This window comes from Pyrgilauda ruficollis, unplaced genomic scaffold (genome assembly GCF_017590135.1).
Source record: "Pyrgilauda ruficollis isolate IOZ18807 unplaced genomic scaffold, ASM1759013v1 scaffold26, whole genome shotgun sequence".
Classification (NCBI taxonomy): Eukaryota; Metazoa; Chordata; class Aves; order Passeriformes; family Passeridae; genus Pyrgilauda; species Pyrgilauda ruficollis.
In genome coordinates, this window is record NW_024523933.1 from 7,242,370 (window position 1) to 7,314,458 (window position 72,089).

Sequence of the window (72,089 nt, forward strand, 5' to 3'; positions counted from 1 at the left end):
TGAAGTTACTGAATTATTTGTTGTCAGTTTGGAAAGGCACAAGTAGCCTAGCAAGTGTGCAGAAAGGATTTCTCTTGCATTGAGCTCTGTTCAATTGCTATATTAATTTTCTGTATAGTAAAATAGAGTACATGTTTGTCAAATACACTGATCACAGAAGATTAGGCTAGTTGGGAACATTCAGGGAATGCAAAATTACACTTTTTTTTTTTAATTCCTTGCCTCTCTATTTTTAATTTATTAGTGTCACATAATGAATACCACCAGGGGACAGATGTAGAGTTCAAAATAAACAAAATGCAAGGAAAATACCTGTGACCAATAACTTCCAACATAAAAAGGACAACAATATTCTTAGAGAATGACATATAAATTAGCAGTGAGGTAGAGACCATGATTTAGACTGTGGTGGTAGATGTTAGATATAAATCAGTAACTGATTTATGTCACAGAAATAGAGCATATATGATTTATCTGAATGCTTGTAAATATATTATGGACACCTACATGTGTAATTCATCCTAAATTTTCCTGCTAGTGTGACCAGCTCAAATGTGGATAAGGATGACTACAATTAAGATAAACAATATTAACACTCAAGACTGAGAATACCAAGACTACTTTATGAACATAATTATATTCAGAAATGAGGGATAGCATCTTGGAAATTAAATATTTAGGAAGACCTCTCGGTGTCAAGGGATATTATAAGCAGTTATTCTCAGCTTCTAAATACTCTTACAGTCTATCATTCTTCCATTTCAGGAGGAGAAGATGGTCAGAACTAGAACAAAGTATTTGACTCTTTCTGGACTGAATGGTCATTCTTGAGTCTTTGGATACATATATACTGGTATGAAAAATACTTCCAGTCATGTGTCTAAGCACATGATCCTTTTCATTCATACTCTTTGCCAGATTTTATGTCCTGCACAATTTTTCTTGAGCTTCATCAGTCTCCCAAAACTTCTCTGTGTGAAATTGTCCATGAGAGATATTAAGTCCAAAGCTATCTCAGAAGACAGTGCTTTTGTATAACTACAACAATTTAAGGATATGTGGAATGTAGGAACACTTGATTTATTAGGCTATTTCTGTAAGGATAAGAAAAACAATAAACCAAACACACAAACCCTCATGAACATGAGGAAAAACAGACAATAAAAAGAAACATAGATCTCAGGCTGCTGGCTGAAGGGCCACTAAAGGAATAACTCAAGGGTAACCTTGATACTTTGCAACTGATAAAATTATCATAGGTATCATAAAAAAAAACCATAAAAACCCAACCCTCTTTACCCTCTTTGAGACATTTGAAGGGGCTTGAGAGATTGCATAAAACTTCTGAGGTGAGGCAAAGAGGAACAAATATTATTGTATGATGTTCAGAGGAAGGTTCAAAAGAGGGATCAAGGTAGATCTCATAAGAATAATGGTAGATTGAAGAGAGGGAAGGCTGAAATGGGCCAGTGGCATTTAAGAAAGGATCTTGCAAGTACACATGCCCTGATGAGCCTAATCACCACAGCCTACTCTATCTCTTCCTTAAACTAGCTTCTTAACTAATTTCCTGCATATGTGCTCTCTGTGTGAGACAGTAGTAAGCTTAAAGTTGAATTTTACAGCAAGCAGCATGACAAGGCCTGCTGCTGGGGAAGCCATAAGTGAACCAGCTATGGGACAGACTTGTTATGTTTGTACATATCTGTGTGTGTGTCTGTGTCTGTGTGTGTACATGTGAGTCTGATCTGCTAAGCAAGATCAGAGACAGAACAGGTGGTTAAAATAGGGTAATTGTACTGCTGATGTGTATGTAAGCATGGTGTGTGTGTGTGTGTGTGTGTGTGTGTGTACACAGGGCTGATAAAGTCTCAACTCTCCTGCCTGTCTTCCCTGTCCTGCTGGTGGTTTGCCATGTTTGTAAAGAGAACACGCAGTGATTGTGGATTGAGTGACCAGTTTTACCACAGACTGGATCTGGAAAAGGGAAATAGAAGCCACCTCACATCCAGCAAAACAAGGAAGGACCAGTCCCAGCTCTCTTGAGCTCCAGAACCTCCCTCCTAGTATCACACAGTCAAAACCAAAACTTTATCCCGACGATAACCAGAAACACTTTATAAACCAGTAATTTTGTAAATACTTATTAGGTCCTTCTACAGTTCCCAGGCCAGTTCAGTGATTGACCATTGTTTGCATTAGTTCCTTTTACTGATCTGCCTTTTCAATTTTCTTCAACATACAGTTCATTCTATAATAAAACTGAAGAGCTATACTTATGCAAATAACAGTTTTGTTAGCATAGAGAATGGAGGAAACTGAAATGATTAGTTAGTAATGAAAAAATACATGAGACAAGGTTGTGCTAGCAGCATTATGGACAGAAATAACTGAGAACTGCAGTGGTGACAGTAAGTTTTGGTGTGAGATATCAGTGGGAGGGTGCTGACTTAAACCATATTGTCATCTTGACTTGGTGTATGATGCACTGTGCATGTCTTTTTGCCTTGGACCAGCTGTGAGTGAAATAGATGAAATGAGATCATGGCAGGTGTGATGTGCTTGAGAAGCACTGCACGATGTGATCTGTGAAAGGGTGAGTAGGAACTAACATTCAGCTGGGACAAAGCCACTGTTTTGCATGTGTTGTATGCTTACAGTAGATACTTATGTCAAGATGACCCAACTGATTTCAGAGTCCAAGAGGACCCTGGCCTATTTTACTTATTAATAGGGATATTGTTCTTAGAGTAAACAGAATTAGAAAATGGTGTATTAATCATAAATTAGCAGATGCATTTGAGATTTTAATGATAAAATACAAAGCACAAATTATTTTACTATAAGTTAAATCAAACAATTTCAGCATACCACAAAATGCTAGAATATACTTCTTTTTGAAGGAAATCCATGCATTCTCTAGTAGTTTAATCTCTCAAAATATCTCCTCATTGATAGGCAGAATTATGTGTCATAGGCATAAAAATGCAAGAACATAATTGCAACATACAAGAGAAAAGTAATTTTGTCCTTTCTGGGGCGGAAAAAAATCCTTCTTTTTAAATTCATCGTGACTGAATCTGTTTAATGTTGTCTGAAAAGATTAAAGAAACTTTAAACTTTTTAAAATAAGCAGTGTTTACAAACAAATGTTTCTCAAGCACTGACTTGCAAGAAAATGTCTGGTCAGCATACTCTTCTTTAAAATTAAAAAGGTATTTTCATTTTTTCGACCACTTACGCTAACGAATGCAATTAAAATATAACAAAAAGATTTTTGAGCACCACTCAGCAATGTAAAACTATATAGCCAAAAAATGAGAAGTTTTAAGTAGATGATGAAAGCACTCAGATGAATACTTAAAGGCTGAATTGTTAGAACAAGCATTACCACACAAGCTTTCATGTACCTGAATTTTGCAGAAGACTAGATACATAATGTTGTATCCATAATACATACTGAAAGAGGCAAGCAAAATTCTGTAAGATTCTATGTACTAAAGAAATAGTGAAGTCAAAACAGAGTCTATGTCTTATCACTAGCCGGAGGAGAAATCTTAGCAAAAACTTTTAAGTTTTTTGAGTTTTGACCCACTTCTATGTCTCTATAATGCATGTAAAAAGTAGGGAAAACAACAATATTTTGAGATATTTTATGAGCAATAACATTATTTAAATTATGTATTGTACCTTGGGCAAAATTCAAGTCCACACACTCAATTCACGTTGAATTCATGCCAGTTGCTGTTGATGTTTGTGATCCAGGACAATTCTAAGGCCACAGTGGCAAGTACAACTTATATTCTATAAGCAATGGCTTAAATGTTTCAGAAAAATAAGTTCTTATGTACTGAAGGTAATCGTCTCCCACAGAATGTGGGAGTAAGGGAGTAAAGGAGTAAGGTAAGTCTGCTGTGAATAAATATTCTTCTTGCTGTCAAATAACCTTCCTTCCAAAAGTCACCAAAACATCAATACCGTATACACCTTCAGTAACTTAATTGTGGTGAATGTAATTTCAAAAATGTCATTGTATCAATCAACCATGACTTTGTTCCATACATGAGTAGAATTCTCTGTACGAGCTCCATGATTCATAAGCTTGAATCACTGGGCAAAATATGCAAAAACACATTCAAGAAAACAAGCTTTTATTGATGACTGTGGCATCTAGGCAACGGGCATCCTGTAAGGAAGTGGTCATAACTTATCTTTATAAACAGTGATATTACTTATTATTTCAGTTATGTGATGTGCTTAGCGCTAGAAGGAAGAGGGACTGTCACAGTCATATACTCCAGTGATTCTTCTCCATTAGTCTTGCTAGGACAGAGCTGTTGTCAGGCAGTCTGGAACATACACAGCTGAACATTATGTAGATTACATTGTTTTCCATGTCAGTTATGAACTGTAATTAGACATTAAGCAAAACATACAGTGACAAGAATAATGAAGACTGTGGGTACTGCTTAGAGAAGTTACAAATTATCTATACAGGAGAAATTTGCAAACAGAATATATAAATATCTGCTAGTAATTATTCAAGTGAGATTATTTACAGGGAGAAGCAATTTCTGTCATTCAGCTGCAAAAGTAGGTAAGCGTTCAAACTGCCAATGTGTCTTTAGGTCTGAAATAATAAAAACCCAAAAAAAACAAAAACAAAAACAAAAACAAAAACAAACAAAAAAAAACCCAAAACAAAACAAAACAGACAAAAATCAAATTCAGCAATAATAGAACATAATAATCTCTTGAGGCCACAATTTTCTATTTTACAAGTAGTTTTAATTTATCTTGTGCTAATTATGATGAGACTAATTTGCAAAAGACCTTTTCTACTCATTAGCTGGTGGATTCTCTGTAGGATTGGCTGCATAGTTTCAGAAGATTTTAGATTCTTACTCATTTGTCTGATGGAAGAATAATCGGATGCAATCAGGGGTTCACATTATCACAGAAGTATGAAATAATAATGCAGACCTGAGGTCAATCTTGCGGGTCAGGGTAAAGATCAGGGACATTTGAGTATTCCTACTGTAATATTTGGGGTACTTCACAAATACTTAACTACATAAGTTCATATTTTTCTAGTGTGAAGTGCTGAGATCTTCATCAAAGGAACTTCCAGCAGGTAGAATGAACTAATTTCTTATGATCTTTCATTAGCAGGATTTTTTTTTCATAATTGTTTAGCAATGCATTACCTTATTTTGTTTCTCAAATTTAAAGGTGATCATTAGAATGATCTGTGATATATTCTATCATTCTTCAAATTCAAATAATTCAAGGCTGCTGTTCTTTGCACTAAGGATGTTTACGTGACCTCCTGTAGATGACCCCAGAGTTAGGAAATACATCCAGCCTGGCACATCCCTGACTACACAGGGCAACCCTCTATAACTTTTGCTGGAGAAAATAACTCAAAATAAATTTGTTCTCTAGCTTCAGTCTGACATGGTCAGGCAAAAAGCTTCTCCACAAGTATCCTTAACAAACCCAAACACTGTTTTACTCTCACCTTGTCTTTTTAGTTTTCAAGTTCTTCTCCTTTACCCCTCTCATTCTTTTACAAACAAACAGTCCCCTTCTCTTTCCTCTTTTATAATGGCCATGGCTTAGCAGACTTTATAACATTATTTGGTGTTTATGATTTGTTTGTCCTGGTAATTTCTACCTTATTAAGCAATTCTGCTAAGCTGCTGCTTTGTATTGTTTTGGTTTGGTTTGTTTTGGTTTGGTTTTGTTTTTGTTTTTGTTTGTTTCATACAGTTTCCTGCTGTATTTTGTGCTTTTGTCTTTTTAATGGAACTCTGGGTCAGAGTTTGTGTATTCATTACTCCTACTTCATTATCTGCAGCAGACTGTTATTCCTCATATCGCTATTCTTCAGAGTTGCCACAAGTCATATGGATTCACTATAACATTCTGTGACATGGTTTGAATGTCCCTATAGTTCTGTGACATTCTGTCATTTCACTGTCTGGTTACACAGATGAGCAACAGTGGGGAAATAGTAAAATACACAATTTTTTTAAAATCAATTTCACAGTTGCCATTTTAGAAGTAGTGATGAGCTACATTGAGTCACAATGTTGTAAATTGTCTGACGCGTGACGTAGCAACCATTCAACTGAAATAAAATATTTTCTTTGTTTTGTTCTTCTGCTGTGAGGATAAAAACTAAGTGCATCTTAATTACTGAAATTGGAAATATTAGATTCTATACACAGAGCTTAAAAAGGAATAAAGACACACAGAGATAAAATTCTGGACATAATGATTTGAATTCTTAAGGTTGCTTTATTTCTAGTTATCTCTTGAAGTGAAGAGATCCATTTCTTTGCTTTTTATCAGTGTTAATTTTGTACAAAGGTACTAACAATTGATTAAATATAAATAATTTAACTACAAGACTTTCAGTATAAAAATAGCTGTACATTCAATTATTTGATTAATTTGACAGTAATTTTGTCAAATAAATGACTCATAAAGGAAAAAGTTATGACCAAGAAAAATATATGGATTGATTACAAGGAAAAATAATGAAAACCAAAAATTAAAGAAACCAATTAACAGACCAGCAATAAATTAAAGGTGTCTCATTACTTTTATTAACATGCAGGGCATTTGTGTTAATGAGCTTTATCAAATAAAAATGTTCAATCTAGGAACTTATTCAGTACTTAATATGTAGCATGCAACAGTCCTGAAATTCTCAAAGAATGGCTGAAATATTTATTTCACTCTTGCATTGGTAATACATTTTGGTGTTCAAGTTCAACCGACAAGTTTTGATGACTGAGTATTCCTAAAACAGTTTGTGCTCATCCATTGTGTCCTGCAAGGAAAGGACTTTAATAGCAACTGAAAGACCACGGCAAACTTCTGTTTATTTGAAAGGTAGATATGAGAAACAATATCATTAAGGTGCTTACATTCAGGAAATCATTCCTGTATGTATTTTTCCAGTGCTTCACCAAAGTTACCAAAAACCAGGTAAAAAACTTTCTTCTGTTTCTAGACAAGTGACTAGACCATAACAAGGTGACATATGGCTTGATCCTTCTCACTTGATTGTAAAAAGTGTCTCAATTAATCTTGTCTCATCAGATCTTACCAATTTCTTAAGTGGGAAAAAAACCAACTAAACAAACTCTTTTGGCTTCATCTGGTTTCACAGACATCTTTGGCCTCACTTTACTGGAAGTTAAATAACAGTCCTTGACACTGGACTCTTCTTTTCTAGATTTCTGAGCACTTAAACATTTCAGAGTGTTCAGGATGGTGAAGGATGGTGGTGGTCTATGAATCTAATAAGAAATGCAATCATAAGCAATTATTAATATAAATGGTCTTATGAAACAAAGCCTGTATAGCAAAGTAAAAGATCCTGGAAGTGAGATGAAGCACTGGACTCTTGAACATGCATATTGTTTACCGGTTAATTAATTCTGTTGTTTTATCTGAGTCTGCCTCAGCTAAATCTCTTGTGTGGCCCCAGTTAAGTACAAACAATATCATTATATCAGAAGTAAATGGCATGGATGAGTCAATCTGTATAGAAAGGAAATGAAGGCCTAATTGCAAGTTTTACTAAAACATTCTTGTTCCATGCTTAAGAGCATTAACATTGAATCCCTTGTCGTCTTGTTCAAAGGGAATATCCCAAATAAACCCTGGAACTGCAGTTCACAACTTCACAGTTATTTTTTATTCTACTGTCTTGTAAAAATTCACTTGTACATTCCAACAGCATCAGAACTGACTAGCTCTAGCTAAAACCATTACTTCCCTTATGTATTTTAGTTACCATCTTTTTCAGATGCATTTTTCACATGTACATCAGCTAATTTGAGAAAGAATCTTGTGGGAAAGGATTATGTATTTTCTCTCTCAGATATTTCTTTCCCTGAACTCCAGATTTGCACATGCTTGCCAAAAGATGTCAAGTGCTTTTCTATGTTGTTTTTCTTTGTGCTGTAGAGCTTCCACCTCTAGTTAGGGGTCTCTTTGATGGTTTTTGGTTTTTTCAGCTGTTTTTGTTATTTTTAATAAGAGAAATTATATTAGTTCTTTTCGCCATGTCTGTGTCTAAGAGGTGTGGCAAGGGGACAGTGACAAAGAACATAGATGAGGAAATCAATGTATTTTTTTTTCTCTTAGATTTCCCTGGTGAGACAGATGCACAGTGGATAGGATGAGTGTCAACAGACACAAGGTGGAACACTGAAAATTACCACCACATAATAGGGAAAATTACCACAAGTGCTGTAAACATTGGAAAATGTTGTCTTGTAGGGTTGAAGAATCTCCAGCCTTGAGGTTCAAGATTCAGATTTTGAGAAGAACTTTGGATGATCTTCAGAAGTCCCTTTGGCCTTAATTTTTTCTCTAAACCAAAGTACCAATTAAAAATAAATAAAAAATACATTCATCATTTTCTCTCAGTAACAGTTATTGAGTATTTGGGATACTGTGCACATAGGTTTGTTGTTTTTATTGCTTGTCGATTTTTGTTTTATACTCTGCTCTATCACTTCTTATGCATAACACAGGGTCCTCAGACTAAAAATAAGGAATATTGAGAATCACAGTACAGAAATTCTCAAAGGCAAAATTTGTGTGATTTAGAGAAAAGGGTGAGTGCTATGCTCTCCCTTCTTTACTTACACTTTCAATGGGTAATTTTAAAATGCGAAAGCTTAAAATTACTCTTATGGATATGTTAATTTTTTTCTGCTGCAGTTAACAACAACAGGATCTATTTAAAGAAATATGTTGCTACTTTCTTCTCTGACACCGATTCTATTATTTTTCATTGCCTTCCACACCAAGGAACAAAAATTCAGTTAAACCCTTGTTGGAGCAAGCAAACACATATACAAAACCAACCAACCAACCAAAACCTAAAAAAGAAGTCTGTCCTGACCTGCTCCATTCTAATGCTACCCAATTTCATCTCATGGAAATTCAGTCATAACTAGAATGATACAAGCATATATTGCTCAGCAGCCCAGGGAGAAGGTCCTCTTTTTGCAGTTGCCAAAATATTCTGTCTCCCTTCCACTTTAGAACACTAAAAGCAGAAGAACAGCAGTCACAATGGCAACATCCAGCTGTTTCACTGTTTTTTCTTTCCCCTGGCTGTTGTCATCAATTAACAGGTTCCCTTGCTCAGTCTCAGATGCCAGGAGAGGCATCTTGCTGAGATGCCTTAAGTCATACAGTTACAAAGCTGGTACAACTGTCATCCCTATCCTTAAGGAGGATACAGGAAATTATAGTCCCCTCAGTCCTACAACAGGCCCTGCAAAAGTTATGGAACAAAGGCTCCTCTCATAAATTGAATGAAATATGTGACTGGAGAAAGCCAGCCTGGGTTCCTCAAGGAAAAATCATTATTGGTAAGCTGATCACCTACAGGACAAAGCAACCTGCCCCATTCATGTGCATCAACCATGATGTGGGGCATCATGGTATCACAGTTTACCTGGATTTATCCAAGGCTTTCAGTAGCATTTTCCACAGCCTGCTTCTAAAGAAGCTGATGCATTATGGCCTAGACAAGTGGTCTGTGTTGTAATTTCCTGTGTAATGAAACTCAGAGTTGATTTCAAGATTTTGGCACAATCTGACTAAAAAATATAACTACAAGTGAAAATATTTAAGTGCTTTTAGTTCCTAAATGAAAGATTTACTAAATATGAAAAAAAGCCTAAAGAAGTTGAATCAAACAGGAAAACAATACCCCCCAAATCCCAGGTCTACCATATTTATAAAAAGGTAGTTTGAAAAGAAATTTCTCTACTGTTCATTATATTCTTACTGGGTGAAATCCTATTACAGTTACACTAAATATATACCATTTAATATTTTGCTTCACAATATAATGCTAGAGCCTACCTCCTCCTCTCACTTATTTTAAGAAAACAAAAGTACTTCTGGGTTTAATTCTGTGACCCATTGACAAGATTTATTGGACTGAAAGGACTCTGTAGAAAAAGGTAAAAATCTTAAGAAGCTCAAAACTGCCACAACTTATCCTTCAGGCTTCAGGAAATGAACAAATTTGTGAATATCGTACAAGTATGAAAGAGAACCCTGTATTTCAGTCCTTGAACAGAATTAGTTTCTCAGTTTAATGAACAGCAGTGTAGTTAGATAAACAGATTGTCAGCAGACTATTCTAGCCACTGGGAGGTAGAATTAATACTTTCCTTGCATGCTTTTTTTTCTCTGATAACAATGGTCAGAACACAAATACAAGATGAGAATGGGGACTATTTTCTTCTTGAAAGAAATGTGGACCATTTGAATCACTCAAGCTAACCCTCACATCCACTATGTTTTTTGATATTATTTCTGTGTTATTTGACTGCCCTGTGCTCTTCATAACAACCTCATTTTATAATGCAGTTCTTCATTCCAGCCTTAGGAATCAGGAAAAGAGGATGTGTCTAGATTACTAGTTATCCACTTTGGGGACTAAAAATAATTTTTTCTTTTGAATTGTTTTCAACTACTATGGAAGTATGGTGCAAAAGAGAAATTGAGATCAAGAGAAAAGAATTACCAAAAGCCAATTTTGACAGATTGTGGAATACTAGCTGGGTGGACAAAATGTGTGCTCTTGTGACACAAGAAATAGAGACTTCTATGCCACAGTCTCTTCAGAGAAATAATTTTCAACAAGAAAGCAGCTTCAATAGAAGGTAGAAAGACTAATCTCAAAACTAATCTCACAGAAATCTTTGTGATTGTATCACAAATTGCATGAAGGGAGTTTATTGTTTTAAAATCAATGTATCTGTCTTATCTGTACATTAGGTATAAAATACAAAGTTCCTACTTTTTAACCTACAATTTGAAGTAGTGAAAGTGTAAAATTCTTGGCACAAAGAAAAAAAAATAATCAGGAAGTTAATTTGCTGTTAGCACCAAACCCTGCAGAAATTTTGAATTGTTAGACAGCTCCATTTAGGTGCTCAAAGTTCACTTAACATCCACACATGCACAGGAAATAAACCCACTGGAAGTTATTCCAGTTTAAAGAGAAGACAGTTTTGTGAATTACATTTAACTGCTTGCATGTTTCTTCACTAATTGTCCCCCAGAATTTTTTCATATATGAATAATTTTTTCATATGCTATTCATAAGATTTTTTGCTAGGCAAAATATGCTGAATGCACATCTTTTGGCAAGCCACAGGAAAATGAAATCCATGTCATTCACAGGAGCATACATTATCCAGCAAGATTACAAAACACTATTAGGTGTGGCAGAATATGTTAGCTGGTTTTAATCTTTGAAAATTCAGGTGAAATTTTATCAATAGAGATCCAAGAACCAAATTTCTTTATTTCCTAGAGAAATAAGCAGATTTATCTTTTTTTGTTGTTTTTGTTGTTTAACCTGCATACAATGTTTGCTGAAATTAGGTTCTCTAGTAACAGAGGAATATATGCATCTTTCACTAAATATTCAGTCAAGAACAAAGTAAAACTAAAACACTTTTGTCTTGAGCAGAATAGCATCCTTTCAGGTAAGCGTGAAATTAAAGTTGCAGCCCTCATTCTGTGAATGAGATTATCTACTCCTTTACTTTCTTGTAGAAGTGATATAAGTAGAGATCAAACACCAAATTTTGCATGGGATAGATATGCTGAGGAGAATATCAGGAAATCATGAAAGGAGGAAAGGAACATTTTGCAAAACACAGTGCCTAGAATGACATTAGTTATCTACAAGATGCAGTTTGACCTGGTTCTACCCTTTGGAATCTCTTAACCCTATCTCCAGACTGTTAGGTAGGCCCTTATGTCAGTCACTTTAAATAACAGGCTGGGCTCAAGTGTTTAATTTTTAAATAATTACATTCAGGGTACCTCATTGTGAGGTGAGTACTGAAGCTGTGCTATCAGTGTGTGTGCACATCAGTGTGTGTGCAGCTAAATGAGGCAGCTCACACATGCAGCAGTTTGTGCAGAAATGCACAAACCCAGAGCCAGCAGCTCTGTGCCAAACAGCATACATATATCCCCAGCTATGGTGGTGACATCATGACAGAGCATGGTTCCCAGCTGCTGTTAGAGCTATTGTCCCTGTGACACCCAAGGCTTGACCCAGACAAATCCTCAGAAAGAGGGTTCAGATCTACAAATCTCAAACTGCAGGGAGTGCCTGGGACAGCACACTGAGGTTAGGCCAGATGGTTTTACAGCTTGTAGCAGCTGTGCAGTTGTCAAGAAGCTGTGCCACCAAATGAAAGAGCTGCAGGAGGAGGTCAGCAGACTGAGCAGCATCAGAGATGAAAGGAAAGCAGTTGAATGGTTCTTTTCCAAGCAGCTGAGGCTTCAAGAGCTCAAACTCTTGTCTTAAAGTGAGACGGAGCCTGTGCATGTCAGGGCATGTGACATCCCAATCATAAGTGAAAAGCAGCAGGTTCATAGCTGCTCATGGTTGAAATGAACTACGAAAGTCAGAGGGTCTGCAAAAGCTTACAAAGTTTTATGGTAAATTACACACTTGGCATGGAAACTGGTTTATTAGTCCCTGACCTCCTAGCATAAAGACACAGCATGTGTTTTGGATAACAGGGTAGAGTGAAGGGAGAGAGAGATTAATTAAAAAGAGGGAGGGAGGGAGGGAGGGAGAGAGGGAGGGAGGGAGGAAGGAAGGAAGGAAGGATCAACAGTCTTGGCTGGAGTGTCCAGAGTCCTGGAGGTCACACAAAGTAAATGTACTGGGCTTGGTGGGGGTACCTTCTTAGAGAAAAGTTTCTCACTTTCTACGCAAATTAGTTATCAGTTACAGTCTGTTCTTCTAAACCTTTCTGGAAATAGGTTGGAGGGCTTTAGGGGTATTTGGTGGCCTTAATCCCCCCCATGTCCACGCCATTTTCAGCCTCATTCTTGCACTTGCACTACACTGTGTTGTGCTTATTTCAAGGAACGAGAACAAGGAATTTTTCCCAGGAAAATCCTACCCTATCTCCATGTTTTCTGCCCTTCTCCACCCATTTTCTGTTCTTTCTCACAGAACTGTTATTACCACCATTCCTTGGCTATTATCACCCACAATCCTCAGTTGGCCCCATATCTCTCTAGCTATTAGTGTTTGAGATATAACATTATCACCTTGTCTGCTGGGCCTCTATAGGGTGGCAAGTAGAAACTCCCATGATAACATTGCCTGGAAGCTGGCACCAAGAAGATGGCTTCTGCTGTTCCTGAAGACTTGTACCTAGAGAACATGTTCACTGTCCTCATAGCTGATAAGGAACTGAGGGCACTCTAAAACAAAAATTCAGAGCCAGCTGGCCCAGAGCTACACTACAGCACCAGGAGAAAATGCAGTGTTAGTAGTGGGAGACACCGTGTTTTAGGCAATGGGGTTTCCCACCTCACTTGTGATGAGGGTAGTCAGACACAGGAACAGTTTGGCCAGAGAAGCTGTGGGCATCTCATCATTGGTAATATTCAAAGTCAGGTTGGATGGAGCTTTGAGCAACCTGATGTAGTGAAAATTCTCCCTGGCCATGGTGGAGGGATGGAACTAGGTAATCCTGGAAGGTCCCTCCCATCCCAAATCAATTCAAGATTTTATGATTGATATTTGAGTGGCCCTCCATAAATTATCCGTTACACATTATTATGTCTACTGTAAAATTTTACTGTTCAGGATAAAGTTATGGGATGCAGACTGACAAAATTCAAGATGAAACTGTGTTCTCCATATCTTGTTATATAATAGATGGGGTTCATTTTATAGAACTTACCAGAAGAAAATAAATTAATTCCAGTTTCTAACTACTTTGAAATAACAAATTTCTGGCAAAAGTAACATGAACTATATCCAGAGTAGACTACACAGTTACAACACCTAACAGCTGTACAACAAACTAATGAATCGACATCCATGAAAATTTAATCAAGCACTCCTTACTCCTATCTAAACCCCAGTTGGTATAATTTTTTTCCTGTGACCAACTACTATATAAAATCTACTTGACGCTGTATTTATTAAAATAACCCCTTATTTACGTACTATATCAGCTGTGATCTTTAACTGAGTTTCTGAAGTTGTTCAGATGTAAAATATTTAATGCCTGAAAATTATTTTTTTTTTTTTTTTTTTTTAATTCTAACCACAAGCTGTAGTGAGTCAAATTTAGTAGTCTAAACATAGTTACCTAGTGGCAAGTTAGTTAAGATAGGTACCTGAACTATCCATATGGGGCTGGCAGTTGGAACACAAAAGATGTGTGAAATAATTTCTTCTGACAGTTAGAAGACAGGCAAGATGAGCCAATGGAGCTGAAATGGCTTCAGAGGTTGCATAATTACAGGCAGGTGATACCATCAGTCTCTGTATTTTTACTAGTTAGTTACTTTTGCTTTACTACTTTGGGCTGTAAAACTCTTTGTTATACAAAGTATGATCACCTGCTTTAAAGGATTATCAGCTCCTGGCATCTGCAGGTAAGTATGCATCTTGCTGTTTTTACCTTTCTGTTGAGGCAGATCAGCAATTGCAGATATTTCAAAATAGCAGTACACCCTCTTGGAATGCAAGAAATATGAGATGTTACTGCTGGCACAGCTGCTGGTTTTAAACTATAATGCATGGATTTTGTGTCACAGTGATAATGTTCTTTAAAACATTTCCTCTCAGCTCTCCAACTAATCTGAATATTTCCCTAACCAGACTCCAAAAACTGTCATCCATATCTTTTCCCACACACTTGCAGTATATTTTCTTCCACAAGCAATACAGGATGTAGAGTGCACAATTAACAATTCATTGCTTGGAACTGAATTAAGAGAGTGAAATTCACTTGCTGGCTGTTCCACTATACATGACAGGCATCTGGCAACAAGAAGTGTGGTCAGAGATCATCTGGCATCATCAAGTTGTCTTTCAGACAACCAAAACATTCCTCTTACTGTTTCAGGATTGTCACAGATCATTGACCGTGTGACATAAGTAGCTGTTTCATGTAGTATTAACTCTGGTCTCTGGACCATGAATTTTCCTTCAGGTTTCTGAATGACTAAGAACCTGTTCATGCTGTTCTGAATTCTGTGCTAAAATATGCTACTTCAGGTCTATTTACTATGAAAAAATCAGGCCAGAATTAAGAGGTCATACAAATCAGCAAAGTATGATCTTAATACAAATTCCTGATTAATGGGAAATGGCTGAGCATCTGTTCAGACCATGTAGACCATGTATTTGTTCCATTTTTATTTTTCATTATAGATCCATGCAAAGCTGAATCCTCAGCTTGACTAACTCTCAAACTATGTCAAATGCGCAGAACAAGAAATAATTTCATTTTGGTGCAAATAATAAAGTACCAGAAAAAATCTTTGCTGAGCTGGAGAACAGAGAAGAATGTCTTCAGGGAAGTGAGAGAAGAGGCAGAATTGGAACTATCCAGAAACAGAAAATGGCACCTATTCATTCTGTTCATAGAAGGAAAAATGGGCGGCATAACTGTATGTCAACCTGAAAATACTTTTCAGATTCTCCTGTTAAAACATTGGAAGGTGTGAAAAAATCAGGCCAGTATTAAGAGGTCATACAAAATCAAGTATGATCTTAATACAAATTCCTGATTAATGGGAAATGGCTGAGCATCTGTTCAGACCATGTAGACCATGTATTTGTTCCATTTTTATTTTTCATTATAGATCCATGCAAAGCTGAATCCTCAGCTTGACTAACTCTCAAACTATGTCAAATGCGCAGAACAAGAAATAATTTCATTTTGGTGCAAATAATAAAGTACCAGAAAAAATCTTTGCTGAGCTGGAGAACAGAGAAGAATGTCTTCAGGGAAGTGAGAGAAGAGGCAGAATTGGAACTATCCAGAAACAGAAAATGGCACCTATTCATTCTGTTCATAGAAGGAAAAATGGGCGGCATAACTGTATGTCAACCTGAAAATACTTTTCAGATTCTCCTGTTAAAACATTGGAAGGTAAGACTGTGCCTCTGTGTAGGGCCTATTGGCTACCTATGGTTGGTTTGTCAGCCACTTTTTCCAGTTTGAATTCAGAGACTTATAACAACATGAATGGTAAAAAGGGTTTATCCCTCATAAACATCCAAATTACAATCTAGGTGGTTGGCTACACTTAAAGTCAAAATCTAAAAAATTGACATTGTCAGACGCAGTCATTCACTAAGTATTATCATCATCTATATGGCACAGGGAGCTGAAAGCTTGTTCATTGGGCCAATTCATTACTGTTTCCAAATCTCTCATCGCAGCAGAAAGTAACCATAGAAGTCTTATAAAAAAGCCATAGAAGACCATAGAAGTCTTATAAAAGTCTTCAGTGTGGTAGATTTTACATGCAATTTCATAATATATGTAATGGCTAATTACCTTAGGAAATACATTGAAACACATAAATATCCCTTTTTTTAAGTCTTTATTAATATTTATTTGAGAAATCAACAGTTTTAGGATATAGACTTATATTTCAATCACAGCAGGACAAACCACAGGTTAAAAAAAGAATCTGCTAGCTAGGGCAAATGATAGAAAGAGAATTGTGAGAAAGCAGCAGAAATGTTTGAATAGAGAAAATGCTGATTAAACAATACTTTAAAGTGAACTTTTAAATATCCTTTTCATTAAAAAGAACTTGTGAAGCTCTTCATTTCCGTTCATTGTTAGTTCTCAAATTTGTCTGAAATAGTACACAAGCTGATCTCTGAAGAAAAAAAAAATAACAGCGTGTAACAGAGCCACTTATAGCTACAGACCAGTTTCAGGGCCAATATAATACATTTTAATATCTGTTTACCCAAATGCAGCTCTTAAATTATCATGCAAGATAATCAGTACTATTTATGAATCATGTTTCCATGACAAGTGGAAACACCCATTACCCCCTTTACAGACAGCTGATTTTCTGGACCTAGAAGTCCTGCCCCTTTTGCCATCATAGGAGAGGCTTACCTGCCTTGCCTCACCTTGCCCCATGTGATCCCTGACTCCCAGTGATTGGATGCTAACTGAAGCCACATGTTCTGGATTGCCCCAGAGGTACATCAATGCACTCCCATGGCCCACCAGTGTGATGTCATTTTGTCACATGTGATTTACAAAAGTTCTGTGATCCCATGGTTGCTTCAGAAGGTTCTGAAAGTCCTCATAAATATGTGTGTGTATATATATATATATGTGTGTGTGTATGTATACACACACATATATATTCACACACATGTATAAAATTAGATGAAGGATATATATTTATTTATATATAGTCACATATATATTAGAAATATAAGCCTATAAATGTATGTAAATGTATTCCTAAAAAGGATGCACAATGTGTATAATTGCATATATATAAACACACAAAATTTTAAAAATTATTTCTATGCATGTAATGAAAATTACTAATAAAAATCAATATATATATGTTGTCATTTATTATCTAAAAATATCATTTAATCTGGAAGATTTAACTAAGTCTAAAGTGAATGGAAAGAAAAAAACAGCTTAAAAGACATCTTGGGCTCACTGCTTCAAAAGTTTCAATAATTCCTAAACCATTGTGGGCATGGAAATCTTAAGATGGGCAATGTGCCACTGAAGAGGGTAGAAGAACATGCACAAAACTGAATGTCTGTGGGATCAAGTGATGACTCTGGTGAGGCCAGCAATGAAACAACTGCTGAACACTGTGCTATGAAAGAGGAGACCATTTGGGGGAGTCTGGCCAAGAGGCCCCAGACTGTCAGCTCCAAACTTCCAGAGTGACCAAACAAAGTTATTGGGGAAACCTCTCAAGTCTGTGCTATGTGGGATGATACAGGTATTGTGGTCAACTATAATGGAAAGCCAGGACAAGAAGACAATATCTTATGAGCTTGTACAGGAAAATCACTGATGGAATTCTGAAAACAATTATATAATTCAGAAGAAATTACAAATGGACTAGCTGTTTAGAAACACTGAATCATTAATGATTTAGAAACACCGGTTTTGTTGAAAAGGACATTTAAAATCATGTAGCTTCAACCCCTTGCCATAGGTAGAGACTTTTCACTAGACCAGCTTGCTCAAAGCACCATCCAATCTGGTCCTGAACACTGTAGTTATGAGGCACAGCTTCTATAGGTAACCTTTTCCAGTGTCATATCACACTCAGAATGAAAAATTTCTTCCTCAGACCTAGTTTAAATCTACTCTGTTTACATCTATTCCCCCTTGTTCTATTACTACATGCCAATTTTAAAAGTCCCACTCCAGCTTTTGTGTAGGCCCCTTTGGATACAGAAAAGCTTCTAATAGGTGATTCATGTCTTTCATCAGAAAAACAGATACAGAAAATATCTGTATTTCCTGTGACCTGAAATATATGTACAAAGTGGGGCATATGTTCTTAATTACAGTTTAGCTCAGGACATAACACAAAAAACACAATATGATGAAAAAAATGTATATTAAAAGGAAAACTGAAGGAGAATGAGAGCTTGAAGATGACATGTCTTGTGGTTTTTATTGTGTTTCTTATGGATGTAAAGTTTTGTGGCTACAGATGTATAAGTGTGTAGCACCAAAGGTTATGCTGACTATTTTTTAGTTACCCAGCTTCTGAAAGAAAAAATGGATATATAGTAAAGGATTTGAGATGATGAATTCATGTGCATGCAAGTTCCCATCCCTGAGTATATGTTTCATAGGCTTTAAATTTTTAAACTGTGAAACTAAGCACCTTCTCCAAAGCACTGGGATTTGAGGGTTGAAAAGGTTATTTCTCCATTTTCTTCAATATTGCTGAAAATCAAAATTGTGCAGGCCCTCATCCACAACCAGAATATTATGGAGTGGAACAAATTGTAAAGGGGTAGAAATTTTTTTGCACAGCTGATAAGAAAGTTTTTTCACTCACAAAAGGAACCAAGTTACTGCTGTCAACAGGAAGTGAGAACTTTGAGGTAGACCTGAAGTTCACAGAAGAATGAGTTCAGTGTTGGTTTATAGTCTATGCAGATGGGGAGCTTGAAGAAATTTTATAAACAAAATTTCCACATTGCTGAATCCTAGTTATGCTTTTTTTAGTGGTAAAAGATTTCTGTTTATATTAAAAAACAATCCAAATTCAAAGGAAAAGATCATTCCTAGAAATTGAATAGCTTGTAGTCCTTCAGCAGCAAAATAAAACAATATCCTCCTGGGCACTCTGAAGTTATATCTGACGATTTTGACAACTCAGCAGCCTATTTTGGAACACTCAAAGTAAAAGTGTATCCACTTTATGATCTTTTCCTCGTGGTTACTGTCAGGGTAAATGGTAACCAATTCTTCTTTTGCTGCACCTGTGCTGAAACCCTTCAGAGATGCTGTATTTACAGATATAATTCATGGATACCTATAATACTGCTGAGGCAAAAAAGACCTAGGGGATGCACACAAGGTTTTTGAAATATATAAAGCTTTCCTTTTTGAAGGGAGTCCAAAATGTTTGGATTTGGATTTAGAGTGAGTTTTCCTTTTTGTGTTGTTTTCTTTGCATTTTTGTTTGAAATTTTTGTTGGGTTTTTTTTTGGCTTTTGTTTTTTGTTCTGTGTTGGTTTAATTTTTTTAATTTGTTTGGTTGGCTGGATTTTTAGGGTTTTGGGGGTTTTTTAGTTTTTTGTTTTGTTTTGTTTTTTGGGGGTTTTTTTTGTTTGTTTGTTTTGTTTTGTGGGAATTTTTTTTGTTTGCTTGTAGTTTTGTGGGGTTTTTGTTGTTGTTTTTCAGATTACATAAAACTGTACCTCCATCAGAAGCAGAAAGATTCAAGTTACCCTGTCTACTACACAGATGTTGACAAAAAAACGCTGATCCATGTGGTGCAGAAAGAAGGCTTTCCTTTGCAACCTGAGCACATAGAGAAGACCCCCAAAAAACAAAAAACAAACAAACAAAAAAAAAAACCAAACAAACAAAAAAAAACCAAAAAAAACCCCAAACCTAAGTGTTTTAAAAATTTATGTGGGATTTCTTCCAGGGATTTAATTTTCCCCACAGCATCATGACAATAATTGAAATATTGTTTTGGCTGGCTAGGGTAAGATTGTCTTTTACAATAAAGCAAGTACCTGCATGAATGAGGAGAGAGCAGTGGATATTGTTTACTTCAAATCCAACAAGGCTTTCAACACTGTATCTTTTAACATCCTCACAGGCAAACTGAGGAAGTGTGGACTGGATGAGTGGACAGTAAGGTGGATTGAGAACTTGCTACATGGCAGATCCCAGAGGGTTATAATCAGTGACAGAGGGTCTGTTTGGAGGCCAGTCACTAATGATGTGCCCCAAGGTTCAATACTGGGCCCAGTATGTTTAACTTATGCATTAATTACTTGGATGAAGAAACAGGGACCTCATGAAGTTCACTAACAATATAAAACTGTGAGGAGTGGTTAATACACCAGAGAGCTGTGCAGCCCTTCAGAAAAAATCCTGACAGGTTGGAGAGATGGGCAGAAAGAAATCATCTGGAATTCCACAGAGGCAAATTCAGTGTCCTGCACCTGAGGAGGAATAACCCCCTGCACCAGCACAGGCTGGGGGCCAACCTGCTGAAAAGCAGCTCTTCAGAGAACAATCTGGGGTTCCTGGTGGGAGCAAGATGTCCATGAGTCAGCAGTGTGACCTTGGGACCAAAAAGGCCAGTAGTATCCTGGAGTTCTTTAGGAAGAACTTTGCAAGCAGGTTGAGGGAGGTGATCCTGTCTCTATTCAGTCCTAGAGAGGCAACATCTGCAGTTCTGGGCTCCTCACTGCAGGAAGTTCCTGGAGCAGGTCACAGAAATTAAGGATTTTAAGGTTGAGAGTTGGGCCTGTTCAGACTCAAGAAGGGATGACTGAGAGGGGACCTCATCAATGTCTATAAGTATCTGAAGAGAAGCCAGGCTCTTCTTGCTGGTGCCAAGCACTGGGACAAGAGGCAATGGGCAGAGACTGATGCACAGGAAGTTCCACCCAAGCATGAAGAAAAACTTCTATAATGTGCAAGTGACCACCCACTGGAACAGATTACCCAGAGTCTCCCTCAAGGAGAGATTCAAGAACTGGATGCAATCCTGTGCTAAGTGCTCTAGGATGACTCTGCTAGAGCAGGGAGGTTTGATCTGATGACCCACTGTGATATCTTCCAACCTGACCCATTCTGTGATTCTATGTTAGAGTGTTGCTGTCAACTGCCATGTCATCTCTTTAAATATCCTTTATCCTATCTGGGGAAAGAAATATAGAAGTATTTTTATGGTAATCATCTCATTTAAGCTTAATAAAATAAATAGGGCTATGATCAATTATATGTCAAACTGAGCATGTGAGTGGTGAAACTGAAAACTTTTTCTAAGCAAGTGCATCACTGAAAGTGTGCACATTTTTTGAAGAATTACAAAGAGTCACAACTTTCATCAAAGCAAAATCCATGGGGTTATTTAAGAATCAAATTTTATCCTTAACAGGACACATGAAATCTCAACACTTTGTTCTTTTAAGAAGAATCTGAAAATACTACTAGGCTTCCAAATGAATGTCTGTTCATCTGTACAAATTCTTCTAGGCATGTAGTACCTTTTAGGCAAAGAACAAGCATTTTTTTCCTGACAAAAAAGCCAACTAGATACATACTGGTGGGGGGAGAAGAGGGAAGACCACTGAGAAAAATGAGGCTATGAACTGGATATATCTGATTGTGTGAAGTGTGGCGAGTAAAACCCCTGAAAGACGTGTTTTTGCTCTCAGGTTGACCGTTTCAGTCAAGGCATTATGATCAGCAGATTCTTGTTCCAGAGACTAGACAAAGGCAGAGCATAGCCCACAGGCAAATGCTTCCCAGAAAACTGTTCAGGAAATGATCTTTCAAATGGCTGTCAGTCATCTGTAAGAGCTGCATGTATTCTCTCATACAGCAGCTGTTGTGAAAATCCGGTGCCCCTGAACTTTTTTCACAGTACAGGAGTGGTTATAACCAGTTTATACGACCTTACTGCTGGCTAGTTCATCAAACAAAAACTGAATTTGCTAAGCATCAGCTTAAATTTTACATCCATGCTAATTGACCAAACCTTTTACTGGAAAAACAGCATGGCATTCAAGTCTGCTACCCTGGGCCTTTAGATCAGAGTGTTGCCAAAACCTGATCAAAGATGGCATCCAGCATGATCAATTCCTGTTGTTTGTTTATGTGTTTATAAAACAAGCTTATTGAAAAGGGTGTAGACGTCTCTTATTTGCAGCTGAGAAGCACTTGATTACTGCACAGTATGAGTAAGATTTGCTGCTTTTTCTTAGAAAATTCTCTTCTATGGTATACAGCTGGATGAAAAGTGTTGTCAACAGATAGTTGACCAGACTTACGAGCAATTATCTCTGTCATTCCATGGTTGGACCTGTCTTGCAGCAAACATACAGAGAGTGTTGTGCCTTTATAATCCTCTCCATTCCCATCCAACATGCACAGGGCTGCAGATTTTGGCAGATGAAAGTAGGATCATCTCAGTGTACAGGTTTTCCTTGATGCTGGTCTTCATCAGGATCACTATAAACTCAGCTTGAAATTCAACATTATTTCAAGAAATTTGGAATATTAACCCATCCCTGTTAAAATGTATCTCTATTTCTAGTAGCAGAAGAGGGTGTCCTTCTCTATATTTCCCATTTCTTTTGCACCATGCAACAAGGTTTGTTTTTCCATTTCACCTTGCCCTCAAAACCCTGCTGCTTGATACTTCTTGAACTTTGTCTTCTAATGGGTTGAGGCTGGATTTCCCTCCAGAAGGATCATGTGTTTCAGTTTTAAATAGTATTCAAGTAGCCTTTCAGGACTTTTCTTTCTACCCCTACACACACATGTTCCTGTGACAATGCCTTTTGTATACGGCAGCCCCTGCAAAGGAAGCAAAGACAGGGCATGTTTGTCTTGTGACAGGGAAAGAAGAGTGACTTCTACCCCCAAGCAATGATGTGAACACAAACCTGAGTGTCATACTATCATTCCTTTCTCTCCACCCATGGATAACAACTTTACCACTCTCCAGGTACCTTGCATATTCTCTAATACCACAATTTTCAATGAGCGCAAATGTTACACTCAATCTTTGCCTCTGCTACTTTTGCCTGACAGATTAAATGCTTTTCATTCCAGTAAAAATTAGAATACAGCATGGAAGGGGAAATAAATTGATAACCCCTAAAATCTATACCCATGCTGAGAGAGAGATAGCCTCAGCGCTTTTGGGCATTTGTGGAAATATATCTTGCAAGTCTTCTCCCTAGTCCTAAAGAGGAATTGCAGTTATTAATTATAAAGAAAACTTATCATTTCTACAAATTATTCTGCTTATTGTTCACTTTTGGATTGAATTAAATTGTTTTAGTCATGGGGCTTTTGTGATATTTTCTTCTTTTCAGGTGTTTATGAAGTTAACACAGAAGGCACTAAAGAAACATCGAAGTACACTTGAAATCTAGTTCAGATCCCCAGTCTTGTTTACCAGTCCAAACAGTATTTTAATATATATGCAGGAAGACTTATAAAATATCTATTATGAACTAATTAAAATATAGTGATTAAAAAAATGAGATTACACTTAAAAAAAAATTAGGTAGTTGTGAAAAGAAGAATGGGGACAAAACTGAAGAATACTGGAAAACTATTGGAAAGTGACAAAAATTGCAGTCACCAATCCTGACTTCTCCTACACAGTACAGGCTAAAGGGGTTATGAAATGGAGATAAGAACAGAATGGAAAGTTATACAGTGATATACAGTTATAACAGTATGGAAATTACATGGGGAGGTGCAGTTGTTACTCCCTGGAGGGAATGCGATCAGCATGCCCAACTTCCCATACTCAATATGAGAGGGTGGAGCAGAATGGAGACACCACCACTAGGCTCTGTTGAAATCCTTGCGAGGTGGGGCACTCAGTAGTGTCTTGTAGCTGATAAGCCATATAGCAGCTGGTAACAAAGGGAGAAAACAAATGTCCTGCTGTTGAACCAGCAACCATGGTGAAGCCAGAGATACAACACGGGCACTCAAAGTTACCCATCTCCAAGGTAGAACCACACCTCATTGTCAAATGCTATGAATTTGTCTATGCTATCTCTGCACTTTTATCTGTATAATAATCAGCCAGTTTATAATTCTAGTTTAGAGCAGCATTTGTCTTACTATTAGGTCTCTAAAGCTGCATAGAAAGAGTCTGTAGGAACATTACTCATGATGAGTAATGATGGTCATATATGCCTCTTATTCCATCTACTAGATGATTACTTTGCACACATCACTGAAATGGCAATCAAGATAAGCAACAAGTAACTCAGTACTATTTGAAAAAAAAAAAAAAAAAGGAAAATAAACCTAATTTTAAATATTTATTTACTTATTTCCATTTTGCAGGAATACCTCACTTAAATTTAGACATCTGTGATGGAAACACCTGAGACAGGCGGCTAGGTCTTTACTGACAGTAGATGGATTGACACATTATAACGTGGTTCATGTTGTTTTCAGATGTCTATTTCAGATTACATGTGCTATGTCTTAAAACTGCATATTTCTATCCATCTTTGCATAAAGGATACTTAGTGTGATTATCTCAGACCAAAGCCCAAAACCTACTTTCAAATGACTCACCTTCTCTGCAGTCATTGTAAATATATCTAAACTCAAAACCTGCTCAACAGCAAACTATAAAAAAGGATTTGTGTTTTGGGTTTTTGGTTTTTTTTTTTTTGTTTTTTTTTTTTTTTTTTTTTTTTTTTTTTTTTTTTTTTTTTTTTTTAGTGGACAAGTACCCTTAAAAAAAGATTACAGTACTTTGTTCTCCACAGTAAAAATATCAGACTGTTGAGAGAAGCCTTTGAAAAGAGGAATCTTGAATGAAGCTGTAAAAGACAACAAATAACTGACACAATTCTAAAAAGGCCTCCTCTCAGCCACTGAACAATGCTAAAATCAAGTTATGGTGGTAAAAAGATTGAGCTTCAGAGGAGCACTAGCTGTCATAAGTACATTCATGGAATTTGGGCTAAATTTCGTACATCCAATTGCAATGCCTTTAAAAATGTGGCCAAAAAAACCCTTGAGGCTGCTAGAAACTTACCTATTGGATGATCACAGGGGTAAATATATTATGTTGATAGGACATTGTATGTCATTCTAAAGGAAAATAGTGTGTTGTGTATTGCAGACAAGTGTTAAGCTTAATGTTCATTATGTCCCTCCTCTTTTCTCTGCATAACCTATGCAATCTAAATATATAATTAAGACTGTTGAGTTCTTCTGAATCAATAAACTGTATTCTATGTGCAAAATATAAAGCACAGATAATGTTGAGAAGGAAGGGTGAAAAAATAATACAATAACATAAATTATAGATTGAAATATTTAATGATGGAAAATTTTCCTCTTGGAGATTTTACAGTTTCCACACATCCTTTGTTAATTTTTTTTAAACACCAGCTTACCAGTATATGTTATCACATAGACCCCAGATCTCCTCAACTCTAAATTACATGAAAGCAACACATATTTTCAGTAATAATATAGCAAAAAAGAATAAATTGGACCACATTCTGTAAAATAAACCTGTTACAAAAATCACAGCTTTGAAATTACTTTGAAATTGCCTGAATGCCATGTCTGTACAGAGAGGAAAGAATAAACAGGTTTGCTCCAGCTTTGAACTGGGAGACTTCTGATATTGCTTGTTTCCCATTCCTATCCTCCTACCCTTCAATCTCTCTTGATCTTCTTTCATAAAAATAGAAAGAGAGCAACTCTACTTCTGAACTTTCACCTGTCAGGTGTAACAAACTGCATAGATGCAATAAAGAATCTCGTCTGAGTTTACTTATCCTCTAGTTTAAACATGACAACTTATAACAGGTTACCCTTCTCTCAAAACATGTCCTTAAGAACAATTTATAGATGGAAAATATTTTAAAACCTTGAAAATACCATCTTCGAATGTCAAATTTAATAAAGCTGATATGACTACCTTATAATCGTAGAAGATAATTAAGTTAATTGTAGTACCTGAACTAATTACTTCCAAGTTCCCCCTCTTATTACATCTAAAATGTTCAGGACATGTTTTTAAATCAAATAAAATAAAGAAGGCTTAGCTTAATTTTCTGTATTATGTACAGAATTTTTTGTTGGTTTTTGTTGTTGTTTTTTTGGTTTGGTTTGGTTTGGTTTTTTTTTTTTTTTGTTTTTCTTTTTTTTTTTTTTTTTTTTTTTTTTTAATCATAAATAGCTGTATAGACATTTAATTAAAGAATATGTTTTTTCTTTCCAGGTTAGATGTGTGAACTCAGTGGTCTCTGAGACTTCTTACTGTTCTGTGTCCTTTACTATTATTATTTATTGGATAAATAAATTTTTAACAACCTTTCTTCTTAAAAAAACAAATGGAAAAAAACCCACCAATAAAGTTCTGAATATTTCTGAAAGCTTTCCATGTAAAAATAATTCTTTTAGAATAAGTGCATGAGAGGAACTTTTGTACAATAAAATTTTGGGGAAATGTAGTTTTCTTATTTTCATTTGCAGGTCTACATAATTGTACATTTAGTTTGCTAGACATATTGTAAGTGAATTCCAGCAGCATAGAGAGAGTTAAGAAAGAAATCTCAGGCAGCCTCAAGCCTTTATTTTACTATCCATCTTGCTGTTTTCCAGTCTATATTCTTGGAATTTGCAAGGGTTTAATGTACTAATATGTGAAAGACAACCAGGCAAAAAGATACAGTGTTATGAGAAAGGCAGCAGGAGACTATTTAAAGGTAGCACATTCCAAAATTAAATTCTGGATTTTATGATCAAGAAGTCTCCTAGAGGTAAGAAAGTAGGAAGGTAGAAAGAAGCTTAGCACAGAATAATATACCAGTCTAGGGAGGCAGAAGATGTGTGTAACTCTATTTATACTTCTTCCTCACTTACTTTCCATATATTAGTTTGACTGCAAATTTTGGGCTGTAAAAATCAGAAAGAATGCCCATACTACACACAGCAGTACAAAATTACTTGGATTCCCTTGTTCCTGCTGAGGTAATATATCTGCAGAGCTCAGAGGGGGGCAGTCCTAAATCTGGGGGTTTTTGACTTAACTAACTGGCTCAGACCAAATAGCATGTGCTCTGTCTTTATATTGTAAGGATAACACAAGTTTTGTTTATTTTGGTTCTACAATATAAATTATTTCAGAAAAAAGTATCTACACTGAGGATGTGTAGAAAATAGTAAGCAGTTACAGTTAAAGCAATCGTTTCTTAGACTGTTCTGGAAAAGGTTCAAATCAAATTGCTTGGTGCTTTGACACCAATGTTTAATATTGAAGTTCTAAATAAGTCTACTTATGTAGACTTATTTAGTCTATGTGAAATTAATTCAAATAAAAAGTTAACTAATTGTAAAATATCCCAATAATTATAAACTAATGTATCAATTGAACACTATTTATTATGAGAGCAGGAAGAACACTTCTTCACCATAATCTCACAGTAGGAAAATAGGCACAATGCAAAGTGCTGTACTATCCTGTTTAAGCATCAATCCACTGCATAGTACAACATTCAGCAAAGCATAAGAGACTGAAGATTGTAAAAATCCACATTTCTTACAGAAATTACAGAAAAGGAGCAACTCAAGATCCAAAAAGATTTGTTATGTACACTGTGGGGCTTAAGCTGAAATCAGGCATGTAAAATTCCCCAAAATCTTACTTTGATTTTCATTTCTCTTGAGAGCATATTGCAGCAGCCACTTCTGAAGGCGTATCACTTTAGTAACTTAAAATTCCCTTGAACACCTCGGGTAAGATTCATACCTCTTGACTTTAACTGTCTGAAAACTCAGCACCTAGATTAAGCAAAGGTGTTTCATTACCTAATCAATAAAGATATGTAAGTACCTTCAGAACACGATTCATTCCATCCTAAAAGGAGATTCAGTATTAAACAGCAAGTACTAGATGTGGCTTCCCATGGAATTCTTTCTTTGCATCATGTGTTTGTGGCAGGCCGAACACCATTGCCCAGTTGGTTATGAAAAGCCTACCTGTGTGTGGCATCTCCTTTACATGATCATGTCATTTGTTGAAAAAATTAAAGTATTAGGCTGTCATCTAGTCAGACATAATCATTCAACAAAATTTTCAGAAACTTTTCTATTTAGTTTATCAGTATAAACACACAAAGACAAAACCACACATAGCCCTTCACGTACAAGTAATTAATCCATAATTACCCAGTTGCAGTAGTAGTTGGGAGTCCAGTCCCAATTATATGATTGGAAGTGGAGGTTGCATGGACACATCAGTTAATTTTAAGTGTTGGAAAAGCTCTCTCATAAGGTTTTATTTCTGTTTACCTTGCCTAGTATTCTGAAGACTTTTTTCTTTCAAACAAGTAACCTCCTCCCATTTCTCTGCCCTTAGATATGATCTAAGTTAGAAGATTCTTGATATAATACAACTTTTTGCTTCTCATTTTACTCTGATTTGTAGATTTAGCACTACATCAACTTGTCACTTACTGATGCCCTTGAGAAATACCAGCCCTTTGGCTCCTCACCTTATTGATCAGCCAGTTCTTGGAAAGATTTTTCATGAAGTTTTCACAATTTAGTGTTTCATTGCAGATTAACACTTTTATGATCTTCAGCCTTTTATTCTGGCAAGGATTTTTTGTACCAAAGGAAAATGGTAATTTCCCTAAGATTTTGTTTATTGGTTTTTATGACTCATCACTTTACATTATAATGCTAAAGTTATTTTCTATCGTGACCAAAAGAAAGGATCACCTAGCAGATGATTGTGTTTGGCTTCTTCATCTGACTACACATGAACATATCCCTTACGCATGTCACCACCACAAATTCAGCCACTTATACGGCAGCCAGGGTATCAAAATTTTGATTGAGAGAGGAGGAAACTCAGGAAAAGATTGTAATACTTTTGACGATTTTTATGTGTGATGTGTATCCACTTCACACAGAAGGAAGAATATTCACAACAATCTGATTTCTCTATTATATATCCAATACCTAAATCTGTCAAATAGGCCATGGTGAAAAGACATATTGGTGGAAGTCTGGAAGCTGGATTTCCATAAAGGTATAATCAATTGAACCCTGGTCTTTCACTTCTTCTGTTGGTGGAAGGGACAAGTGAATACAAGAGGATATTCTGGTGATTTTCTGTTTGGCTTTTTGTTTTTTTTTCAGATGACAGAGCAGAATTGTTGCCACAGTTATTGTCTGAGAACAGAAGCTTATCACAACAAAGGCACAGAGGGACTAGTCACAAGTAAGGGACTAAAACACTGGATCTTAGAGAACAGAACCACTTTCTCCCATTTTGAACACCTTTTGTAATGATTTTGCTGTAGCTGTTATATTGTTTTCTTTCAGGGTAATTTTAAGAAAATAATTTTACACACTGTAAGCTGTACATCTATGCTTTTCCTCCTACTAACCATTTTTAGCTTTACATCTTTGTTTTTCTACTCCTGTGTCTCCATCTATACAAGCTTGTGCAACTGACATAATGAAAAAGTACCTTTCTTGCATTCCTACAAATCTAAGAGAAGGCTGTGTTCAAACAGACTTCTTAATGTATTTTCCTTACCTATTCAGACTTAACAAGGAGTGTGAAGGAATTACAGTATCTAGCTACTCCAAGAAATCAGTAACCAGAGTCAAAAAATCCATTTAGAGTCTAATGAATAGTGGTATGTTTCATGGGTCGATACTGAGTCCAATCCTCTTAAACATTTTTTTTTTTTAATGACCTGAATGGTGGAGCAGAATGTAGCCTCAGCATCTTTTCAGATGACAAAAAATAAGGAGAACTGGCTGCACAAATGTCATGGACTGACAAAAACACTGTTAAATTCAGCAAAGGGAACTGACAGGTTCTGCACCTGCGTAAGAATCATTCCATGCATCAGTAGATGCTGAGGGCCAACCAGCTGCCAAGTAGTTTATGGTAAAGGGCTGGGACACCGTATTGTGAAGGAGTCAAGATATTAGCAGTGGTGCCCAGTAGCAGAACCTACAAACTGAAACACGGGAGGCTCCTTCTGAATGTCAGAAGTATGCCACAGTAAAATACTTTTTACTCTGAGGTTGAGTGAGCACTGGCACCAGGTTGCCCAGGGAGGTTGTGGGGTCTCCTTTGTTGAATACATTGTGAACCTAGTCCTGGGCAACTGGCTGTTGGTGACCCTGCTCATGCAGGAGGGTGGGCCAGATGACTTCTGGAGGTGCCCTGAAACCTCAGATCTCTGTGATTCAGCAATTTTGTTATTCTGTGTATGCACATACACACATGTGCCTACAGAAGCATATGTTCTGGATGTACACAAATGTGCAGTAAGTACTAAGCCTCCATTATATGGGAATATCTAACCACATATGCACACACATACCAATAAAGAGAAATATAAACATCTGCTTGTATTACTGAGCTGCTCTTATTTGCATTTCGTGTAGACATTTAGCAGATACAGTGCATGTATTAAGCACATGAATCATGTTAAAGAATGCCTCTAGAAAACTTCACTCATGTTGCACAATGAAAACTATAAGTGAGAGCTAAACATATTTTGGAATTTTGATAGATATGATGTAAATGATCAATTTGTTTTAATGCACTGCTCACTCTCAGCCTTAATGATGTAGGTCATGTAATAACAAAATCTTTTAAAACTCTGTATAACATTAATAAGATGGTTTAGTCACTTCTGGGTTTTACTTGTTTTTCTGCTTAATCTTACAATAGTTGTTTGCTTCCTTGTTTTTATTGGAGTGGTATGGAGAAGTACTGTTAAAGAATTTTGTTGTACTAGTCTCCAATAAATAGAAATTGTAACTTTAGGATTAGGCAATATGAAAAATACCTGTTGATGTAGACATAAGATATCTGGAATTTTGATTCTTGTATTTCATCTACCCATTAGATCCTTACAAAGACTACAAAGAATTCTAAATGTTGAAAATAAGTGGTGCACTAGCTACAATATTAAATTTATTAATTTTAGTGGTAATGTAAGGTAAGTAATAATGCCTCTGCTTAACAGCTTGACATGCTTAGGAGAAATATATGATTTTGCCTTTGGTTCTTTACTGTATCTACAGATGGCCAGATGGCCAATGTCAGTACTAGTCAAGAGCTGCTGTTGGAGAAGTAAGAGGCAGAGAAGGGATTAGCTTAGATAAAAGATGGACTTCAAACTGAAGAAGAAAGTGAGTGCTGGTAAAATATCAATTCAAGGAGTATGAAAGCCCTTCAGGGGCATCCTACAGATAGAAATCAAAGACAGTAAGAAGAAAAGATCATTAGCATAAATCGAGTTAATCCTTTGGACTGTGATTAGTGGAAAAATTACAGACTCTTTAAACTAATCAACAATTAAAATTACACAAAAAATATTACCAAAAAGTAGGAAATATATCCTACTTTTTACATTTATAGCAGGGTTTTATTAGTAAATTTTCCAGCAACAGTGCTCTCACTGCTGCCTCCCTTCCAAGTTCATGGTACAATCAAGAAAATAGAGGAAAAAAAAAAAAAAAAGGGCTGCAATTTCCAATGAGAATTCTAAAAAATTAACTTCGGGACAGAGCATTCCAAGCATCAGCCCAACAACTGATCTTAGGATTTTTTTTTCTTTTTTTTTTTAGTGTGAAGATCTTTGTAGCTCACAAAAATCTGTGGTGAAAAATGACTGACAAAAAATCACACAATAATCAATTTTATACACGCGTGCTCACATACATATGCACTTACTTATATGTCTATATCTATCTATCTATCTATCTATAAATATATATATAAAGCCACTTAGGGCTTTTAGCACTTAGCCAGTCATTCACAAATAATTGAATGATTGGCTAATCATTCCACATAGTCAGATGAATATCTAAGTCCTTATTGTTGAAAATTTCCCTGCATCTAAAGCCCATCTATTAAGAGGCCTGGGAAAATAATACATCATCTATGTAACACCTGATTTTTTGTGTTTTATCAAGATCATTTGTCTCAGAACTATGAAAATTGGCACCTTCACACTTGAAAGTGTGCTAGTGGCACTTTCAAAGGAGCAATACAGAAGAAAGCTGCAGAATGGCTATATCAAACAGGAACCAACTAATCAGTATTACTGTGTAGGTGCAGCTTTACGGAAGTCAAACATAACGAAATGGCTGAAATATTTTGAAATATATAGAGGTTACCAATCAAATTGGAATGTACTGGGCAGATCAAATAATTTCATTTGAGCTGAGCTGTCTAAATAGCATCCTGTTTGGCTACTTCTGGTTGGAGGAAATGATCAGTTTTCTTTACAAGTGCAGCAACATGTGGTGTATGAGGTGTTTATTACCTGAATAAGGAAAATGGTGAGACTGGACATAAGACAGAAGGCTGACTTGCACAAATGTTTAGTGTTCTTTAAAATGCTCTAAGATACTTGAGCGATTAAAGGTCTGGTGAGCATGAAACTTTAGGACAGGCAAGTGAAGAATGGCTATAGGACTTCTCAAGTAGCACCATTAACTTGTGCTTAATCAAGTGACTGAAGCCATGATAATATTCTTGACTTCCATTGACTATCTTCTTGACTTTCCATTGACTATCTTTTCATTAAGCTAGGCATTTAGCATTAGGTTTTTTGAGTCAAACTCCATGCATGCATGTTTGGCTGCAGAAGATTTCAACAAAGTATCTATGAGTAAACAGTGATCGGATGTCTTACCAGATTCTTCAGTAACTGCATTGTGAATCATAAGTGGAAACAGATTTGGGAAAAGAAGAGGTATTCATGGACACAGTGGAAAATGTAAAATATTTTTATGTGTATTTGTAAAGAGTTCAGTTAGATTTTATAGTCAGTGCAACAAACTTGGGAATGTTCTAAAAATTTACCCTCTCAGATTGGTATGCATACAACCTTTGTTCCTGATGTGTTCTTTACCTCCCTTTAAACTCAACAGTAGTCATTAAAATCTGCATAGGGATATCTGCTCATTTAGGCATCTCTATATAATGCATTCATTTCACACCATAGGTCCCAGGCTGTAATTCTCAATTTGATATTAGGAAGGGAGAGATTAAGATGCATCATATGGTATCCTTATTACCATGGCTACCTGCAACATCTTTTGAGTTAACAACTTTTGAGTTAATCTTAAAACACAGTGAAGTATCTTGGAAAATAATGTACTCAGGTCAATGACTCGGCTGAGTTTTAATTGCCAGGGCATGTTTTAGGAAAATATTCCAGTTTATCATCTGCAACTGGCTCAAATTCATCGGACTCAGCCCCTGAGCAGCATATGTGTGCATAGCAGCCCCACTTGTCAACATCTGTCGTGTGTGGTGGGACATTCATCATGTGGGTGCCTGTGGTTCTGTCTGTACCAGATGTATGCAAAGATTTCTGTGTGCAGATTTGTCCCAAGAAATATAGCTCATATCAGGCTTTTTGGAAATTTTGTTGCAAGTTCGTGATGTTGGTTTCTGCTTCTTTAACTGATGGTAACTAGGCTGTGGCACAGTTGAAGTTGCATATGGGATTAGCAAAAATCTGCCATGTCTCCTGTTCCTTATTGAAGCTCTTAACTTGTCAGGCCTCTGTAATTGCTTTCTCAAGCAGTTGACACATGAGTGTCAAGGTACCAACTTTCTGACATGCAATGATCTGTGATTCCATAAACTATATGACCCTGAATCAACTTGTACTGAAGCTGCAAATGAAGGTGGCAAGCTTGGTTATGATTTAAAACATGGAAGAAAATTTTCCACTTATTCACACTCTGTGTAAATCAGTCAGAAATGTAAAGAAACAAAAGAAGGAATTAAAGAGATTAAAAGATATTAGAAAGAGATAAAGTAATAAAACTAAACTCACCAAAACCAGAAGCTTATGATTTTTTTTTTTTTTAATCTGAGACATCTTGGTGAAGATATTACTTCATATACTCAATTCGTGACTCCACCAGATTCAGAGGAGTTACTTTTCTAATTTTTCTGGTTTTCTTCTGATTTTGCTAAAATAGTCTGGTCTTAGGCTTGTCATGATCAGTCTTCTAAGTAAATTGCCTTGGAATACATATCTCTGTTGAGAAGTCATTTATGGCCGTTGCTGTCCACAGATCTTCCTCAAAAATTGTGTTAAATTTAAAAAAAAATCTTGTTAAACAGTGTTTTCAGGGTTTTTCATGATCCCACTTTGCCAGAAAATTTAGAATTATTGCATTATTCAAGCAAAAGATAAGTATACAGCTCTGATCTGCAGTGTTCTTAATTCATTCTCAGCAATCCAGTCATATTAAGATGAACATTTCCTCAGCAAGTAAAAAAAAAAAAAGTGTAGCAACTTCATGACCCATTTACTTACAGTCTAATAACAGTCTGCATAAATTGTGCTACTTACAAGCTCCAAATACTACAATTTTGTGCAACTTCATTTCCTTTCTCACCACTGTTTAGTGCAGAAGTACTGTCTAAGGAAGTCAATCAAGAGCTGATTTTTTAATAAAAGTTTTAATATGCAATAAAAAATAGTATTTTTTAAAATGCTGTAAATAAAGGATGTACATCCAATTCACAGTAATAGGGACATCACAATACATAGATTTCCAAGCAATATACTTATCTTACTGAGTGGAAGAGATCTTTTTCCCCCCACTGTTTCCTTAGGAGGCAGCTGATCATGCAGAAGCACAGTAGAGAAGGAATTTGATCATTTTATCTTTATAGTCAATCACTAGGAAAAAAAATGAAAAGGAAGGAAAACACTTTCTTTCCATAACCCCTCCCATACCATTGTAATACCAGTATACCAATACCATGAAACATGCTTACACTGGTTCCCAGAGGTTCCTAAAATATTTTGTCAAAGTTTCTGGTCTTTTTAATAGTACTAGTGACAACTGTGAAAGACTTTGAGGAAGATGGATGTGATGAATGAATGTTTATGTGATTTCTTCCCAACTGTGAAATAAGAGAGACATTTGGAATTAATGCATCTTATATGAAGACTACTAAAATCCACATGAATTTAAGTATTTTGACTCAGAATCAATTTGGAATTGATGTGACAAAAAGATGAACTTGACATATTCACCCTCAACCTTTGTTTTCAATCTAAAATGAAAGTAATTATTATAAAAAATTATGTGATTAGACTTAACCAGTTTCAAGATTTTTACCAAACTTCTAGAATGTCTTCTTCTTAGTCCTTTTAAAAGGACTAAATTTTATTTATTTGATTAATTTTGATACTGCATGTTGTATCACTCCTAAAGCCATGTAGGTTTCATTACCCTAGAATGTCAGAGATGGTTCAATAGACAATGTTCATTTAGACAATTTTGAAAGCAACTCTTTGAGTAGATTTTGTCAAAAAGCATGCCTAAAGCTGGAGTTATAAGTTTGGGATATTTAATGTACTTCAAAACAATAGCTAATATCATAGAGTTACTAGGGCAGAATTAAAAATATCAGTTCAGCAATGTGTAAGTGTAATACAGGAAGTGGTTTTTGTGATTGTGGGCAAGGCATGGTTTGCAGAAGATGTGTTAACTCCATGATTTAAAACTATCCCTACTCTCTTAGAGTTGTAGATGTAAGCTTAACTGTGAAACCTGTTTTAACTACAGCAATGAAAAAGAAGGATTCCAGTGACACATTCATTTCTTAAAAACAACAAGAACAAAATAACAGGAGATAAATACAAAATTAAAAAAAAAAAGAGGAAAGTAACAAGAACTCATACAGATCCAGTGTAGCACAGAATATATGGATTTTTCTTGGGAGGGGATGGTATATTTCATATCTGATTTCCGATTTTTCAATATACTAAATATATTTATCTGTAATTTGAATTCTGTAGCGATCAACATTAGATGTGAATTAAAAAAATGAAAACATTTGTAATTAAATAATTTTTTTTTATATTAGTATGTGTTTCTAATATATAGGCTTGCATTGTGTGATCTCAAGTCACTGAATGGAAAATTCTTTAAAAGTAAAAGCTTTGGAAATCTTGTATTCATCACTTATTGTATTTTAAATGTAGACCACCTGGTCAGGAGAAAAAAAAATCCCAAACAAACACGTTCTTGAAACACCAGGAAAATTTTCAAATGCAAAACTGAGATAAGTCCACTTTGGTTTAAAAATTCTTGTATATGTCACATAACTATCATGAAGCAATCCAAATAAGTGAAAATAAGTCACTAATTGAAACCTTTGTGACAGGCAATAGAATGAATGGGTGAATGAAAGTATGTGAATGAATAACTCACAGTTATTCATTCACAGGAGTTAACTCACAAGAGTTGTGTTTTTACTTTCATATAATTACACAAGCACAAGTATTTGCATTAGAATTGAACAAAAATCAGAATAGATCTTATTTATTCTTATATTAGCTTATTTTTTGGTCCATGAAATACCTGTTTCAAGACTAGTAAATTAAAATATACTGTTGCTCTTATTTTGAAATTAGAAAATGGTTTTTAACTAGCTCTTTTTATTATAACTATAACAATAATAAGTTAAAACTGAGAAGACCATGCACCCAACAGACTTAAAAGAATCTGCAGCTTTCAGAATGACACGCTGTCGGTCTGTGGTGATTGTGACTGAGAGAAGCGAGATAAGAATTATATACATAGGACAAGAGAAGCTTGTTGCCAAAAAAAATTGTTGCTACAATTTCTGTTTAAACATATATAGGTCTTACTGCACGTCAGGATGTCAGAGGCATTTTCAGGGCTCACCCTTACCTATGATGATTTGGCTGAAGCCAGAAATCTCAACTGTTTTATGTAGCTGTTTAGCATTATTTCACGCTCCATGGAACAATAGACTCCATTCTTCTGAGGAGAAGGGATCTAAGAAAAAAAATTATTGCACTCCTCTGGTTCATGCCAAAATTGTGTTGCGACCACATCTTTCCTATCTGTTGCTTTCCTTTCCTTCAGTTATGAAGAAACAGTCCATAAACAGTATCCGTTAGGAATTACTGCATGAAATAAAACTACACTGAATAACTCAGTAACAGCTTGTTGGGTACCATTAGGAAATTATTATGTTTTTTTTTACAGGTTCATTTCCTGGTCTCCACAGTAAAAGCTCATAGTTTAATTTGTGATCTGCAATTAGATGGCAGAGGATTGACTGGATCATGTAACACATTAAGTATCTCTAATAGAAATTCAGGTCAGTCAATATGCCCTCACTTATGATTGAAAAATCTTGTCCTTCATTTTACTTATGCCTAGGACTTTTTTTTCCACTAGTTTGTGGTTTGCTGAGTAACGGTACTTAATAAAATTTCATCTGTTGTGACTGACCAGATACAAAACACGTCCCTTCTTCATACTAAAAAAAAAAAAAAACCAAACAATTTCCTTCTTTCTGATTCAAGAACAGCTGCATTGTCTTGAAATCAGACACTTCCAAACACATAAATATTGTTCCCACACTGGTCAGTTCTTGGACTTATGGTTATGAATCAGATATCTATCAAAATATTGGCCAGACAAAACTGAAACCAGATGCTATTTTGATAATAACAACAATATGTGCTAGAAGGGAAATAATTATAGTTTGCTAATGTGGCAAGTTGACCTTGGCAAGGTATCAGATGCCTGCTAGGCTGCTTTATCAATCCTCTCCCTTAAGAGAATATGGGGAGAAAACATGACAAAAGGCTTATGGATCAAGATAAGAACAGGGACATTACTTCAAAATTATCATCACAATAAAAATTGACTCAACTTGAGGAAATTATTTTAATTCATTGCCACTTCATGGTAGAGTGGGATAATGAAAGCATATCTTAGAACATTTTCCCCCATCTCTCTCTTCTTCTTAGGCTCAACTTCCCTCCCAAATTCTCCCCTCAAGCAGCACAGGAGGATGAGGTATGGGTATTGCAGTCAGTTCATCATGCTTTTTCCCTGCCAAACCTTTCTTCTGTCTCTCTTCCCCTGTTCAAGCATGGAGTCCCATCCTCCATAAGTTTTCCTGACATGGATCCTTCCCATGGGATGCAGTTCTTCACAAACTGTCTGGTTCCCTTGTATGGGTGCAGTCCTTCAGGAACAAATTGCTCCATGGCAGGTCCCTCATGGGGTCACAGATCCTGACAGAAAACCTGTTCCAGTGTGGGCTACTCTTCAGAGCTTCAACCTCTGTTCACCTGAAATGAGTAAGATGTGCATTAATCATTAGTGACAATATTGTTTTTTATCCTGGAGTTTTCCCAGTTCTGTTTGCAACTGGTTTCTGTTTTGAATGAAGTGTCCAATGTCACTGATTTCAACATGATTTTCCTCAAGTGATAGACTTCTTCTATAAATTTATTTTTTTTTTTATTATAAGCAACGAAATACCAGCTGAAGAAATTTTTCAGCTGGCATATTTTTGTATTATCAAGGGTAACCAGCCTCATCATAGGGTAAAAAATGGTAGACTGTCAGTTACAGATCAGTACATTTGCAACAACGGCTGCTGCTCTTAGACTAAAATTGCTATGCATATTTTCTTATGACTTGTTTCTAAAAGCACTGCTTCTCAAACGTCTGAAATGCTATCACTTCTGACAAAATTATTCCCTCTCATTTATGCATAAATAAACATTTTCTCTTTTCTTAACTTTTAGAACCTTGGGTACTACGATGAAGAAAATTTGCAGAAAAAAGAAAATATAGTCCAGAAAGGTGAAAATTAAATCATATTCAAGACACCTGCATGACTGAAGACTCCTGGAAGAATATGTACTAAGTTCTCAAAAAATCAAGAACTTGAGTCATCAGCAAATGTCAACAGATTCTTTTCAGAAAAGGTTGTACAGAAAATATTACCTAGGCAGTATTTTTTTTCAAAATGTGTTAATGTTAGGAATTTCTCATTTACCATTTCTGAATTATTCCTTTTTTCTTCTTATTTCTCCAGCCAATGACATCTTTATTAACACTTATAATGAAGGACTTCCTTGATTAAGAAAATACTTAGTATTAAGTTGTTTGTCCCGGGCCAGTTCTCATAAGCCCTAGAAAAACACTTAGAGCTATTTCTTTTTTCACAAAACCAAAGTCTATAATCATAATTTGTAGTAACAGTACCTGTTTTTGATACGACAAGGTCATAGAAGATCATTAATTCTAGTGGCTGGCTAAGCTACAGAGAAATATGCAACAGGCTTATCTCATTGCAATAGGCATTTTGGATAAAACTCCATCTGGCATATGGTCCCAGCAATTCCCAGCTGGTGCATGATCCATTGCACAGTCTACAGCAGCCCCCTGTGGGTTAACACTGGGCAACATGTCAAAAAGATGCTTCTGGCTTTCCAACAGACACTCAGCTGCTGAAATTCAGCACATCAGAGGCTGCGTGAGTAAGACTCAAAAAGTTCAGCATTAATGAGGCAAAAATGTAGTGGTAGCAAAGGCACAAAATTATTCCTGCTCTCCAGCTGGGAAATTAGACTGATTTATCCTTTATGATCAGAAATTAGACTGATTCTTGAGTAAGTATTAAGGGTAGCAATGGAAAATTATACAGGGACCTGATGACACAAACACCAACCTCATTCTTTACCACAACTTTCTCCTTAACACCTTCCTTAGACAAAGAATTTCCATACACCCATGTTGATTTATGTTTTCATGTACTTAATGGGTAGTACAACTGAAGGGGTTTTTTTACCATTATTTCAAATTGTCTGCATCATATGGCAGACTAAAGAACCTTCTTTAAAATTTTTACTAGACAAAATGGAAGTAGTAAAATCCAAAACATGAAGATGTAATTAAGTGTGTTAAAGTAGTTCATGTCTCCTTCAATATGAAGGAAAATATAGCACTTTATGAATACAAACACCTGCTGTGGGAATTTTAATTGATTCTTATATGGGTTTGTATGATTATAATGCATCTCACACTTTTTCTTTCATTAGAAAAATAAAATTGATGCCCTTTGCCTGACAGAATTCTCTCTTTCTGTATATTTCTAAAACTATAGTAATCAAAAGAGGGAAAATAAGTTCTTTGTGTTTGCCTCAATTAAAAATTTTGTGCCCCTGAAGTATAAATATGAACTTGTGGCCCACTGAAAAGAAAATTTGTTTAACTTACTGTAATTGCTAACTTCCGAATAGAAGATTTTTATCTGTGAATGTTTTGTTTTTTTTTTCCAATGAAAAATACTAAAACAACCAAGAAAACTCTACTTCCTGGAATGCAAATTTAGACGAGAACCATTTGACAATGTTTATAGTTGAAAAATTTTATACTGAAACAAAATTTTTAATTTTTCATTAATGTCACTTGCATTTATTATTATATGAATTATTACTATCTGATAAGATTGACTTAGGGAAATGTCTGGATGCATAAGACAAATCAAATTTCGTAATTAAAATGACAACTTTTAATGTTAAATTTGTGGGTATAGAATACTGCAAGTAGCTGAATATACATGGCATTCTACACTAAAAATATTTCACATGAAGGGAAAGTAAGAATGAAATAAGAGTTCTTCACAAAATATCAACAACATTTCTTTCTAGATCCATCTTAATTTTATACCTCAAGATTCAGTATAGGAAAAGAATACAATTTTTTTGAGGGATTGAGACAGCTGGAGCAAAGGCAAGAACTTATGATGCCCTGTTTAAAAGATTCTCCAACAAAAGGTGGGTTGTTGCTTACTGTTGATTTTTGAAGTTAGTTTTTATGTCACATGGTAATATTCCCTCTTAATATTTTGTATAGACTACGTGTGTTATTTTCCATCAAGTTGCATACAGATCTAAAAATATCATTGATTTAAAGAATAAATATTATTTCAGTTACTGCTAAATGGTCATAGCAATTCCCAGTCCAAATTCAGTGTCTACAGTTCTGTCCTCTACTGCCATGAAGAACACAGCCCATCGCACTCACCTTGCCATACTTTATTCCTACTTTTGCTCACCCATCTACAAGCCAGCCATATTTTTTCATCTATTCAAAATTGCAAACCAAATGCTGCCTGAGCTAATAAAAAAATAAAGCCTGGCAAGTGTTGTCCATAGTATGTCACTTATGAATTTAAACCCAGCATGTGGCTACTTAGCCCACCACATTTAAATCTAGAGAAGAGAACTGCAAAAAACCAAGGACTATCCCTGCTCTGACTTCAAAAGACAGCTGTGTAAGACTGAACCCCACCAGTAACACAGACTTACTCAGATCTCTGTGAGTGGATGTTAATATCAAATATGTCAAGAACTCTTTTTTCCCCTTCACTATTAGAAAATGTATACATGTTCTGACTAATTTAAAAAGAATTCCGAAAGTTGCTTAGTTGTAATGGGAAGTTGTTATTTTTTAAAATAAACCCAGGTGTAACTCACTTACACATAAATTGTCTACAACACTTGTTTTGCTATTAGATATTATTGATAATATCAGGATAACACTGTAGAAGTGTAAACTTGTCAAAATTGAAGCCACATGAAATCTCCAGAAGCAATCTGGCACTAACTCTTCATCTCTGCAGGGGAAAAAGAAAAAACCTTGTTATCATCCATTTCTAACTCCTTGTTCTGCCACAGAACAGCTTGATTTTTTCTAAGCTGTGATCTTGCTTTTTCTCCTGATGTGAGAATGAACCCACATGCAGGCACAGTGGATTGCAGTCCTGGTGTGTCCCACCTGGTGGGACAGGAGGTTGCTGGAAGGGTGAGTTGGAGGGTGCTGGGAGCAGCTGCAGCAAGGCATACAGGGACACACTTCACATACCTCTGTACTCAGCCTAGGGATGCACAGCTTCTCTCAAGTGACCCTAGGATTATTCACACTATTTTACTACTCCTGATGAAAGCCAACTAATTTTTTAACCTCATTTTACTACTTATTTGCAATGTTCTAATTACCACACACAGTTAATACTGAATGAGAAAGAAACAAAAACTACTTGGATAGAAAATTATTGTCACGATTCTACTTAGCAGATTAGAAGACTTTGTATAAAATAAAATTTACTTTTGTGAGTTTTTTGGAGAAGCAACTTTTGCATCTGCAGAAAGGAATTGAATTTCTTCTTATCCCCATCCAATATACAATTTTAAGGTTTCTGTTTATGTCAACAAGCCTTGAAAACCAATTTCTTTGTCTTAGATTTTTTTCATTGCCTTTAAAGCCTGTACACACTTCCTGAAGTTAGATTCACTATGGGTGTAAGTGGCAGACTGTATTTCTAACCACAAAAAAAAAAGCTTTTCAATATCTGAGGACTACTTTGCAACCTATTATAGCATTCTTGATCATGTAGTTTGTTTCTCTAGTAATTTAGCTATGTCTGGCTATCTTTTCAAAAAAATTCACACAATTCATTTTCTCTCAGTCTGATACTCATGTAGAGAATGAAATTTGTTTTTAAATTTCACTTCTGGTTTTGGACAGTTTTAAATTGCCTATTCAGAGAAACTACTCTTACTCATAGGTTATGTCATTGTCAAACTGTATTTTATATGGTGATCCTGTGTCTCCACAATCATATTCAAAGTACTTAGATTATTTGATGAAAAAGCTCTCATGTCTGTACTCCAGAGGTAACCATTTGTTTTCAGCATGAGGCTTAGTCATTGAAACTCTTATGTAGAGTATTGAAGAAATCCAGACAAATCCGTGTGAAGTATTATTTTTTATGTGCTACATTCAGAACAGCAGGGGATTACATCTTGTCATTCTCTTTCTGTCATTTTAAGAATTACTGAACACTACTACCCTTCGCTTATTTACCAAAGCAATTCAGAAATACTGCAATTTGCATGCAAAGAGAATTTGTGTAACTTAATTATCCACCTAGGTGAATAAACTAGGAAGATATTTCCTGTTTTAAATATTGTGATTCTGGATTATAGGTATTTTAATTGAATAGAGAAAATTATCCAAGTGCTCAGTATAATAGTCAGGGATGATTTATTAATCACAGAACTTTTATATATCAGTCCCTTTTTACTTTGAGAGCTAAGTAAATTTTAGCCCACATGAAATGACAATCTGCAAGGCAAAATTCTTCCAGCTTGTTTATATGAACATTAGTCCTCAAAACTTCTTCAAATAAAAACAAAAACTAAGTTAATTAGCTCCTTACAATTAGTCTAAGTTAAAATACTGAAAGGTATGTAATTTCTCATTTTTTTCCATAAAAACAAATGTGTGAAAAATTAATAGTTTTGCTCAAGAAGGTTGGCAACTCTAAACTAAATAGGACAGATGTAACTAAATTCAACTGCTCATTTCAGATTGATTATATCACTATTTTAGTATTAATTTCACTTCACAAATCAGCTACTTTTTTTCTACTTGTTGACTACTTGCTATTTGTGATGAACATGATTGTTCCAAGTGGGAATTAATGAATGAAAAACACTGAACTAAAATTAATAAAATGGATATTTATATCTCAAAAATATGCCCTTATACCCAATACTTATCTGTATAAATAATTGCTGTCAGCTTTTAAATAAATGAATAATTCTATTTATCTTTGAGAAGTGGTTAGTTTATAGACAACAAAGGCACTCAGTGCAAAAGAAGGACTTGCAAATAAATATTTTGTCTTGTTTCACCGAATAAAATATTAAGCAGATTCCTGAATGATTGGTTTATGCTTATTGACTCTTGTTGCATAAGATGTTACAGTTATCAGTTACAGTAATGATTTTAGAACACACCTTTTACTTGATGAAATGTGAATGTTTCTGATGAAAGTACCTTATAAGTGTTTCAGGTTGAAGTTGTCTCACTGCATGAAAGTTCTGTCATTGCAAATTTTGGTTATATATGTAATATGTCATTACATATGACAGATGTTTCCAGCTCCTAACATCCACATAGCCATTCACTGGTGTCAATCCAACATGCCCATGTCTGTGTTATACAGGGGAGTCCAGACCTGCACTATGTACTCCAGATATGGCCTCAGCAGTGCTGAGCAAAGCAGAAGGTTTACAAGGTTCACCTTCCTCAAACTCCTGACAGTTGTTCTTCTAATGCATCCCAGTCTAGGTTTACATTTCCTTGCCTTTAGTGAGCATTTCTCATTCATCTTCAATTTGTTGGCCAACAGGGCTCTTCTAAGAGAAAAAAGAAATAGTTATTTCAGGATAAAAGAGACACTAAATCAAAAGTAGAAGAGAAAGCGTCAGTGTGTTACCTGTGTTACCTAGCAGTAGAATGGAAAATGTTTTTAAAATATTTGAAATCTGACAGTATGGGATAGGACTTATATTTTATGATCTGATTTATACATTAAATATGAAAAATAGAGGAGACTCCATTTTCTAAAATGCAAGTCATATTCATAATAGAAAGAAACTATGAAAATAGTAATCAGTGTTTTGATATCAGAAAAAAAAAAAAACCCACAAGACTTACAACACAGTGCAAAAGGTTGTGCTCGAGACAGAACTACTCTGTGTGGAAGCCAGACCAACAGCCAATGATCAGACATGAGGGGAGCTGGAATGAGTTTCTTATTTCCTCTCAGTCTGTGGTGCTGACCACAGCTGGGCCAAAGGATCAGGCTCTTGGCCTGGTGCAAGTGCGCATTATTTACAGATGGTTCAGTGTGCCTTAAAATAGGGACCTTAGATACAAATTGGCAGGAAAATTTACCTTATGGTCTGTTTTGAAAAATAATGAAAGGAATAAGACTATACTGCATTTGACTGGCTTCACATTGAACAGTTTTGAAAAGTCTGTAACTGGCATTGCTTCCCTTCAACATCCTTCATGTCCTGAATTCACAGATGCATATTGGCTTGTGACATTTTCCCACAGTCATTGTGCCTTACTTTATGCTCTATTCTAGTAGCCAAAAAAAGGTCAAAAAAAACCAAAAGAAAAAGAAAAAAACCAACAAAAAAAAAAAATACAAAACAACACACACACACACACAAAACCCCAAACCAAAATAAACCTGAAAAAACCCAAAAACCAAAAACTAGAAACATATTAAAAAAAAAATCAGATTTTTTTGAATTAAGAAAGAATTAAAAAAAGAGAAAGAAAAAAATAATACATCTCTGTAGTTACTCATTACCAATGAAGGTATCCTAACATGGCTCTGAACAATTCTGTGAAACCACGAAGACTCCCTACAAATGTGCTTTCTTAAAGCATGCTTCCTTAAAATTAAGGTGATTTGAAGATAAGAATTATGTTTAAGGAGTGTAGGAGCACTCATGGAGTTCAAAAATGATCCAGAGCCAAAAATTACATAGTATGGACACAACTTCAATCTGCCTTAGAAAGTTTTATCCCTGTTGGGAGAAGACAAATCATGCTTACAAACATAAGATAGCTCATGCCACTTACCCTCAGAGTCTTAGATAGTTGTTACCCATCCTTTATGCAACATCTCAGACACTTTCAACATTCTCCTCTCCAGAGAGCTACACCATTGTCTTCTATCTACATCATTTGATAGTTGGAAGAAATGCTTGGCATTCACAGACAGCTGGAGTTTCTGGGTTCATGTGAATAGCATAGACAGGTGGTATGCAAGCTTTCCAAGTCTGAGAGAATCAACAATGCTATCTTTATCGTGTAGTATTTTGTATTGACTTCTGCTTCTACAGACAGAGAGTCCATGATTTGCAATTCAGAGAACAGAGGATGAAGGAAGCCCTGCTGGCAGTGATGCAGACAAAAATTACATATGTGTTGGGGATCTCATAAGTTTTATGGAAAATTATCTCACATCTCTTTCTTTAGAGAAATTATTCCATTAAGTTTGGAAGGTCTGTTACTTAGATGTTTGGACTAGACTTATCTTCCTGGTAAGCATGAAGACAATAATTTTTCATGAAGTGAAAAATTTTTCAAGCTCTTGTTAACACCATGAAGCTATTGTAACACTATGAAGCCTCATAGAAAGGAAGGAACAATTTAATATAAATGATTCAGATAATTGAATAAGGAATAAAACTTGTGGACATGTCATATCTGTTCCAGTGGTATTTTCAAGTTCATTATTATGCTTCAGAAATTGTATACTAAATATTTTCAACCTTAACTTCAGCAAGGTTCAACAAGAACTCTTAAATGCTCCTGGGGAATGCTACCTACATTTTCACTGAATGATCAGTAAGTGCTTTTATTTAGTATTTCAAAGTGATGCTAAAGATTTCACTCTGTGAGTGCTTCTATATTCTGCTCCAGGTGCAATGTACCATAATTCCCTGGGGTACACAGGGTACATTTAATCCACAGCATTTTTATCCTGCTTGATTTCAACAGCTTTACACTGATATTCCCCTGAAGCATTTATTTTGTTTGCTTGCTCCTGAGCCTTGCTGATATTGTAGCAGGTGCATCTCATAAGGCCATTACCCTTGAAAGATAACGATACAAAAATCGTGGGTACGTGAACTGTAGTTTTGCAGAGAGAAATAGAGGTTAACACTTCTCTGAAGTGATCTTTCCAGTCATCATCAAACAAAAACTGTTCTTCTTGACAGAAAGCTTTCTGATAGACACCTGTAGCCCTTCTGCCAATCTTCCCAAGATTTTTGGGCTAAATTTATTTTTGCCTGCATGTAATAAGAGGAGCATCTGTCAAGAAGCACTACGACAGCTCAGTGGGCATAAAAAGACAAAATAATTTCCAAAGCATTGTTGAATTCACTAACACTTCATTTTTATAGATGTGTGAAGAAAGAGACAATAAATATTTTGGAAGGGCAGGAATTTTCCTGAGACACTTACTGCTATAGAAAGCAATGTCATCTGTTTTAGTGCTTGCAAAGTGGGAGGGAGATGGTCATACCAAAGGGAAAAAAAACAAAGACATCCTTGCAACATGAAGAATGTCCTATTTGATGCATCTGGGCAGGTTTCTCAAAGCAGTACACAAGAATTTTATGAGTGAACAGCCAGTTAAATATTATTTTCAATAGTTTGTCATATCACTAGGAACTGGTTTACCTTTGTTAGTGCAAATGTCCTTGCTGATTCGATACTAAATGGAGGCATCATAACAACACTATGGTTGTAAAAAATTTCATGAAAGTGACAAAACTCTATAGATTTCAGAATGAAGGAGATTTTTTTCCTGGAAGCTTGCTTTTCTTTATTAATCTTAAAAACCAGAAGTCTCATCAGTATAGTAAGTTGCCTAAGTATTTTCAGAAAAACAGAGCTAAAATTGTATAATATTTTTGTAAATCTTTTTATATTTATTTGATTGCTAGTTCAACATTTATTTGCAATTTGTTCTACAGTATTCATTAGAATTAATTCCTGATATGTGGGGAAAATATTCATTAAATTGCTTAGAAATTAAATGCAAATTATTATGATAGTGTTTATTATACTATATGAGGTGTTTATTAACTATTGTATGCTTATTTCATATATATGGTTATATTATGTCTGTAGATGAAGCAGATACCTGTAGTAACTATTTTAAATGTATGACAAAATGACAATTTCTTGACTAAATACTGGACATTTCACCAGTCAACAGCTATTTTCTACCTAAAATTAATTCAAATAAAATATTTACATTACATACTTATTAATTTCTAGCTGCCATTTTGTAGCAGTCATGACTGTAAAAATTTAATCAAAAAAAGTGTTTGATAATGAAACATTGAGATGTTTTAGACTCTGACAAATATCACACATATTTATCAATCTTGTTTAATTGCTTTATAGACTTTTGGCTTTGAATAAAGTATCTCATATATGCAGTGTCTTCTACTAATACATAATAAAGAAATGAGACCCCAAAGAGCCTGAAACACCACAAAATTTCTGGCAAGAGTATAGGCATTTACTGGGAAGAAGAGAACAGTATACAAAACTATACTGACAATTTTATTCTACACTTTAAAGCACCCCACAAATAACAGGCTTTGAAATAAAAAATGAAATCCTTTAAACAGTAATGCAAAAATACAGCATGTAGCCATACACAAAGAGAACCAAAAAAATGCAGTTCATCTCTGTCCTGTTGAGTGTATCCCCATTTTTCAGCCTCTTATTTGGAGAGAGCTAATCATCACTCCTATTTCCTTTTTCAATTTATTCAAAAATGATAAATCTTTTAACTACCTCCACAATCATTCCATGTATCCTGTATTTAACTTCTGGGTGATAAATTAACTATAGAAACATATTTAACTGGAATAGCATCGGTTTTATAACATATGTAGAGTGAGGCACTTTCCTGCCAAGGACAGCTGTTTGGAAAGAGGCAATATCATCAATATCATCTGCAGCATCAAGGAAATATTAAGAATTCAGTCCATCTCACATTGCCTTTTTATTAACACTTGTGTACTTAAAAACTTAAATGGTTTGTAACTGTCATCATGTACTGAAAAACTTTCCCTAAAAGGAGAGAAAACAAACCAGTTATGTTTGAGGCTGAGCTTTATAGGACGGTGTGTTACAGTCCAGTTTACTCAGTCACCTGCAACAATGTCTACCCTTAGCGTAGACTTAACAGGCAATGATATCCTGCATCATTGAAATGCCATCTTGCCTCCAAGTTAATAAAGGATGAACAAAACCTCTAGGTCTTAATATTTTAATTTTTTTCCACAAACAGCTGCTTAGAATTTTACAGTCATAGCAGTGATCTGCTCATTTCATCATAGTATGTGGAAACTGCTAAGGGAAACAAAGAGGAAATATAAAAAACATAGTTAAATGAAGTTTATAAAATGTGGAAGAGTCTATTAAATTTTTCATATCTAATAGAGGTCTAGGATTACTTCAGTTGCCCTATGAATCCATATTGGACATCAATGGGTGGGTAAAGGACATGATTCTAGAACAGCTTTCTCAAGTGTGGATGCTATATGAGTAAGATTTTAATGCTATTTTAAATAAATCTGAATGTCCTGCTTAGCCTTCACTTGTCACTCCTGCTGCTTAGTGCCTTGACTATTCTTTCTGCGATGTGCCATCTCTGCTAGACCTATGTTTATGTCTTGGATATTCTAAGGAATGCACATGGCAGTAGAATATTAAAAACATTCTTGCATGTAAATATCTAAGTTTTCGCCACTTTAGTTGTGAACTCCTAAAATTTTGGGGGTAGACTATATACAGGAAAAAAAAAAAAAGACATATCCTAACGGCTTATAACAATTTCTGGATGTAGTGAGCAAAGGAGTGATACTTAAATATCTTAACAGCTTAAGGTTTCTTCTGGAGCAACCCCTAAGAAGGTGATGGCCAAGGCAGACCTTGTTTGTTCATACTTCTGGGTCTGTGAAAGAATCAAGCTGAGCAATCTGAAAAATTAAAAAAAAAAAATTCATTCTCCGATTGTCCAAAAAGAGCTCAAAGTTCAGTCTTTCCTAGTTCTAGAAGACATTCCTAGAAATTATGTTCCCCTGTAAAATCTGCAAGTATTTACGGGGGAAAGGGAGCGTGTATGTGATTTAAGAAAATGATTCATTAAACGGACAAACATGGAATGATAGAGATGGAACATTTCAGGCATATTTCTATCTATTAAGCTTGTAGAGAAGATATGGAAACTTTGCTGTACTGGTTGTGGAATGTTTTAGTGTCACACACAAATGCTTCAAAAAGCGTTGGGTATCCCATATGAAAGTCTCTAATGTTTTCTATACAATAAATTTTCTTGGTCTTCACTTAAATTGCAAACAGAAAATCACTCCCAAACCCCAAGAATTTTCGTATTAGTTGTAATGACTTAGTGTGGAATTTCGTACATCCCTGACTGGTTGGTTTTCACTGCCATAAATATTCATGTAAAGATTGAGAGTAATTTGTTGTTTATTTTCTGCAATCATATTGAATTTTTTCTAAGTATTAATATGTGGTATACTTCTGCTGCTATAGTAATAACATAGAGCCTTTAGTACAGCATTAAGCTAATTTGACTTTTAGTGTCCCTAATGAAATGAAACACATAAGTGGCTATTCTCTTTTGGCAGTAACTGGAACTCTCCATAAGGGCAGGGGACACAGGCATCCCATTTTATTTCACATGCTGCAGTTTAAGGATGTCCTACATGATTTCTGGCAGGCAGAAACACTTAGATGAAAATAACAATACATCATGGCAGTGTTATACTGGAGTTTGGCTAACTAAACTCTGCAGGTATGAAAATTATAGCAGTCAGCATACAGGAAATAATTTTGTCACATAATTTACAATGGAATGCAACATAGTTGCCTATATTTTCTTTCTGTTCTTTTTTTTTGCCTTAAGTACCTCACAGGGTTGTATGAAAATATCCACTATTCATTGATATGACTGCAAGAGGCTAAAAATTATGACATGGAAGACATACAAACTTCCAGACTGACAAAGCTCAGGAGAATAACCACTGAAATATCAAAAAGCACCAGAAATCTAGCTTTAGGTAAAAGAATAAATATACAGTTCTTGAACAAACAAATTTCGTACTCCAACTACAAAAGAAAAGATTTAATGTGAATACCTTAATCCATATAACTCCAGTATAAATTATAGTTACAAACATACTCTTCAGTTAGAACTGCTAATTGTGATATGAAATTTCCTAGTATATGAAAGTAGGGATCAATGAGAAACCAGGTGTGATAATCAACAAAATATAGGTTGTTGTAAGTCAGCTGTGTTCAAAAACCTAATTCAAATAATTTCTGCATTTTTCAAAGTTCAATTTAACAGTTTATTTAATAGTTCAATCATTAAGAAGCTAAAAGTTCAATTCATTTTCTCCAAAATATGCACCTGAGAAGTTCTAGGGCAGTCATTCTGTCCAGCCCCTGGCTGATGCTCTGTTAATTTCTGTATGAATCTTATATAAGTGTGAGGAGTGCTGTTTCAACTTCCTTGTGGTTTCTCAGGTATGGGTAAAAAAGCCATGCAAAATTAATGGATTAAGAGCCATCAAATAAAAAAGTGACTCTATAGCCAAATGATTCTGGCATTCTCCTGAAAAAACAGAATCTCCTTGATCTTGTTCTTTCCTTTTATAACTTTTTAATTTTTTTAAAATAGTGTAGCAAAAAACAAATAAGCAGTCTTTAGATCAGGGAGTACAATTCCCATTTCCATAGCCAAGTGAATTATACTGTCTCCAACTTCATGAATTTCACATTTCGTGCTGATTAGTAGCCTAATTTGGACTAAAAGCATTCTAATCCTTATTAATTTACTTTCTTCCTATGTTAATTTTGCACTTAAATTAAGCAGTAAGTAAACAGCATTTTAGGAAATGGGTTTTTAAGACTATTTATGCACATAAGCTAGTAGCAAAAATGTAACAATCTAGAAAGAAGTTTCCTGTTCTTTGGTCTGGTATCACATTCATGCTTGATGTTCATCTAGCCCTGCAACTCACGTCTGCATGGCCACTTAAAACTAAAAATAATGGTAAATTAGACATTATCTTTCTAATTCAACCAACAGCAAGATGGCAAGAATGACTGATGAAAGAAATAGTTGGGTTCAAATTTCTGCAGGAATAGACTAATACAGATTTCAAATTGAGCTGGGTCTGTCTTGGATGGAGTTAACTTTCGTTATAACAACGTGCATGATCTTATGAATGTTTTGTTATTATAATTAAACTAATATTATTAATATGGGGGACAGTGCTTTCGTAACACCAGTTTCTCACACTACCCCCTTCCAGAAGGGTATTCCATGCCATATAACATTATTAGCACAAAATGGGGTGGAAAGTGTTTGTCTTCCAAGTTAGCTGTTGCTCAGTGGCTGGTTAAGTATCAGTCTGCTTGTGGAGACAGGGATTAATTACATTTGCATAATTTCTTTCTTCCCTCCCCGCCACCCCTCCCCCTTTCTTTCACTTCTTGAATTGTCTTTATCTCAACTCATGAGTTTTCTCATTGTTACTCTTCTTATTGTCTCCTTTGTCACACTGTGGGCAGGGGAATGAGCAAGTGTCTGTATGGGTACCACAACTCAAACTCCTTTTCTTGCTCCACTGAACAAGAGCTCCTGATAAGAGCCAAGAGAATGTACCTAGGAGATGATATTGGGGAAAGACAGAAGAGAAACAAGGCCAGCAATAACCTTGTCATGGACTAGTCTTGTTGCTTCCACTGATGTTCTTGCTGAAGAATCCTATCACATTCGAGAGAAGAATTGGATTTTGGAAATAACTCTCACAAGCAGTCTTTGTTTAGTGTCACAGCTCGTAAAATGCTACTTCCAAAGTCCTGAAATGCTCCTGGAAATGTAAATCTGACTTGAAAATGTCCTAAACAGCAAACTTAATTACACTAATTTCTACCACTTCTCTGTTTTACATATATATATATATATATATATTTTTTTTTTTTTCTGCCCAATTTGCCATCAATTTCTTATGCCTACTGAGGCTGCTAAAATGTAACAGCTGTTGACATTTGTGTCTGAGCCCATATCCTTGTATTTTTATCAGCTAGAGTAGTGTTGAGAGTAGCCTAGAGTAGCCTAATGATTCATTTCTCAGTCATATGTATCTAGTACACAAAGTCCAGGATCCAAAGATTAGCCTGAACCAGCTCATATCTCCATCTGTAAACTGTTCATTGTCTATGAAGTGGAAAGCAAAGAAGTTCATGTTGCATTAAGACACTCTGTTCACTCAGCTTGTGATCTTATTTCTGTAGTCTTCATTATGTATTGTTGGACTAAAAGCACAGGAACTTGATATAAATTCCTTCTATAAAATATTTAAAATCTCTGATTCTTACCTGTATTTTTTATTCATTTCTCTGTTACTCTTAATCAAACTGGTCTTGAGGATCACCACATGACCATTTGTTTTTACTTTGTGTTTTCATTGTGTATAAATCAGTGCTTAAGGAATAAAATGTAATTCCTAACCTGAAATGAAATGCTTTCAGTATCGATTTAACAGAAAACTTTTTTATCAACTGCAAAATAATAGCAAAACAAGTTCAGTCAACTTATCTTTCATGTTATTTAGCTATAGTGAACTAATTTCTTTTTGTCTTGTATTCTTAACAGTCTGACACAGAGTAATAACAATAATTGACAATAGAATTAAAATTATGTTGTCTGAACTTTACATGCACAGCAGATGACCATATGACACAGCTTCATTACAACCACATATATAAGAATGTTTAACATTCTTCTTCCCAAACAAAATAAACATTTGGAGGCAAGATGAATAATTTCTGTAAGGAAACCGATTATAAGACAGAAAAAAACCCTCTGAAATTACTCGTGGATTTAATAAAAGGTATGCACTGATTTTCTGAAGGAGACAACATTTTTAAAAGGAAATCCTCTTAAAAGAGCCGTCATGGTTAAGTTGCTAATATTAAAGTTCTAGTTACAGTGAGGGTCACTTCATTAACACAGCTATATTCTATATTCTTCTCATAACCAAAAACTCTCCCCTACATGTAACTAGGTCTGCAGAGCACTTACAATCGATCGATAAAGTGAGGTTGTGGAGAGCTGCCTAAGAAGTGAGGTGTGTGATTCACCTTTCTAATGTGTTTTTGGAGTGTTCTAAAAGCACCTCATGGTTAACCTAATAAATGCACACCTGCAGTGGGATCAAATAACCTAACATGCATCTGGTGAAATTTCAGATAGTACAGGATATCAAAGTTATCTTCACAGAACTATCTGAGAGCCTCAGAGATGCACTCAACATTCAGCACATAGAAGGTCACTCATTATGAGCTCAGATATTTTAAGTTTCACTTCATGCTTATGATTTTATAGCCAAGTCTCAGCCTTCATGTCTATTTTAAAGTGAGTTGATGTAATAAGGTATGGCTGAGATGGAGCCAATTTTCTTCATTGCAGCCTGTATGGCACTGTGTTTTGGATGTGCTAATCAAGCAAAAACACAATAGTGTTTTTGTTATTGCTGAACAACATCTGCAGTTTTCCCACTCTGCCTCCTCTACTGAGTAGGTTGGGGATGAACAAGAAAAAGACACAAAGTCTTTCACAAATAGATTAAAATAAATGTTCACCTTAAAACTGTGTTTTCCAAAATAAACTGTTAGGTTAGCACACTGGATTTTCCAAATATTTGTTAGGGTACTATCATTTAAAAATAATTGTTTGCCACATCATTATTAATTTATTCCCTGAATCTCACAATTTATTCCTTATAAAGCCAAATAAACTGCTACTACCTGTTCCTTAACGTAAAGAAAATATTAGACTCTAGAACAAAAAATGCCAACACAAATTATTGTCTTCCTGTAGGGAGAGACAGCCAGGAACAAATTGCCATTGCTCAATCACAGCAGAAAGAATATGCAGAAATTTGGCTGGCTGTGTTTAAATGTTGCCTTATGAAATGCTATGAAATAGATTTTCTCATTGAAAAATAAGCGCTTTAGCAACTGAGTTCAGCTTACTAAAATGTTGCATTTTGGTTCCTTACTGAATGAAAGACAAAAGGTCACTGTGACATTTACAGGAATGCATTTCACACTTTCAAATCAACAACCTGTAATTCAGCCAGAAATTCTCTCATCAATTAAGACAAGCCGGCTTTCAGAGTCTATCACTATTGTTAAAAACAAGCAAAAAAAAAAAAAAAAAAAAAAAAAAAAAAAAAACTTTTAAAAAAAAATTTTAAAAAAAAAAAAAAAAAAAAAAAAAAAAAAAAAAAACCAAACAAAACCTTTACAATAAATCTTGACAAAATTAAAACCAGTATATAGTGAACTGTCTTGTTCATAAACTTGTAAAGCACATGTAAAAAGATTCAAATGTTATTAAAACAGAATAGACAAACGAAAAGATGAACTGTAACTAAAAGAGGGGTGGTAGGAACTCAATACAAATGCAAAAAGCACTAAAATTTCAGCAAAGAATTTGGACATCATTCAAGAAAGACATGAAGGCTTCCCTTCTTATTCCAACGATGAATAGAAAATAATGAAAGAGTTTGAAGAAACTTGACAGAAAGGAAGAGGAAATAGTGGACAGTGTTATTTTTAACAACAAGGGAATGAACAGAGAATATGTAAGCACGTGCACACAACTTTCCGTTTCAGGAAAGGAAGTCTTGATAATCATACTGGTAAAATGGCTAAAACAGTAGTGATGTGTCTGGGCTCTTCTGTATCCTTTCTCCTACAGCTGAAAGACAAATATACAGTAGTCCATCTTGTTGCTGGACCTACTAGAAAGGAATACAGGTTCTCAAAGTGTATATGCACAGAAATGTGACTGTTTCCAAAACTATGATGCTGGATAGGATCAGGTGCTGTGAAAATAGGACTTCTTCCAGTTATTGGAAGAAGTTACCAACATTTTCCTGAGCAGGTGGTCTTTAGCAGAGTCCTATCACAATGGATTCCCCATTAGTCTGTATTTATGCTGAACTGTAAACTTTTGCCTGGTTTATCATTCCATATCTTGATAGAGTTTCATGCATTCTCACTGGTTTCTCAAATAAAGGGCTTGTTTCCCTGATACCTTTCTACCTGTCCTTTGTAAATATTTTATGTCCATCCCTGTAATCCCAGTGAAGTCATAGCACTGCAACTATTCCCAGAAGTCTAGTTCCTAATTCCATACTCCCTATGTGTTGTGCATGAGGACACAGGCATTTCAGAGAGGAATGCAGTGGTGATGAGTCCCAGAAAATGTGTGAGAGCCTCTGCCATCATGCTGCTCTCTCATCACTACCTTATTTATGTAGATACACTTAGCTGGATCCTTTCAGCCTTAATTTGTTCAACACAAAGTTACTCTTTTCCACATTACCCTGTGACCCTATGTTTGCCAATACTGTCCACCACTTCCTCACTACTGTATGGATTGTCATGTCCTTCATGTATCCTTCCTACTTGAAAGCTGTCCTCCCTATGTGAATGGGCCTGTTGGAAAAACTGCTTTGTTCCTTCTTGGCCAGGTGGATCCTGCCTCTTCCTAGCAGTCCTGAAAGGATCCCCAAGTATACAGTGTTGTATGATTACCGCAATATGAAATCTTCTTGTATATCTAATATTGAGATACAAATCAGTAAATCTAACAAAATAGGTTTAGGATATCTTATTTACCTCTGAGATTTCACTAGAACTCAGAGTACAGGTTTGTTTATGGATTTTATTAAAAAGGATTTGATAGCAAAAAACACCAGAGGAAACATCTGGCTGTTGTGTTTTACTATTACTGTATTGAGTTAATTGAAGATGCAATAGTACTGAAATCAAAATTAGTTCATATTAAAGACTGAATCAACAGATAAATAAGTTCAAGCCATGAAATGATCAAATTAATGCTGAAAATAATAAAATAAAAGTCTGAGCTCAACACTAATATGAACTATTTTCCTCCTATATTTTAAAAAAATTAAAGGAAGGAACAAGTGTTTTTGCAGGCTTTTGTCTGATAGTAACCTGTCTCTTATTTTAGTCAATGCCGTAGATATCTGAAACTGGTTCTAGATGTACTCACAATGTAAATGCCAATTTTTTTCTTCAACACATACCATGAAAATTTGTTGTATAAAATAACTACTAAAAAGGAAATTATGAGGAAATAAGCAAACAGAGAGCTAATAAAGAATAATTATTGGGAAACATGTCTCTAACCAGAACAGCATATCATAAAAGAATTTTGGAGATTATTATATGAAAAACTGAAATACAGTTTTTTCAGAAATTTCTCTGAAGAAAGAGTCAAAGCACAGGCAACATTTTTAATTATAAGATTTAAATATGTTGGCATAAAATCCTGAGTTCACTATAAGTCAGTGATGAATGTGTACAAGACTTTTAGCTTGATTTATCAGAAAATATGTAGCAAGTGCTTAATAATGCTATATATTCCCAATCTAATCTGATAGGCAACAATTTAAACTGCTAAGCACCTGGAGATAAAATCGGATTCATAAGTGTAAACAGAAGAACATGGATATTTCATTGAGCCTTGTATCTCAGTTTCATATGTTTTGCTCTATCAGTAATATCACGTCCGAAAAATCAGTCGAATATTTGAATTCATGTGTAAACACGGAATCATCATTGGTAGCAATGGCAGAAAAACTGATAGTAAAAAAATGCAGGGCTGCTCCAAATCCAATTAATTAAAGGGAAATTAAGGAGCACTAACCTAGAATAACAAAGCCTACTTCATCCGTATGATTTCTACTTTAGTCTATAAGTGTAAAATCTATTTCAGAGTATTTGGCCTACATGCCTAAACTGATTTTAGGGATAAGCGTTTCCTATTTAAAAAAACAAACAAAAAAAACCAACAAAAACAAAAACAAAGAAAAAGAAAAAAAAAAAAAAAACAAAACAACTAACCAAACAACAAAGGCAGCACATGAATTTCTATTTCAACATTTCTCATTAACACTCTGTTAAAATTTAAATTCAGCTGAGTATAGAACATTATTTAGTTCTGGTAGTCAATGGTCAAGAAATTCATTCTCTGATCCTCAAATGTTTGGTCCTCGAAGAACTTAAAATGATTTTTCTGTTAAATATCACCGAATTGATGCCTGTCTAAACTAAATATTAGAAGTTATTGTAGGAATGCCTCCTAACTGGCTCTTCCATTACCTCAGAACTAGGAAAAAAACTGAGGGGGAAAAAACCCCCACAATATTGAAGTACATGAACAGTAGCATTACTATTGATCAAGATCTAGGATTTTCCTACTTCCCTGTCAGCAAAGTGGTTCATCAATGAACTACAGATAATTATTTTTATTTCTCTATGCACAGTGTTTCAGCTTCACCAAGTAGGATACAAAACAGGACCATTATATGTGAATGTTTTATTTGCATGTCTTACAATTTGTCTGAGGTGAGCCTGTGCACCCTGATTCCTTTACTGTAAGGCAGGTCTAAACCTCAACTCCAACTTCTTTAACAAATTCTTTCACAGACAAAAATTTTCTTTTTTTTCCCCTGTTACTCCATCACAAGCCTAGTTCAGAATGCTTGGAAACTTCAGAGAATTGAGAGATATTTCTGGATACTAAATAACCTGGCATTGTACTTATATTTGGAGTAACAGAATTTCCCAATGATTGTCTTTAGAGAACATATGTTTGATAAATAGGAAGCACCAAATCTTCCCAGATATGTGTTATGGGATCAAGAATCATGTATGATTCTCCATATTTCAGTAAAATAATCCCCTCTTCCCATTAAATTCTGTGTAAGCCCAGATGTTTAGTATCTGAACATCATAATACCTAGGTCATTCATATTCAGAAGTCTAATCCTATCTATCCAGTCTCATCTGACATGAAATATGTATCTGACATTAAGTAGAGGTCCAAAAAAGGTGCAGGACCTGCAAGAGACTTATATTCTTCTAAGATGCCAGCTGGAAGCAAATTTTGAAAAAAAAGGAGATAAATATTTATTTTTAGGAATTTTATCCAGTCCAGAGGATGAAATTCAGCCTAAAATTTATTTTAAAAATGTTCTCCATGTGTAGGTATCTTTATGTGATAAAAGTTTAGCTAAATTTTTAGTTCACCTTGAATCAGAAGTAGACATTTCTATTTGATCACTTGATTTACTCTCTAAAATTTATTCTTTGTACTGACAAAATCTGTATCTAGGAGGCTGAGACCTAGCTCATGATTGGAAACCTAAATTGGGAATTTTAATATGGAACTTCAATGAAATACACATTGCACAGAGCCATTCCAGATACTTTTTAATGCTCTGAGACAGCCACACAGGGCTGATAGATTTGGCATAGATTCTACAGAAATCTTCTCTCAGGAGGGATGTGCTGATTAATCTCAAAAGTTATTAGGTGCTTTTGTACGAACAATTACATTCTGCCCACAGATATGCACATCTGAAATTTTTACCCTAGGCACAGCCAGGCACTCCTACAGAATGATTAATCTGCTGAATTTCAGAGGCCAGCTCCTGGATGAGATCAATTAAGACCTGTGACTGCATATTAACACTTATATGCAGATATTTACATTTTCTTAGATAAATCCCTTCCTAGGTTAGGAAGTCTTGAAAGAATCACCAAAGGAGTCTCTGAAAATTCAGTACTTGCAGAATTAGTAATGTTTGCAAATTCAACAGTTAATTAGGTATTAAAGTCAAACCTAAGCCCTTTAATTTGTACTGAAATTAAATGTTCAACATATTTTTAACTATAGAATCAACTCTATATGACCAGAAATTTGCAGATTATCTGTGGCCTTAATTGCAAATTATCTGTGGTCTTAATTTTTCTTAACAATTTTCTTTTTTTTTTTTGTGAAAATCAAAGGAAGTTGCAATTTCACTTAAGATCATTATTATTTGAGTAGTCAGTCTGCACAACTAATCAATCCTTACAAATAGCTAATCCTGATGCAGGTGGGAGGATAATGACTTTAGTGACTTGCCAAGAAAATCATCAGATATAACTTCATCACCAGTTCATTGTTCAGCTCCACAAAGTGAAAGCCTTCTGGATTTTTCTTTAATGGAGATAAATGACTCTTTAGAAACCTCTGGATGTATTTTACTTTATCAATTACTGCACCAAAGCTTTGACTTTAATTGAAACTAAAGATTGATTATTTATGTCCTATTCTGTACCTTCATGTTATAAATTTTAGTGCATGTTAATGTTAGCAAAGATTACAGTGCTACCATATTCTTGACAAAAGCAAACAACAATAGTTATGTGTTTATTTGGAAGTTATGTATATTATTATATAATAATTATATATTAATAAGCAGTTATTTGTTAATATATTATATACTGATGTATTATATATTACATACATAGAACATATATTTATCAATTCTATATATTAAATAATTTGGGGATTTTTTTTTTTTTTTTTGTGAAGTGAGTTCAAAATCTGTGGCAAAATCAGAACTGTAATAATTTCCAACTCTTAAGAGCTTTTGTTACCCGTTACTGGGAGCTGCTATTTGTTGCTTTGTGGCTTTTTGTTCAGAAGTAAACAGTTGTTAGTGAAGTTTAGTAGTTTAGCGTCACTTTTATGTGAAAGTAGATGTTTTGTTAGAAAGCTGAAAAGACAACATGGTAAGAAACTTGCAAAGAAGTGTAACAGAAAAATCCTCTGAAATTATACATATATATGTGTGTGTATATATATATATATATACATGAAGAAAAGCAATATTGAAACAATATTAAACTTGGATAATTAAACAGGATACAGGATAATTACCCTTGTATCAAGAATCTTTTGCCAAAAGAAGAATATAAGACTTTCAGTATTAGTAGACATGACCAATCATACAAACTGACTAAAGGGCACTGTGTACCTGAGCTGCAATGACTGAAAAGAATTCAGGATAATACTGATAAGAAAGAAGACCTGCAAAGCCATAATTTAAAAAACCCTGCTGACTATCTGCAATATAACCAAGTAAATTCTTTATAGTACTCTGATTATTTAGGAGCAAAATATTTAACAGAAATGTAAAATATGTGAAATCATAAAAATAATCAAAACAGAAAACTAAGAAAGCACTGCAGTTTGTATTTTATGTATTCAGATTTCAAAACATGTGTTTTTTCATTTATAAAATATTTACAAGGCATGCAATGTCCTATTCTATCATCACTGATGTAAAGATCATTTTGTATACCTGACTGGAGGGAAAGATTTGTTAAAGAGAAATAGCAAAACATAATTGCAAAGATTGTTATCTTACAGAATTTGAAAGCATATTTTAGTGACATCTTTAGGTAGGCAAACAATCTTTTCTATTTTCTTTTCAGTCTGTATGAAGAAAACAAATCTCATCAGTTTGTGAGAAGTTCAGAAATGAAATGAAATCTCCTACTTGGCAATGTCATTTCTGTTTCTCAGAAAGCCCACTTATTTCTCCTATTTTTTAAAGAAAATCACTTTTTTTTTCATTGTCTTGCTGTCATTTTTGGCACTTTTCAAATCCCAACTTAAATTCCTTCAGACTCTTATGAAGGAATGCAGTTCTTTTTTTCCTATATTAGTGACAATAAAACAAAATGTTATATACTTCCAAATGATGCCTCCAAAGGAGAAAAACAGCAGCACTCCTTTCTATGAAAAAAAATAAAATACTTCTGTAAGTAGGTGTCTTATAAAGACAAGTAATAAATTTCAAGTTTAAGAAAGACATTTTAGGGAATGGAAGAATTAGCATACACTGGATGAAGCTATGAACTACAATCTTTGAAGAAGTTATAAAAATTTAAAATAAAGAATACATGTGATCAGTACAGACAAAGCTCTGCTAGACTAGTATGGGCAGACAACTAGACTATCTTGGAGCTACTGTGAAATGCATCATGAAGCAAGCTGGTACAATAAAAAGCTTGGTAGCAGGTAATGAGAGACCTGAGGTTCCCATGGGTTCCTAATCAGTCCCCTATTAACAGTGCATGTAAAAATCACTTCAAATACTACCAAGGTAATTCTTAGGAGCCCAGCAAACTAATACAGATACAAGGAAAGTAAATGTCTAAAGAATGTTTGGGTAATGATTTAAATTGAGTTAAAAATAATAATGATTAAAAATCTCTTTATTAAAGATCCATGATTCAATTTCTGATGAGAGCAGCTGTTTATTCCTTAAGATAATGCAATTAATTGTTTTCTACCATGAAAAATTGCAAAAGCAAATACACTGCTGCTTTCTTCTGCTACACTGTGTGATGCTTTGCTTTTGGGCTTCTGTTTGTGGATTTCCATTAGAGATCTGATAAGGGTGTGTAAGAAAATTTTGATTGAATATGCCATATGGCACTTCATAAATGTGTAATGGGGCTTTTACATGCATCTTGGGAGAAAATAAAAAAGTTATTTTTCCCACACCAAAGGATTAATAATCATTGTTGGAACAAATTGGATGCAAATTAGTGGTACCTCTGTGATGAGTTTTAGAGGTACAGCGACAGCCATGCCTTTCTTAATAACAGCAAATCATAATGCTAATTATAAAGAACTTTGAAAATTAATTAATTCAACTGACTTAACCCTTTTATGGATTTTTTTTCTTATTAATCAGATGTAATATGATTTAGCTTAATGCATTTTCAAAATAGTTAAGTCATATTAAGTTTATTGTGAAATTAAATGAGACTGTCTACCTAAAGATCCTATGTAGATTAATTATCCTATATCATTATCATAATTTCTGTATAGACAGGGTCTTATTTTCAAAGTTAAATTTTGGCTGTTAGTGTTGGTGTTGGTTTGATATTTTTAGTTTTTAGGTAAGACAAGTCATCAAGTTAATCTGTAAAAGAGGTTAAAATCATTGAGATTTTAAAGATAAAAAGCTTGCAAAATATGGACTCATACTTAGCTTGGAGTGGTAAGCCTTTGAAGGATATGCTTTCCTTGTTTATGTCAGAATTGTGACATTCACCTCAAAAGGATATGAAATTTTCTCTTGCATTTATAAATTATTTGTTTACGTTTCACATTTGAAAAGCATGGTTAACTTACAATTTCCTTTCTATAAAATTCTTCATTTACTTTCAGAATTAGAAATCTTACAAAACATCATCATCATGGACAGCACACATTACAAAGCTTTTAGTTTGTATATTTAAACAATTAAAAAATTAGGATAAGACACATGAAAGCAGCCCACTGTATACAGTCTTCAATAATGGGATCATATGATTCCCTTTTTCAATAAAAATTTTTTATTTATATTCCCCATAGCTCAGTTATGGACAGTTTGTAACATATAATGCAAGCAATTCAAACACATAACTTCATAAAATAATTTATGCGACTTTTTACTACAGTAGTTTCAGTACTGTGTTTGACAGCTTTTCAAAGAATATTGTGTGCTCAAATAACTCTGTTAATCCTGAACAATGTTCTTCTTTTTTTTCCCATTTTCAGCTTCTAAGCCACAGTAAATAAAAGGAAAAAAAAATATTGACCGCAGATTTTAGGAGATAAGACCTACATTTTTAAAGTACTACACCTATTTACATCAACTGATTTATCAAAGGCTATCATCAAAATCTGCTAGCTCAAGACTTTTTCATGTTTAGTGATACAATATTTTTTTTTTTTGAGTGCAGACACATTATCTAGGAAGAACTCCATCCCAGTCATGACACCTTTACTCTTCCTTGGATTCCCTCATGGTTTACGGCATTTAATAATTCCTTAGTAAGATATCATACAGGAGAGTATTCCCGAGCAATTACTATTTCTGCTCTTTTTCTCTCATTCACTCCCCAGTTTCTCCCAAGCACTTCCAGTCTAGCAGAGAATCGTTAACTGGCAACTCTACCGTAACTGCATTTCTTCAATATTTTTATAATTAGGAGCAAAAAAATAATGGAAACATACTTCTGTATAATGACTTTTTATATCAGAGGCTGATGTATAATACCTTTATATAATGGATAACTGCAGTTATCAAAACATTTTTTTCTGTTAATGCACAATATTCCAAACAGTTCAAATCTACACCTAAAGAACTTGAGTGGGCTTGAGGATTTCACTTTTGAAAAACTCCACTTTATACCCTGCACTGAATGCAACAAATAGTATCAGGGAGCCACACTTCATATAGTAATGTGTTATTAGATATTTCCTAGACTGGTTATTCCCAACTCTATTTTGTGTAAAAAAGGAGCATAATTACTCACCAAGGGTTTTTTAGCCCTAGCTATTTAATCTTTTATTGAATGTTATCAGTGTTAGATTCCCAAGTACTGTAAATTTCTCTTTTTGCTTGAGATTCCTTTGCTTTCTTTAAAAAAAAAGTAATATTTTTTGTTCATTATTAGTTCTGCATGATATGCTCATTTTCCCTAAGCAGATCCTAACTTAAGATACAGTGCACCATTTTTTGTATAAAGAACTCTTAAACATGTATATGTTCCTTTAGATAAAGCAGAGCTTACAAACCATATAGAACTAGTAAGATTACAAGGAAATTTCAGGCTTTGTTTTACTTACAACCATAGCATGACAAGCTGTGCTGTTTTTTAAGCCCTGGTTTTGTTCTTTCTTCCAAGGTATAATTGATACAGAAAATGAGGGGGTGGCATCTATCCTTCCTTTCACACACTTCAGCTACACTTTCCCAGCTGTCTTACTTCCTATGTGCATCTGTCTGATACTGATACAATATTTTCAATAATAGATTCTACTGAGCTGTTAAAAATGCTTTAAGTACAAACACACAAATTTAATATATGAATATACGTATAGTAGACATACACAAAAAGATTTAAAACAAGAGAAACCAAAACAAAACCATCATTAGAGTTGCAGAATTGAGACTTACAAGCTTGGGTTTTTTTGAAATAAATTTTTTAAGTGCAAGGTAAATTCACTTCCCCTTCTTTATTATTTCTGAGTATATAATTAAATAAACTGGGCTTTTCCATCCTGCCCTGGGAATGAGTACAGGACACTACTGCAGACTCTTACTAACTCTGATTATTTGCTGTGTCGATGTGTAGTAAGAGGAGACTGCAGTCGTAGGGTGGTTATTGTAAAAGTTACAAATTATCTAGAACTGGTTTTCTTCATCTTACCTCTTCTCTTCCACAGCAGTCATATTTTTTTTTTCTTTTCTATTCAAGTATATAGAAGGCTAGATGATATCTCTTATGTCTTTAGGTCCAGTTATATACTACTTAAGAGAAAAAAATCTGTTGGGGAAAAGCCATCCAGATTTTAGTATAAACTTTCTTTTCAAAATCTATTAGTGGAATTTTTTTTACCTCCATTGTTCAGAAACTTTATTTTTGTTTCCAGTATAAATGTATATACTGACACATCCTTGCATCAACATGGTTTATCACTTCAAATAGAAATTTTTGTCACTGGGGCTTATCCCATGTATACTTAAAGACATCCATTATATTCCCTTCAAAATTCAAATTGTTAAATTAAGAATATTAACATAGTTTTCTCTCCAATTGAATGTTTTTCTTTGTTTTGAACATAAGAATATTCCTTCCCTGAACCAACAACAATTCAAATTCACTTTTATAGAAAACTCTGGTGGGTTGACTTTGGCTGGACACCATACATCAATCAAAGCTGCTCTATCATTCCCCTTCCCAAGGTGAACAGGTAATAAAAATATAACAAAAACTTATGTGTCTGAATAAGGACAGGGAGAGTTGACTCACCAATTCCCATCATGGGCAAAATAGATTTGACTCTGAGAAATCAATCAATTAAGAATAGGCTAATGAGAAAAAACCACCAAATCTTTGAACACCTTCCTCCATCTCTCCTTTCTTCCTGGGCTTCATTCCTGAGTTTTCTATGTTCTCCCCACCAGCAGCACAGGAAGATGGGGGCTTCAATCAGTTCATCACATCTCTCCACCAATCCCTCCTGTTCAGGAGGAGAACACCTCAGACTCTTCCCCTGCTCTAGCATGGGGTTCCTGATATGAGGTACAGGCTACCATGAAACCCTGCTGTCAGTCCTTCCCACAGGCTGCAGCTCTTCAGGAACTGCTCCAGCATGGGTCCTTTCTACGGGGTGCATTCCTACAGGAGCAGATGACTCCAGTGTGAGTCCCCCGTGAAGTAAGAAATCTTGGCAAGAAACTTGCTCCAGTGTGGAATTTCCACAGGGTCACAGCCTCTTTCAGGCATCCAGCTGCTTTGATGTGGGGCTGTTCATGGGTTGCAGGTGGATCTCTGCTGCAGGAACACATCTACCTCACCATGGTCTGCACCACAGGATGCAGGGCAAGCTTTGCTCTGATCTCTGGAGCATCTGCTTCCCATCCTTTGCAGACGATGCTGTCGGCAGGCCTGTTTCTCTCATGTATTCCCACTCCCCTGAAATGTGCTTTTGTGCTGTAACTTTTTCCCTCCTGAAATATGTTATCCCGTATGTTGCCACTGTTTCTGATGTGATTGGCATTGCCCAGCTGAGGGTCCACCTTTGAGCCAACAGGCATTGGTTCTATTAGACTTGGGGGAAGCTTTTGTCAGTTTCTCAAACCAGTCACTTCTACATCAAAACATGCAAATATAATACACAAATGCAATCAGAATTATGCATATATATGTATATGCACACATATATACATGTATTTATAACTTACACAATAGCATTATTAGTCACTTAGTGTTACTGCAAAAAGACTTCTTTGCAGAAACCTAGATCTGTACTTCTGCCTTTCTTAGGTTCATTGCATAAACAATGCAATGTTTCATTCTATGGCATTCTATGGCCAGCAGAAGGCTTCAGAAAAAGGGAAATATTCCCATTCCCACATTCCCATAAAGAGGATCAGTAAATATACCTATTTCTTAGTAATTTCTTTGGTGTCATATCTATTCATATCATTATCCATTAACTGTTTAGGTCTAGGATCCATAATGTCTTTCTCATAAGCTATGCCCTTGTGATTCTTTTTAGATATAGGTATAGATGAAGTACAAATTTATGGATATTTATAACTGCAAAGGAATCTTCATTTATTTTCCTTGCCTGGTGTGGTACAGCTTGACTTAATAATTTGGTGTATTCTCAGTTTTTGCCTGGACTTTCAATACTCTATGAACTCCAATTTCATTTTATGCAGCTTTCTTAAAATTGTAAAATTCATGCTTAGTTAAATTATCATTAAAAAGTAATTAATTATTCTTTTAAGGCAGGGAAGTTCTTTATAAAATTGTTCTCCCTTCTTGCTGTCAATTTCAATTCCACACATAGCATCTTCACATTTGATTCAATTCAATTACAAAACTCATTTAAGCTGCACATTTGACTTCAGCAAGGTTTTAGTAGCTTTATGTTTCATGCTAATATATCAGCAGAATTATAAAACAAATTGTCCTAGTATTTCTGCTATTTCAGAAACACTTGTCTTTAATGCTGCCAGATTTTTTGTGTTTAGTTATCCAGATATATGAAAAAAAAAATTAGCTGAATTTGAAAGGAAATAACTTGATTGTCACAATTTTTCATTGCAGACTTTAAATTTCACCTCTAAAACCCATTTTCATTTTTGCTCCATGAAAACATAAAACTGATGTAAAAGTATAAGAATTCTGTTTGTGAGTTCAAAAAGTTTCTTCTCTATCTACCAGCCTAGCTACTAAATTTCTCTCTCCAGTTTAGAGTAGGATGTTGTGAAGGACTCTGTCAAAGGCTTTACAGAAGTCTGGATAAACAACATCAGTACCCCTCCCCTTGTCCTTGACCACTGTTGTGGTCACTCCATCGTGGAAGGCCATTGGTTTGGTCAGGCAGGACTTGCCCCTGGTGGAGGCATGCACAGCTTATAAGAGGATCTGTTCCATAATCTTCCCAGGCACAGAGGTGAGGTTGAGAGGTCAGTAGTTTCCAGGGTCCTCCTTTCCACCCTTTTTAAAGACGGGTACAGTATTTTCCCTTTTCTATCTAATGCCTGACTTAGCTGTGTATGACGTAAGAGGGAAGAGCCTTTGCTGATACCATCATGTGACTGTAGATTTCCCAGTGAACTCTTCCCAACGGCAAACAAATGTGTATAATATACATAACCTTCTTTAAAAGAGGCAAACTAAAAAGGCTTTAACCAAACACTAAAAGTAACATCTTCTTTCATATCCTTTTTTCCATATTTATGTTGTCCATACATTCATCAGATACAACCAGTTACCCAGTTCTTACTTCCTATTTATTCTTTGTTTCTATATTTTGGACCCTAGCTTCATAGGACCAATGTGTCCAGTGCACACCAGATTGAGCACTAAAATTTAAAAATATCTGACAACTGTTCTGTGAGTGTATCCCACACAAGAAGTGCTCACTACACTTAAGAAGGATGACAAATGTGCCAGGCCTAGGTGCATTGCTTTCAATCAGTGTGGCAGTGATAGCCCCTGGCTTCCTACCAAGCCAAGTACAGCTTAGCTGTAGTGTGTGAACTACCAGGTGGCAAAGACAGAAGAGCCTGGGGATCCCTACTGCATATCATCCATCATACTGCTCCCTATGTCTCTTCACTCCTTTTTAACTTCTGCAGAGAGCAGCATGTAAAACACGTTCTCCTTTACCACACAACCCTACTTCATTTGCAGTTCAGACTGAGAAAATGTACACAGGTCATTAGGACCTGTGTCTAACACTTTATTAGCAGCCCAACAGTTGATTAAACCTTCAGGATCAGTACCACATTCGAAACAGAGGTGTGGGTTTTTTAATGGTCATGCTTAATACCCTCTTCTTACTCATCTTAGAATGGCAAAGACCATTCTAGTAGTTAGTAACAATTTGATACATTTCCCAACCACACTTTAAAAATTCTGTTTGTCTAATTTAGACAGAAGGAGACTAAGAGGTGACCTTATTGCTGTCTGTAGTTTCCTGAGAAGTGGAGAGGGAGTTGCTGATCTCTTCTCCCTGGGATCCAGGGAAAAGGATGTGTTCAAAGAACGGTTCACAGCTGCACCAGGGGATGTTCAGACCAGAAAAAGGGAATAATTTCTTTGCTGACAGAGCAGTAAAACTCTGGAACAGGCTTCCTAGAGAGGTGGATGATGCCCTAATCTTGTCAGTGTTTAAGAAGAATTTGGATAATGCCCTTAATAACATGCTTTACCTTTTGGTCATCCCTGAAGTGTTCAGAAATCTATACTAGAGTACTATTGTAGATCCCTTCCAACTTAAACTATACTGTTCTGTTTTATTCCATTCTGTTCTATTCTAATCATGCTGAAGAAAATTCATAATAGAGAAAAAGCCATTAATATAAACAACATTTTAAGCAAAGAAACTTTATTGAAGAAATCAAATAAATTAACAATTTAATGTTAAAAGTATTTGTGAAATGGCTTGCTCATGTAAATGTTCATGTTACTTGTAAATGCAGACAATTTTAAAATTTTCTAATGAAGATAAATTAATAAATTACTTAATGTCTAAATCTAGTAAAAACACAATAATGTTTCAGCTAATAATTCAAAATAATTTAAAAAAAGCAATAATAGGTAATCAATAATTCAAAATACTCAGCTTATTTTTAATGTCTTCACATATGTCATAGTAGAATGCATGGATTTCTTCCATGTAGAAGAGTATTTGTTGGTTTTTTTCTTCTTTTTATTTTTGAAAAGCAAAATTTAAAATCAAAAGCATACTTAAATTTATCACAATTGTTTGATATAAGTGCGCAAATTCCAAAAAGTACAGATCCAGGCTTTTTTCAGCAGTGTCCAGTGGCAAGACCAGAGGCAATGTGCACAAACTGACACTCAGGAGGTGTCTCTAAACATCAGAAAACACTTTTTCACTGTGGGTGATCAAGCATACTGACATAGGTTATGCAGAGAGGCTGTGGAATCTTCCTTCTCAGAGATATTCAAAAGCCTCTTGACATGGTCCTAAGCAATTGGCTCCATGTTACCTTGCTTGAGCAGGGAAGTTGGCTGAAATGACCTCCAGATGTAATCAAAAGGGGACCTCTTTGTTTTGGTTTGGTTGTCCAAAAGCATGTAAGTTTTTGTTTTCTTCAGAAGAAAGTAATGATATTTAAATGGATTTTACTGGGTTTTTAAAATTTATTTTAATTTTCTTTTTTCATTTATGCAGGAGTTAGAAGAGAAAGTTTCTCAAACATTACAGTTCAAACCCTATACTGCTTTATTACAAGTCAATGTCATTTATGACTAGCTGCTCTTCAAATTGCAGTAAAGATTATGTTTCTTTACTTTTGACATAGGAGAATTTGAAAGACTTTCTTTGCCTGATTTTCCAAGAGAGCTGTATCATTATGAGTACAGAATATGAAGTCTGGATATGAAGTCTGAATTAAATGTCAACATTGAGGCCTCTAATGTGGCTTAGACAGTATTGTAGCAATTCTTGCCTCTGGGATATAATTTATGCTTTGTAAATGTATGTATGCAAAAAAATTGGTTTCCATTTTCCAAGAGGAGTGTTAGCTGTTTCCACTTACAACATTTAATTTTGTATTTCCAAAGAACTAGAAAAAGTATTAGGTAGATGCTAGAAGGCTTAAATTAAGTATAGTACATAGAAACTTATATTTTCACTCAAGGTATTACAGCACATAAAACCCCCACAAAATAGAGAATTTATATTTGACATTGACATTTGCTAATGTTCTTTCAAAATGTTATTGTATGAGTAAAAAATAAATGTTGTAAATTTTAGTTGAACAAGGTATGTGTGTATACTCACAAAATTATGAAATACAGAGATCTGAGTGAAAAGTAATTTATGCTGTACAGATTTTAGATACTTATAATATTGAAAGTTTAAAAAAATTATAGTATGTATATAGCTCAAAACTTTTTTGTGACATTTTCCTCAGTTAGAGGGTGGTGAGGCACTGGAACAGATAGCCCAGAGAAGTAGTGAACGCCCCATCCCAGGGATTGTTCAAGGCCATGTTGGATTGGGCTTTAAGAAACTTGGTCTAGTCGAAGCTGTCCTTGTTCACGGAAGGGGTTTGGACCTTGATGACCTTTAAGGTCCCTTCCAACCCAAACCTCTCTGTGACTCTATTCTTAATATTAGAATTTTCAAAGTCTTTATCTTTGGACTAATTCTACCTTTGCTAGAATAAGTATTAAACCTCTGACTTTGATAGGAATAATATATAGAATTCCATGTGAAGCTTAATGGACTTGAACACATCTTGGACAGAATTTGGACCTGTTTTCCTGATTCTACAGAGGGGTTTTAAACAGGTCTGGACAAAAAAAATACAATGATCTTCATTGGTAAAGGAGGACATGCTACATTGCTGGGTGGTATAGCTCTGTTCTGGCATCTATCTTGCTATGAATTCATCTGTGAAAATTTTCAGGAAAGGCTCCAATGGAGTCATGTCAAATAAAATTATTTCTGTGCTATGTTTCTACACTTTTCCAGCCAATGAAAAATAGCTGAATTGCAATCTCTCAATCTATCCCATTGTTCTGTATAAAAATAACAGAACACTGAAATGTACTTTTCGAATTATTTGAATTACCTTAGAATTTAGAATGGTTTTGAATTTGGGTGTTTTTTGTTGGGATATGAATACCCTGGAAAAACTGAGTGGAGCTATTTGAAAGAAAAAAACGTAGCAAGGCCTAGAGTTTCAGTCAAAATAGTATGGTTGAAATTTTAACAGCAAAAATAGTCTAATAACTTATATATACATCACTTTTATTATACTGATTTGTGATTTCATATTTATTACTTAGAGTTTAATTATTTTTAATTGTAGTCAGAATTATGTAGACTTTAAAAGAAATATTCACATCTCTTTGGGTAGTGGAACAATTTAGGATTTTCACTGTTTTGATTTTGGGCAGTGAAGTAACTTAGGGGTTTTTTCTGGTTTGGTTTCTTTTTTAATTAATGAGTAAATTAAAGTCTACAGGATAGCTTTTCTATTATAGCGCTGGTTTTGGAATGTTTTTCTGAATGACACTTATCAATGCATCTGCTGTTAGAAAGCTTTTACCATAGTCACAGTACTTTATTGCCTTCAATTTTTGACTTTTAAAGCAATTTGTAATTTCTCCATTTTGATATATTTGTCCTTGCATGCTTGCTTATTTCTTTTCTTGTTAACTTGTTTGCTTGTACTGGAGACCCAGATCTGAACTCAGCACTCCATCTGTGGCATCCCATCCTGAGTAGGAGGAAAGGTTTACTTCCCTTGGCTACCTGCTGGAAACAGCCTAGTGCAGACCAGAGTGCTCTTGATCCAGTTTAACCAAGAGTTATTAAGTGACTTTTAACTACTTGTTCAAGGTTTTAGCTCTTGGGAGACACTTTTTATTCTGCTTATTTTACTATCTGATCCTTACCTAAAAAGGGTACCTTGCAACCTTTCTCTCTGAGCTATGTATGTAGCCAACACTAATGAAAGAGTTGTCCCAGATGTCCAGTTCATTGTCATGGAAGGAAATAAAATATACAAATGATGCCATACCATGGCAGGAACAAAATGTGTCTTATTTAGAACTAAGAGGAAGAGGCAGGACAAAAGTCCAATTCAGCCAAAATTAAGACAGTTCCTTAATTTTGTTAGTTCATTTACTAACAAAATACTTAAGAGAAAATATGTTAGTTGG